Here is a 72,089-nt window from a genome sequence, read left to right on the forward strand (position 1 = left end):
TTAGTGGAGAACAGCATTAGACAGCAGGATCTGGGTGTGGGGTGTGCTAATTGCTGCCCGGATGTCATTGCTTCTAGATCTTCTCAGCTGACAGAGCAAAGAGATAACATGTGTGTACATTCCCCACGTATATGGACATATCTATAAGTATCTCTCTACATAACCATGTGTGTTAAGGTAATATGAAGCAATATTAAGCTAAGCATGAATGTATATTGATGTTTCCAACTTTAATCTGTTACCACATAGATCATCTTAGCCTCATCTCTTGCTTATCTTTAAATTTCAACTGCGGCAAAACACTTGACTTTTAGAAGTATGAAAGTCAAATTGTAGCTACTTTGGGAAGCCACATCATCTAGCAGAAGAATTCTTAAAGGGCAAGGTGTATATCATCAAATTTTAATTTACAGTCAGCAGTACTTTGTAACATCCATAGGCCTCCAGACCTCTGCTTCCAAGAAGATGAAGTAGCCCATTTCTCCCAGGTTCTTCCACTTAAAACTAAAACCCTGAACATAACAACAGACAAACATAGGAAGACACTGAAAGGTGGAAATGAGAAGGCAGACTTAACTAGGGACTTTGGGACTTGAGGAATAACATGGTGATGAGTCCCCTGTGTTTCCTGTTGCTTCCCATACATCCTGGAGAGGGTATTACAGGAACCCCCAATCAATAACCACCAACAGAACAACAGACAAAAAAGCTTCAAAAAAGAAAACACAAAACCCCCGTTCCCCCTAGCCAAGGTATGAGGAAAGGGGTTGTCAAAGACAGAAAACCATTTGGGCGATAATATACACACTACTCGAGCCAAGTGCCAGTGGAATATTGCACCCATCCCCTATGTCCTGTGGTTTCAGTTGGGCCAAGCTACGATTTGATCTTCCACACCACCCCACTCCTGCCCTCCAGAAGAGGCAGCGCTCTGATTCGCCACCAGGGCTGTTTCAGTGTGGTGCAGTGGTGAGCTGAGCCTCCACCCCTTTGCATTAGCAAAGAGACTTTCAAAGGTGGTGCCTGACAGGCTAGTTAACACTGGGCTGCCCTCACACAGTCGTGGGGTCCAATGGTGGGACCTAGCCTCCGTCTCTCCCTGACATCGATAAGAATAGGATGTTACAGGTTGGAGGGAGTAGGCACCCCACTAACCCCCAACACATGGTGTCAGTGAGACCCAATGGGGTGCTGAATCCCCATAACCGTCCTGAGGCAGTAAGACAGAATGAGATGGCACAAGCAGGGCTAGTTGGCAGTTCTCTTCCTCTTACCCTGGTGTCAGTGGGGCCAGCAGGTAGCTGACCCTCTACCCACACCCGGCATCAACAAGAAGGAATGAAGTGGGAGGAAGGACAGCAAACACAGCAAACACTTCACCTCTCCCCTCCCCTGGTGTCAAGAAATCTACTGGGGAGATGAACTTCCACTCCTACTAAAAGGCAACAGAATGATATTAATGTTCCCACTTTTGGGGGGAAGGTGTCAGAAGGGCCAGTAGGATAGCTGAACTTCTACTTGATCTGTCTGCAGTGAGAGAATGTAAGTGCCCACTTTTGCTGGGGTTTTGACAGTAGGGCCCAGTGGAAATCTGTACGTAACCCCCCAGTCCTCATACTCCACCTCCAATAGGATGACTTCCTTCTAAAAAGTAATAATAAAATTAAATGGGATACAGAGTCATATAATAACTCACAATGTTTAGAATCCAATTGAAAAGTACTCATGGCACCAAGAACCAGGAAATCACAGAATAAATGAGAAAAGACAATAGACCTACACCAGCACTGAGATAAAACATCTATTGAAATTATCAGACAGGGGTTTTAAATAAGCTGTCACATAAATGCTTCAATTAGCAATTATGTGTTCCTTGACGGAAATGGGAAAAATAGAAAATGTGAACAAAGAACTAGAAGTTATAAGAATAAAAACAAATGAGAACAGTAGAACTGAAAAATACAACAATCAAAAAACTTTGCTCAAGAGTAGAGTGGAGATTACAAAGCACAGAATCATGAACTTAGAAGAGATCAATACAATGTACCACATGTACAGAGAAAAATAGGCTGAGGGGTAGAGATGGGAGAAAGAACAGGATCTCAAGAACCTGTAAACAGTAACAAAAGCACTAACATTCATATCATCAAGGTTCCAGAATGAAAACAGAGAGCACGTAGGACTGACAAAGTATTCAGAGAAATAATGACTGAAACGTTCCCAATTTTTTAGAAGACATAAGCACACATCCAAGGATCTGAGCAAATCCAAAGAGGAAAAACACAAAGGTATCCTTGTCAAGACGCGTCATAATTAAACTTCTGAAAAGTAGAGACAAAACAAATCTCGAAAGTGGACAGGCAGAAACGATGCATCACTTATTGAGAAACCAATTCCAATGACAGCATATTTCTTGTCTAAAATTATGGAGTCAGAAGCATTGACATAACATTTTTCAAGTAGTAAAAGAAAAGAACTCTCAGCCACAAATTCACACTTTTTATATCCACTTTCTTGTTTGACTTATATTAATGGACTACCAACTCATCTTTCTATATCCGGGCCTGCCATCAGACTTCTCCAAAAATCTAGTCACAGTATTTCCAGAGTGATCTTTCTGAAAAAGAAACAAATTTTTCTTATAAAAGTACCTGATTGTGTTATGAAACTTTTCTCTCTTCTAAGTTACCAGGTAAAATCCTTCAATGGATTCCCATCTTTCTTGGAGGAAAATCTCACATCCAAACTCTCTTTGTCCTTTTGGGCTGCTGTAAGATTATACTGCAGGTTGGGTGGCTCATAAACACCAGGAATTTTTTTTCTCACGGCTCCGGAGGCTGTGAGTTCAAGAATAGGTTGCCAGTATGGTCAGATGAGGGCCCTCTTCTGAATCACAGACTTCTCATTGTATCCTCACATGGCAGAAGAGCTTAGGGAGCTCTGTGGGGTCTCTTTTATAAGAGCACTAATACCATAATCATTTCCCAAAGGCCCCACCTACTAATACTATCAGCTACGGAAATTAAGATTTCAACGTATGAATTTGGAGGGGAACACAAAGACTAGACCATAGCACTTACTATACATACATGGAGTATGCATGATCTGGCGTCTACCCCCCTCTCCATTGTCTTCTTTTTCTACACGCCAGTGAGCATTTCTCTTTTTTTTTTTTTCTTTTTTTTGGCGGTACGCGGGCCTCTCACTGTTGTGGCCTCTCCCGTTGCAGAGCACAGGCTCCGGACGCGCAGGCTCAGTGTCCATGGCTCACGGGGCCTAGCCGCTCCGCGGCATGTGGGATCTTCCCGGACCGGGACACGAACCCGTGTCCCCTGCATCGGCAGGTGGCCTCTCAACCACTGCGCCACGAGGGAAGCCCTAGTGAGCATTTCTTATACTGATTATGAATGGAACTCCTTTCTGGACTGATCCTTAACCATTCATTTTCTGGCAACTGTGAATTTATCTTCTCTTTTCCTCAAAACTTCACCCTTCCTTCATGTTACATATCCATTTCAATTGCCTTCTACAGGAAGCCCTACTGATATCGCCCATATACTACTGTCCACAGCATGAATTAAGGTCTTACTGTGTCTTCCTATAGCACTCTGTAATATCTTTTGCGGCAACTATGGATTTTCTTACTTGAGTGTCACAATACATTGAATTCTAGGTGGCACTATAATGATTTTAGTAACAGTAACACTGGTGCCTAGTTTATCCCATGACATACTTTAGGTGTTCAATAAATGTGTGTTGAATGAGTGAATGAATGAATGGTCAATTTGAAATCTTAATCATGTTACTTTTCAAAAATCTGTTAAAAGATACCACAGTTTTCCAGAAGATTAGGGAGTTAGGACCTTAAACTTGATTTAACAGAGGAAATTTTTACTCATACATCATGCTTAAATACCTCAAAGTAAAACCATAAACCCAGGAATTTAAGGTTATCCATTTGGACTTTCAAGCCAATAATTAATATCTCCTGCCCCGACTGTATTAGATGGTTTCGATGCTCCACTCATATCTCCCCAGCACTCATCATTCCAGTATATGCTGATAGAATCATGCTGCCGCCTGCAATTATCCACCTTAGGGCAGGCCAGAAGTGTACAGGAGTTAATGTATCTGGGTGTAGCTTTCAACCAAGGACAGGGGACTGGAAGATAAGTACTTCAAGTTTCTCACCGATTCTTGGGATAACTCTGAGACATGTTCTGTAGAGTTTCACAGAACTCGTCTGAAGTACTGGCAGCAGTTCCCTGCAGGAGTAATTTATTCGGTAATGCACCTCTGTTGGCTTCCTTCCATGCCTCCATTCTCAATTCCCACTCCACTTCTGAGTTTTCTGGAAGCACCTCCCAGATGAGCAGTTTGCACTCAAATTATTGCCTCAAGGTCTGCTTCTAGGGGAACTGAGTTGATAGCCTCCTAACAACCCAGTGCTCCTTACAGAGCCGTCACTGGTACAAGTACCAAGGCATGGCACATTACGTATCACTCCTCCTAAATCCTTATATTTTCCAATAGATAGGAAAGAGCATTACCTTGAAGAGAAAAAGAGTTCATATGAGGATGGCCAATGGATAAAGGGAAGGAGAGACAGTGCCATTTGTTTTCCATTAATGATAGTGTGAAATGTATGGGCAGATGGTCTAACAGGTGTGACTATAATTTGAGGAGCCTGCTCCCTTGGTTACAGAAGACTGCTATTGTTATTATTATGGAACCACAACCTCATGACTTTATTGTTTCACTTGATGTTACCTTCTCCTTTACCCTTAAATATTTGTACATCACTGAATTGCAGCCAATAGATTTATTTTCTCCCTATGGCTCCACCACAAAAAGAGACACACATGTGCACACACATACACACACACACACAGAGTTTTGTGTATGCCAGTGCTAGAAAAGACAAGCTCATGGTGCATGTATGCAATGGATATTGTACATTACAGGTCTCTGTGAAATAGTCTTCTGCAGGTTCCTATGTTTATTTTATGAATAATTAACTTTAGTAAAGTTAATTTCCTGAAGATCTTGTTGAAGACTGAAGAAAGGAAGTAAATTGTAAAGAAAACGACTTCGAAACTTGCCCTTTTCGCCCTCTCTTTGTGTCTTAATGAACAAAGGATAACTGGGCCTTTTTTGAAGCCTTTGCTTGAGTTGAAGACACAAAATGCAACCTGTACTCTTATCATAATATGCTCAGTTTATGAGTACCCAAACTTATAAACCGTGAATTTCCCTAAAGTTATTATACCATCTAGAAGATGTTTGCTTGGACGTTTACTTAAAACCAAACAATTGAGGTCTATGTGTCCAAATAATTTCCTTCTCTCTTGCTGTCTCCATTTCAGTTTCCTGAGTTTCTGGGAAGGCCTGGTTTCCCCAAAGGAAGGATTTCTGGTAGAAGTCTGAAGGTCTGACCCAAGAAGAAAAAATCCAGTACAGCCAATGAATTGAGGACAAGAAGTTTTCCGATCAGGTAGGAACATTTAATCTCATACATTACGATCGCCTTAAGTAAGGTGTGCTGATAGCTGGATATGATTTAACTGCTTGGAAAAAGATGCATATATATTATATGACCTACCCCACAAGGAAGCTGTTCTCAATTCTCTTAGAGGTTGTGGTGTTTATCAGAGAGCGCCTTGGGGGAAAATGAATACAATAACAGTATGATGCTTTTTTTTATTACTAGCTCATTGTTGCCAAGTACACTTGGTGACCTTGGTGCCTGTGGTTTAATCCAGGGGGTTAGACAGGTGGAACAGCACATTAACCCTCTTTAGTATTTTCTCCCAAGACAAATCATTTTTATAGGTTGTCTCCATGGTCTTCTAGTTGCTTATCAAAATTAAGCATCAAGCCTTCTAAGTGTGCAATAGCCCCAGTCAGTGTGAGGAAATCAGCTTGGTTCTTATTGGGTCACAGCTTCTTGGCCTTGGCACAAAGTGACTTCGCATAGGGAGTTAGAAGGAGGAGAACGGGACATGAGAAAGGGGAGTTCTGTGTTCTCATTTACCTATGCATGTTGAAACTCCACTAACAGCTTTATTTTCATTAGCAATTTGTGATAAAAACTTAGGGTAAAGGGAATAATGAAGCTGTCCCATTATATGGCAGGACAAAAGATAGTAGTGACATCAAAATCAGGGCCTGTCCATCTCGTTTGCAGCTATATACTGAGTGTTTAGCATAGCATTTGACCCCTCATCAGTATTCAATAAGAAGATGCGTGTTGAATGATTTAGGGATGAATTGATGAATGAAAAAAGTTAATATGGTAGAAAATGTGTTTTATCCTTGTATTTTCGTGTGTTGACTTCTGTATTTCAAGACCCAGCACTGTAACTGACACATAGAATATAAGCAATAAAATGTGTTGAAAGAATGAATGAGTCCCCACTATTCTAAGAATAATTTTAAGACCAACACAGACCCCATATCTGCCAGAGGTATCCAGAGGTGAAAGCCTGGATCTCAGCTAGTGGTAGAGCTGACAGGATTTATCTAGTTTTAATAATTTACAGCTCATCCCATTACATTTAGGCATAGTACCTACATGAGCCATACAATTAAATGTTGACTGAAAAACAATGCACAACCTAGAAGTTGAGAATTATGTTTTATGTGGAAGACATACTGAGGACTGAAATCAGGAGACAGCCTCTCAGATAGCTCTGAGGGACTGTTCTGAAGAGCTAAGGGAGGGCACAGGGTATTTAGAGGTTCTTGCAAAAAAAAAAAAAGACAGGTAGTTGGAACATCAAAAGATTACTGTTAATTAAAGAAACTAGACATCTTAAGTTAATAAATGTAGCACTTTTCTATATATGGTGAGATGCAAGAATCTGGTCTCCTGGAAATCATTCCCTTGATTTGCACTTTAATTATCTAGGGCCAGTATCCTGTTTTCTCTATCCTGAATCCCCTCAGGGTGCGGCTTTGGGTGTGGCTTCAGTGGCTGATGGCTTGATGGCTATAACATCCTGTGTTACTGATAAGGCTGGCTACATTTTCTCCACATAAATGACTTGAATATGGATAGTAAATCTGTGGATTTGCAAAACGTAATTCTTGGAGCATTTTTATAAGGACAAAGTTAAGGGCAATTTCAGAATCACTAGTGGCTAAAATTGATATTTATACTTTTCCACTGGTAGGTAGTAATCTGCTGTTGCTGTCTTCAGTATTCCCAAGGGATAACAAAAGCCATTTAATTCAAGAAAGAAAGGTAAAATTTAGCACAATGCAGCTTCCACAAAACCAAACACACACCCAACTCTCTCAGATATGAAGTAGTAATCTAAAATAGAATCCTGGAACTAATTGCAAAACAAGAGCAAATGTACTCATATTGGATAATTTTATTCTTTTATTAATGTTTGATACATATATGTATTTATTATTAAAATTCAAAGTTGCTGTATGGAGAAATAGTTTTGTACCAATAGTGTCTTTGTATGTGTTTATCAATAATGTATGAGATTGCCTCCTATGCTCCTTTTCTTTTATTGGGGGGGGGAGGGGGTGTGTCACGCTACGTCAAGGTCGGGAGTCAAACCCGCCACGACTGTCCATGAGGGGTTTTCCCGGGTCCCCACTTCAGGCCGGTGGGGGTGGCCAGGGGCAGCCGAAGACGTGCGTGCGTGCGTGCGTGCGTGCGTGCGTGCGAGCCTGCGAGTCCACGGGGCGGGCCGCGCGCGCCGGGAGTGTTTCAGCCCGGCCCCCGGCTCATTGTGGTCGCCTCACGCCGGCCCGAGTTCGCAGCAGCGCTGGAGGCCCCGGGCCTGTGACCACAAAGAGGGAGCCGGGGGTCGGACGGGAGCGCTGCGGCGGCAGCTGAGGCCCAGACCAGGCCCCCCTCAGCCTCCCGCCTGCCCGTCTGCCCCGCCCCCGCCGGCGGCGCCGCGCCCCTCCCCCAACCGCCAGACTAGCGCGGTGCGGGGGCCCGCGCGCGAAGACATGGGAGAGAAGCTGGAGCTGAGGCTGGAGTCGCTCTTGGGGACCGAGCCCGCCGTCTACCCGTGGCCGCTGCCGGTCTACGTAAGTGCCGTCCGTCCCCTCCTCCCGGACCCCCGCTCCTGTTCCCCCACGGCGCGCGCTGAGCCCACCGAGAAACGGAGCGACTCGAGTCGCCAGACCCTCTTTGGAGCCCCCCTTCCCGCCCCGCCGTGGTTCTCCGCGGCAGTTTCCAGCCCCCGCGCGCAGGGTGGGCAGAGGGGAGCCGGCGCCGGCCGGGGGTCACAGACTCGGCCGCGGGGATCCCGCGCTTCCGAGGGGCGCCCGAGCCGGTCTGCGGTTGGCTCTGCAGGGCTGGGGACCCCGGTCCCCCCGGTCCTGGAATGTCGGCGGGCTTGCCCTTCTGTGCTTTAGGATCTGACATGTAGGGTTTCTTTTTCCTGGTAGTTTATTCTTAGCGCTGTCAACGTGCTTAGTTTTTTTAATTTTTTTTTATTTTTCAGGGCACCCTTTCCTCCCTCTCTCCAGTTTTTTTGTGTTTCTGTTTTGTTTTGCTTTAGTCAGGCATTTTGTCCCTCTGATCTTGAGTGGGTGGGCTGGCAGGACACTTGGAGAGGAGGCGTTCTGTCCCCTGATCTTGAGTGGCCTTTGGAAAATGACAGGCCAGACGGAAATTTACACAGGCGTCCGGTGATTGCAGAAATGCAGGGTGTCCGGCTAGGTGGGCGCCCGGCCTGTCGTCCCCCGTGGCGGCGTGGTGCGCGTGTTCCTTGTCTCAGGGTTTACGCTTGGGCCCCGCAGCCCAGCTTCCAAAGGGAAAGCGCAGCGGGCGCCTTGGGCCGGCACCTTTGGGGCGCCCTTTCGTGCGCTCGGCTTGCGGGGGACCGGCCTCCAGGCGACCCGGCGGGGAAGCCCGCGCGACCCGGCCCTCGCGCGGGCTCCGTGTGTGTCAGTTTGTGGAAAGTGTGTCGCGCGCGGCCGGGGTCGGGGTCGGGACGCTGGGACCACCTGGGAGCCGATGTAGAGGGATATGATTTCCATTTTCAAGGCGCATTCATCCTGTGCAGGGAGACAGCCTAACATAAAATTTGCCTAACAAAAACTATATTAACAGGTGGAAAGACTATCTCCCAGTTGAACAGCGGATGCCTGGGACTCGTTTCATTGCTTTCAAAGTTCCTTTAAAAAAGGTGAGCAAAAGTTAATACCGTATTCTTCCAGAAATCTGAATTCACCATATAGAGAGCCCTGGCTCTCAACCCCGTCGTACTCCATTTTCCCTTTTTATAGCAAATACTTTTTAATACCTCTTTTACTATCCAGAAATGGGATTCATAGACAAATACAACCAACTTTTGTACTTAATTAAAAAACAAAAAAAAACAATGCAATGCCCTAACTATAAATAAAGAATAAAGTAATTTATAAGAAAGTAATATGTATCTCAGTATGTAAATGTTTGGGGATGACTATACTAGAAATAAAGAAATAGTCGGTTACTTGTACCATGAATGCAATAAACTGTGGACTTTGATTGATAACGATGTGTCAGTGTTGGTTCATGAATTCTAACAAATGAAGCACACTGGTATGGCATGTTGATAATGGGGAAGGCTGTGTGGGATGAAGGAGAGAGGGTGTAAGTGGGAACTGTGTACATTTTGCTCAGTTTTGCTGTGACTCTCAAACTGCTCTAAAACTAGTCTACTAATGAAGAAAAAAAGTGTGTGTTGCTGACACTTGAATAACCAAAGAGATCAATGGAACAGGGTACATGTATAAGCCAAATACATGAAAGAATATTTAGCAGTGAAAGCCATCCTTCCTATATGTAGATATTCAAGAAGTATTTATTTCTGTGTCTATTTTCAGGCACTCCGCTTGGAGCTGGCAATACAGTGGTAGGCAAAATTGATGTGGTCCCTGCCTTCTGGGAGTTTAGAGTCAGGTTAGGAGACCAACATGAAATAAACAAACATAGAAATAACTATATAGAAGTGAGCTTATTTTCTTCCGTCTAATCTCTCTGGAAGAAAGGATTGTAATATCGCTTGTAAGCTGCAGAGGAGGAAACTTGACTTTGAATCTCATATGTTAGCATCCCAGGGTTTGAATAAATGGATAACATAGTAAAGGATTTTAAACATATGTTCTTCCTTATTTTATTCTTTCTGACAGAGTTTTGAAAAGAATCTTGCTCCAGAAGAACGTTTCTCCCCCTTGGATCTCTTAACAAAATCCAAGGACAGAATGAAGAACTTGGGCTGATTATTGACTTAGCAAATACTCGCCGCTCTTACAAGCCAGAGGTAAATGGAAGGCGTAATTGAAAATGACCTTCTTTCTGATACTGTAATAATTCATAGTAGTTCAGTAGTTATCATCTTATGCTAAGGTGAGTCCTGGCCTTCTCTCGTGGGTTCAAAAAGGGAAGCTAGTGGTTTCCTTAAATACACATTTGTAATTGCTGTTTCAAAATGAGATGAAAGATATGAATTGAACTATAGTATTTGGCAGTAGGCTCTAGATATGCTTAAGAAATTCTATAAGCTTCCATGTTCTACATTTTGAAAATGAAGTAAACTTTTAGTAGTTACAGTAGTATCCTAAAAAGAAAGAAAGGTATGTCCATTATGTCTTTAGCACTTATGTTAAGCAGTTGCCTGAGCATGTTTAAGCATCAGTGTAAAAGACAATTGTTCTCTAAGTTTTATGCTTCCTTTTCCTGATGCCTTCTGATATAGTACAGAAACCCATCTATTCTCTTGGCCCATGTAGGACATTCCAGTGCAAAAGAATTATCCTCCTTCTGACCTGTTCCATGGCCTTGGGAGACAGTAACACCTAATGTCTTTTAATATTTGTAGAGCAGTTTGCCATTTAGAAAGTTCTTTCATATCCATTGACTTAGTTAATCTTCACAGCAATCCTTTGCTCTTGAAGTGGAAGTAGTACTGATATCTCCTACTGAGTGCTTACCCTGCACTAAGCTCAGAGGATAGACAACTACAATTACTAATTTTACAGACGATGAAACTGACTCTCGGAAAAGGAAGAATTGAAATTTCAGCTCTGTTATTGCTTTTTTTTTATTGTGGTAAAATATAGAGAAATCATATTTCTTTTAACCGTTTATAAATATGCAGTTCAGTGGCATTAAGTACAGTCACAGTGCTGTGTAACCATCACCGCTGTCTAGAACCAAAACTTTTTCATCATCCTCAACAAAAACTCTGTAACCATCAAACAGTAACAACCCCATTTTCCCTCCCACCAACCCTTGGTAACCTCTATTCTATTTTCTGTCTCTGTGAATTGGCCTATTCTAGGTACCTCGTGTAAGTGGAATCTGCAGTATTTGTCCTTCTGTGTCTGGCTTATTGCACTAAACGTCGTGTTTTCAAGGTTCATCCATGTTATAGCACGTAACGAAATGCCATTTCTTTTTTGGCTTAGAAAATCCCATTGTGTGTACATAGACCACAGTTTGTTATTCAACGGTTGATTGACACTTGGTTGTTTTCCACCTTGTAGGTATTGTGAATCATGCTGCTGTGATCATTGGTGTACAGATATTTGTTCAAATCCCTGCTTTCAGTTCTGTTAGATGTGCAGCGTAGGTAGTAGCAGAGTTGTTGGATCATAGCCTACTGCCAAATACTAAGCTCTACGCTTAACCTGTGAGAAAGTGCCAAACTGTTTTCTACAGTGTCGTCTTGTTTTTAAACAATTATCACAAATTTTAAGCATATACAAAAGTATAAAACTACTGTGAGTGTTCCTTGTATACCCAGGAACTCATCCAGCTTTCTTATTTACCAACTGATGGCTGTCATGTTTTATCTATACCCCCACCTGTTTCACCCCATTCCGTATTATCTTGAAGCAGCTCCGAGACAACATGTAAATTACACCTGTACGTTTTTGGTACGTGCATTTAAAATATAGGACTTTTATTCCTTAATATCATTTTTTAATATTAAATACCCGGGGAGTGCTCAAATTTGCAGTTGTCTCCTAAACGTCATAAAAAATTGTCTATAAGAATTTTGAATTAGATCCAAATAAGGTCCACACTTTGCCGTGGATTGTTAGGTCTCTGAAGTCTTGTTTAATCTATAGGTTCTCCCTCCATGTCTCTCTCACTTTTTTTTTCCTCCTTGAATTTTGTTTTTAAAGAAACCAGGTAATTTGTCCCATCTAGATGCCGATGATTACATTCCATGTGTTGGTAACATATTCTTCAGTCCTTTTATTTCCTGTAAATCGGTAGTCGATCTGAATGAAGCTTGCATGGTTTGTTTTGGCAAGACAGTTTCATGGGTGATGATGTGTTCTTCCATGGAGACGTATATAGTTGTGTCTTTCTGTGGTATTAGCAGTCACTGATGATTCATACCTACATCCATTAATTCAGTTGAGGCTTCAAAGAATGGTGAATTCTGTTGTTCTTTTTTTCACTTATTAGCTGGGTATATTTGTACGAGGAGAAGATTCCCCTCATCAGCTGTTTGGTTGCTCAGTTGTAGAGGCATGATTCTCTTCTTTTATTTAACAGTTTTCAAAATAATGAGTTGATTCACAAATATCCTCCAGTGTTGACCAGTTTTGTAAAATTTTATTTATTCCTCTCACCGTGGACTCCGTTACAGTTATTATTCTAACTGAGGCCCTATCTTTGGCCAGTTGGAGCTTCTCGGTGACTCCTGAGTCCTTTGGACATGACATCAGTTGTTTCTAGCCTTTTTCAGTGGTCAGAGGTAGGAAATATGTACGTTTGTTTTTAATATTTTAAAAATATGTCATAGGTTCCTACTGCTACTTTCCATTTAAATTCAGAACTAGAGAATTTTCACTTATCCTTTTCTGTCTTCTATTGATAGTCTACTTTCTCCCACCTCAAGAATACCAGTTCTCAACAATGCCTGAAATTGCCTCTGTTTCCTAATTCGAATCCAAGTTCTTCTGACTCTATTCTACTACTCTCCTTAAATCACAGCCGCTTTATGGCCCTTGAAATGTAAGATAGAACATAAATGTAGGCAGAACTGTTTATATCATTTTGAGTTACATGTGCATTCATTCACATAGATTTGCTTTTCCTTTTGCATGCCTGGTAACTGTCCGTTCTGCAGTTTGAATGAAAATCAAGTGATAATTACTGGTTAAAGCAGCTTTGGAAAAAATGGCTCTCATCAGAATGACTGACATACAAAGTTTAATGTACTCTCCTGGTTTATATTCTGCCTTCTCTAATTAATTTTTTATTCTTTCCCTACAAAGGAAATAATACATATTTTCATGGTTTTGCCTTATAGGACTTACCAGAAACTCTTCCTTATTTAAAAATGTGTACAATTGGGCATCAGGTGTCAGATGACGACACTAGTTTTAAATTCCAGTGTGCTGTTAATGGGTTTCTGAAAGAACATAAAGATAACGGTGAGTTGCTTTTGTGTTTGTTTTTGTTTTTCCTTTACCTGAACTTTGGTATGCATTTTGAGTGGGGTTGGGGATTTTTAACATTTTTAATAGTTCTGACATTCGTGTCAAGTTGTGTTTGGTAACATTAAGGTGGAAATGTCAGATGGTGCTACTAGAGTACGGTGTTTTTCCTGTTTATGGTCACAAACAATTTAGTTTAGTTTGGAAAGTGATCTTTGTGAGAAATATGAACTGAGCTAGCTTACTTATCTCTTTTTTAAAAATTTGAATGGAAAATACATAAAAACATAAAAATGTTCTTTTGTCCTGTTTATTGGTTGAGAGGTGGAAGAAAAGGTTTAGACTCTCAGGTTCTTAGCGTACATAAAAGAGAAAACAAAAAGCAAAGGTTCAGAGTGAGACAGATCCCTAGAAGCAAAACAAAACAGAGTGGACCAGGTAGAGTGGCTTCCTCATCATATATGTGTTTAAGATATTTTTGCTGCTTTTACCCTTCGGGTGCAAGTGAGGAAGAACACTACCACCTCTTACTCTTATCTTCAGACAGGAAGAACTTAAAAGGCTGGTGTTTTCTTGTTTCCGCTTTAAGATCTACTCTGTTGATAGTAGGTGTTAATAGCGTGTGAATTTTAAGGATCCACTTGCCTTTTTCTAGCATCTAACTATCAGAAGGAACATGGTGTTCGCCATGTTTTAAGACTGAGGAATCTTTTGTCTTTGGAACACCACTGACGCCCATGTGAAAGTGTTCATTTTGTCCTCTTTCTAAATTTAGCCTGAGGAGTGTGCACTTTATTAAATCAATGTAACAGACAGTAAATATTCCGTGTATATATAAAATGATGCACGTATATACATAAAACAGGGAGTAGGGGAGAGGGAATAGAGATGGAGGTGGGAAGATAGGGGATAGGAGGCGAGAGAGAGAGGGAGAGACTGGAATTTCAAGATAAATGTTCATTCTATAACCTGGTTGCTTAATGCAGGTACTAGCTCTTAAATATCTTCAGCCCTATTCACAGATCTTCCGTGTACTTTAGCTTTAAAACTTGAGAGGCTTGGCCTGTCCTGTGATAACCAGGGTGTCTAGAAAGGAGGCAAATTATCTGATGTGTTTAAACTGTAGTCACAGAAATGTTACCTCTTAAGACGTTAGGGCGCAGCTGCCGGCCTACTCACTTCCTCCAGGCTCCTTTGTGTGTGTTCTGTCTGTTCCGCGTGGGCTAGAAGATCCTTACAAGTGCATGAGAACACGTTTGTAAACCTTGATTGTTCACATGTTATACCAAGTGTAGTCCATTGCATATGCTGACTCCTCTGTGGGTCTTCTGCATGCAGTGGGCTAACTTCACCATGCTGTCTGCCATTGCAGTCTCAGGACCTTAGTTATGATCCATTGGTGACTTCCTCTGCTGTAAGGCCCTCCCACAGATGCCAGGCTCACTGATAATGAGGAGGAGACTATACTACGCACTCCCTAGAATGGGTAGAGACTCAGAAAATGAATTGTTTCAGTAAACACCGAGAGCCTTATAGGTTTGTTGTTAGGGCACGGGGATACAGAGGTGAGTAGAAGTCTTTGTTCAGTAGCAACTTCCAGTTGTCTAGGAAGAGAAACATGTAGTGAGTCTAAGTGGGTTAATTATGATAAAAGAATCAAGTGCAGCAGGAATATAGAGGAGAAATTGAGGAAGGCCTGACTGAGGAGACAGCGTTTGAGCTGGGCTTGGGGGAAGAGGATTTTGCCGGAATGAGGAAAGGACAGCCCAGGTATTGGGGACAGGTACAAAAGGCCCAGGGCTTGAACTTGTGCTCTGGAGGGGCAGCCTCTGGTGTGACTAGAGGGTAGTGTGAAAGGGCAAAGAAGTCATACATTCATTTTCAGCAAATATTTGTATAACACCTTCTAAGTTGAAGGCACTGTTCTAGGAAGTAGGAAGAGAACAAAGCTCTTGCCCTTACGTACTTTCCATTCTAGTGGGGGAGAGAGATGAATAAATAAGTCAATATGTGGAGTGTCAAGCGGTGGTAAATGCTTTGGAGAATAACAAAAGAAGATGAAGAGGTGAGGGAATGTGGTAGGTGATCAGGGAAGTCCCCTCTATTAAGATGTCGATTGAGCAGAGCCTTGCAGTGAGAAACAAGCCATTGGATATCTGGGAGAGTGGAGATGGGGTGGGAGGGTGTGTTCTGGGAGAGTGGAGATGGGGTGGGAGGGTGTGTTCTGAAGCAGAAGGAATAGTAGGTGCAAAGTCCCTGAGGCACGCCTGTGCTTGGCATGTTTGAGGAATAGTAAGGAAGCCAGTGTGGCTGGACAGGGGAAAGTGAGTGAGGGCAGGGCAGTAGAGAATGAGATCAGGGGAGGCTGGCAGGGCAAAGGAGGGAGGTGGATGATGTAGGTCCTTGTAAGTCATAGTTTGAACTTATAATTCAGTTGGAGAGACAGACTGATATTTGTTTATAAAGAGTTCTCAATGCTGTGCTAACAACCTGGGCTGTATTCTGTGCTAAGTGAAGATGTTCAAGCGACAGAGCAATCCAGCCAAGTTTATATTTTAGAAAGATAACAGCGTCACTATCCAAGACACATTGTAGACTAGGTATGTAGTACGTGTATAGTGTGCTGCTCTTCTATAAACTACAGGATACCTGTTACGTACAAATACTTACATACAAGATACAAGTGTGAATGTAAGCACTTGGGAAATATCTGAAAGAACCACACAAGAAACTGGGAGAGTCGGACAACTTTCCATGTCCCGTATGATTGGAATGCTGAAGGGTACACACACGAACTAATGGACGTGTGCTACCAGCCTCCGGCTAAGGAGGGAAATTGCAGGCATCAGAATCCTCTTTACCGATCAAGCGCGTTAATCCGCCTGCGTGATGACAGTCATCTCGACACGCCACGCGGTGGCGCATGCGCGGTAGAAGGAGGTCCGCGAGCTGCGTGGGCTTGTGCCTAGGCGCCTGTGGTTCGTGGCCTTGTGCTGGCACCGGGGATGCCGGGTTGGCGACTTTGGCACTCCTGGCGGGGGTGACATGAGCCAGTTCGTCGGCCACGAGGAAGGGCGGAAAGCACATCCCGGAAAGGTAATGCGCCTTGGCCCCTGGGCGTTGCCGGTGGAGCTCGGAGCCCCTGGGCCTGGGCTTCCGTCTCTTGTGCTGTCGCCTGTCACAGTGGCCCCCGGCGCTGTGCTAGGGGGTGCTGGTCGTCTCGCGGCTCAGTTCATAGTAGCTGAAAGGGACAGTGTGTGATGTTCTGATTTCTCCCCATCGTTTTAAAAGGGAGGCTCTGGCCATTGCTCCTTGGGTAAAATGCAGCGGGACTGCTTTTTAAGATGGGACTGTCAGTGTTGGGGACCCTCCTTAATTACCAGGATGGAATCCCCTTCAGTTCCTCAAGCTGTGTTGTTTAGGCACAGAAAATGTGAGTAATAGGCACTGGAACTAAGTTTGAGTGAAAAAACGCACCGGTACCGCCGAGTTTTCCATCGAGACAGTTGATCCGTGTTGTCTCTTGGAATTATAAAGGGCGTACTGTTGCTTCCTAACCAGTGTCCTTTGAGAGCTCTACCTCTGTACGTTCAAATGATGAATTTTGAGGCTTTGCTCATACGTGGAGTAAACCCTTAAATTCCCTAAGACCTTCCTTTCCTCCGTCTCATACCCCATTAAGCCCGCTTCAGTTTATCTCCTGAATTTCTTCTGAATCTGTCAACTCGTCCTCAACATCCTAATACTGAACTTGCCTGTCTGTTGCAGTGAGGTCCTAACTAGTGTCCATATATCTTGTTTCCTTCCAATCCATTCTTCACACAAGAAACCTTAGAAGCAAGTTGGGACATTGCTCATAAACATGGCTCAAAAACATTGTTTTGAGAATAGAAAACAAACTGTTGGCCTTTAACACTCTGCGTGGTCTAGAATCCTGTCTGCTTCTCTGCTACGTGGACTCCAGCTTGGTGCCTCTCCAACTTTAATATGGGTATGCCTCTCCTGTGGATCTTGTTAAATGCAGGCTGTAATTCAGTAGTTCTGGGTGGGGCCTGGATTCTGTGTTTCTAACGAGCTCCTAGGTGACGGTGACCCTGAGAGCAAGGGTCCAGCTCCTGCCTTTCTCCCTTCTTTCTGGAAGAGCAGGACGTCTGCCCCCCCGGGAGGAGAAAACATCTGCAACGTGACTACTAGCAACCAGCTTCCCTCACAGGCAAGGGACCTTTACCACTGCTCCCTACCATTTTGTCTGAGGCGCAGCAAGCCAAAACACTGACATGCTGAGGTTTGCAGCAAAGAGGAGGTTTATTCACAAGGCAGCCAAGCGAGGAAGTGACGTGACAATAGCTCTCAAATCCGCCTCCCCAAAGGCAAGGGGCTTGGGGTATCTATGGGATAAAGAATAAAGAAGCAGGGCAGTATGAGGCATGGGGAGCATGAGGAAAGGTGATTGGGAAAAGGTGTGCTCCTCATTGTCCTGAGCTGGCGTAACTAGGCTGCGGGGCTCAGCACATTCTCAGGCTGTAGTTTTCGGCCCTCTGATGGCAGGAGGTCAAAAGGCACTGGGCCAGGTGGAAGATCGGTGGTCCTCTCCAGTCTTAACCAGCTCAGCCTAACTAGACACAGCTGATTCCAAGTTCCTGGACAATACCCGGGGCAAACATCTTATTGCTTATGCTACGTGCTATTTGGAGGACGTGCAAGTGTTCAAGCTACCTTGAGGAGTGAAGACAGGATTTGACTAATCCTTACACATGGTTTCACCTCCAGATGAGCAGAAGAGGCCTGTAGGCTGAATCTGGCTCCTGGCACCTGGAATTGGAGGCAGATGGTTTAAAAACAGGCTCTCCCGCCCTCTGTGTTATCTTAGGTAGATAGACTATTGAACCTTCCTGTGCCTGTTTCTCCACCAGCAGCATGGGGACACTCAGAGTCCCTCTCTTGGGGGCTGTTATGGGGGTTCAGTGAGCTATAGATGCATGCACAGGCACACGGGAGACACCCAGTGTGTGTTAGCTTCATGCTTACTTTTTATTAGGAGACCAGTATTGTTAGAAGATTTCTGGTTTGGACAACAGATTAGATAGGTGGTCGTTACTATAGTTTATGCAACAGCAATTCACATTACCATTTGCAAAAAAGCAGTTGGTTGTCCAACGGGGATTATAAACATCCATTTACCATGAGCTACTGAACAGATACTTTACAGAGTAACTACTTCAAGTACTATTTAAGATCAATTCTCTATGTTGTCTTAAGCAGTTGTTAACCCCCAATTTCGTGAATAGTACCAAGTAAGTCACTTGAACATCAGCTAGAGCAATCTATTATCACTTAGCAAGCCTAAAGCTATAGTTCAACAATTTTATTTACTGTTCTATGACAAAAATGACTCTCAACAGCTATGCCCTGGATAAGTAATCAGCTAAAGCTAGTTTGACTGACCAAATCTGATTTACTGAGTGAATAAGCCAGTTGATTTAGAAAGGTCTAATGCATATTTCTCATCCATTCAGCATTAAACTGTTTCCCATGCCTAAAATATCTTTTTTCCCATTCGTACATATCCAGATTCCTACTTCTGTGCCGTAGGGCTTGGCTGAACTACAACTGCCTTTAGTGACACTTTTCTCACCTGCACAATTGGAGATAATTTTAGTCTCCTCAAGACTCCCACGGGGTTACCTCTGTTGTGACACTTGACGATTTGGTGGCATATTTTACTTTATTTTATTTTAAATAGCCTTCCATTACTCCGTGCACATCAAACGGTAAATGCTTTCTCCTAGTAAACGTGTATAACGATTTTCTGAACTCTTCTGCTCTGGGCAAGATTCATAAATACACCAGGCAAACATAGTGAAAGAGGAGACAGTACTTGTGTTATATTCAGTTGGGTCTTGATACCTAAGTGTGACTCTTAACCAAGGATTATGCAGTAATTAAGGACACAGGTTAAAGTTGTTTAGAGTGTGTCCTAAAGTCTCCCTGGCAGAATTTAAATCTCTCCTCTGGAAATTGTAGACCTGAGACAAATTACTTCCCTAAACTTCATTTCCTACATCTGAGAAAGATAATAGTATCTACCTTGTAGTAGACTGAATAGTACCATTGCCCCCAAATGTCCACCTTCTAATCCCCAGAACCTATGAATGTCACCTTAAATGGCAGAAGGGACTTTGCCAATGGGATGAAAGTAAGGGTTTTGAGATGGGGAGATTCTTCTGGACTACCTGGATGGACCCAGATGTAACCACTGGTGTTCTCGTAAGAGAGAGGCAGAGGGAGTGTTTACTCCAGAGAGAATGTGATGATGAAGTTGGGGTTGGATTGATGTGGCCGGAAGTCAAGGAATGCTGTCAAGGAAACAGATTCTCCCTTAGAGCCTCTAGAAGGTGGATGGACGGCCTTGTCAACTCCTGGTTCCAGCCCAGGGAAACTGGTTTTGGACCTCTGTCTTCCAGAACCATAAGAGAATGAGTGTGTTTTGTTTTACGCAAGCTCATTGGTAGTCATTTGTTACAGCAGCCATAGGGAACTAATGCGTACCTCATAGGAACTATTTCTCCAGTTAAAATGTGTGACTGGAAACACACTTGGTGGCATGTCTGACACACGGTAGGTATGCTACTGTGGGTAGTTCTTGGAAAGTAAAGCCTTGGTTTTTGAGGAATCATCAAAACCAGTACAATGGTTGCCATGTTTCTCCTTGTTCATCCTGGTGACAAACCTGTAGAGAGAGCTCCATCCTTTCCCACAGGACGCCCACCCCTAGTACTTACAGGGAAGAGGTTATGTCTCACTTCAGGCACCTTCCTCTTTCCCTTTCTACTTTTTGTTTCATTAATCTTCATCCAGCTGGCCTTTCTAAGTTAAAAAAACAAAACAAAACAAAACCATTTCTCAATGGATTCAGATACTACCCCAAGTTAATATTCCAGCCATGTTCTTGTTCTTCTGGGTCTCACCACCAGAAATTTCTGAGCTGAAATCCTCTCTAGTTTCTAGGATCAGTCACTTTCTAATTTCTCCCTTCTCAAGTTCAGAGTCTTGTCAGTTTAGTCCCTTCCCAAACCACAACATCTATTAAGGTGACACAGCAAAGTGATGAAAGTCTAGACGGTCTGGTTTTCATCCTGGGTTTCTGCCCGCTACTTACTGTGTGGCATTAGGCAAGCTATTCAACCCCCCTGGGCCTCAGTTTCCCCCCAAAAAGGTGAATATTATGAACATTACCTACCTATAGGGTTGCCATTATGAGGATTAAGTGAGTTAATATTTGCTAAGCACTTAGAATATTACTTGTTATAGTCTAAGCACTACAGTTGTGCTTGTTAATAATAATAAATGCAATTCCAAGCGTATAACTTACTCAACTTTCTGTCATAACTTTGAAGTGTTGGTCTATCTGTTGGCCAGCGTTGCAGGGAAATGAGTCGAGGCATGGGCTGAGGCATTGCTACCAGTGCGTGGTGTGTTCCCAGAACTAGGAACAGCCGTGTGAAATAGGTAGTGGTTCTACTTGGAGACGGGGCAGACTGGAAAATGACAGCCCTGGAGGTGTGTCCATAGGTTTGGTGTCAGAGCTGCTGCCTGCTGAAGCACTGATGCCGGCCTAAGCCGTAAATGGGGGGGGGCGCTGGGGAAAACAGGGGCAGAATGGAAAGGGAAAATAGGGGAAGAACGGAAAAAGATAGCCTAGGGAGGAGGTGTGGTGTCCATAGCTTCGGGGTCAGAGGTGCTGCCTGCTGCAGCACCGATGACACCCGAAGCCGTAGATGGGGGGCTGGGGAAAAGAGGGGCAGAATGGAAAGGGAAAACAGGGGCAGAACGGAAAACGAAAGCCCGGGAAGGTGGTGTGGTGTCCATAGCTTCGGGGTCAGAGGTGCTGCCGGGAGCAGCACCAATGACACCCGAAGCCGTAGATGGGGTGCTGGGGAAAAGAGGGGCAGAATGGAAAGGGACAACAGGGGCAGAACGGAAAACGAAAGCCCGGGAAGGTGGTGTGGTGTCCATAGCTTCGGGGTCAGAGGTGCTGCCGGGAGCAGCACCAATGACACCCGAAGCCGTAAATGGGGTGCTGGGGAAAAGAGGGGCAGAATGGAAAGGGACAACAGGGGCAGAACGGAAAACGAAAGCCCGGGAAGGTGGTGTGGTGTCCATAGCTTCGGGGTCAGAGGTGCTGCCGGGAGCAGCACCAATGACACCCGAAGCTGTAAATGGGGGGCTGGGGAAAAGAGGGGCAGAATGGAAAGGGACAACAGGGGCAGAACGGAAAACGAAAGCCCGGGAAGGTGGTGTGGTGTCCATAGCTTCGGGGTCAGAGGTGCTGCCGGGAGCAGCACCAATGACACCCAAAGCCGTAGATGGGGTGCTGGGGAAAAGAGGGGCAGAATGGAAAGGGACAACAGGGGCAGAACGGAAAACGAAAGCCCGGGAAGGTGGTGTGGTGTCCATAGCTTCGGGGTCAGAGGTGCTGCCTGCTGCAGCACCGATGACACCCGAAGCCGTAGATGGGGTGCTGGGGAAAAGAGGGGCAGAATGGAAAGGGACAACAGGGGCAGAACGGAAAACGATAGCCCGGGAAGGAGGTGTGGTGTCCATAGCTTCGGGGTCAGAGGTGCTGCCTGCTGCAGCACCGACGACACCCGAAGCCGTAGATGGGGTGCTGGGGAAAAGAGGGGCAGAATGGAAAGGGAAAACAGGGGCAGAACGGAAAACGATAGCCTGGGAAGGAGGTGTGGTGTCCATCGCTTTGGGGTGAGATGGGCTGCCTGGCTGATCTGAGAAAAGCGAGTGAAAGTGGGAGAGCTTCTCCCTAGCTGCTAACTCTTCTCAAGGTCTAGCACGCACTGAACACTGGCCTGCCGGCTCAGCCTGGGTGTTGCCATTGCATTGTACGTGTCACAGAGCAAGGGCGGGCGGGTCAGGGGGTGGGCTGGGGGCCCCACACAAGCCCAGCCCCTGGAGAAACCCGGCCCGAGGGCAAAGAGCCCGAGCCCTTCTGGACTTTCTAGCGGCTGGGACTTGTCGCTGTGGGTGGCAGGTGTTTGGCACCGGATGGGCCACCATGCGGAGACTGTTGGGGACTGTGGAAGCCTTGTCCTCCAGAGCTCACGCTGCCTGGGCACCGGCTCTGCAGACCCCTCAGCCCTGGGTATGTATCGGCCAGCCCTTCCCCGCAACGGGGCCCAGAGGCCAGAGCCTGCCCAGAGCTGAGTGCAGGAGGCACCCAGAGCTTGCCAGGCTGTGGCCCGCCTCCTCCGTGGACCTCCCCAGCTTGTCCGCGAGCCCTGGAGACAGGAGCAGGAGCGCCTTCTCCAGGGCTGCTGAGCTGCCAGCATCACCGTGAGCCAGGCGGTGAAGGTTTCTGAGCAGGGGATGCAGAGCCCTGACCCGACTGGATGCTGCACCCCACGATGTCCCTTCCTGGCAGGTAGGTTCTTTCTTCACTTGTTTTTCGAAATTTGGTAAAAGAACATTTCAACCTTCGACTGTTCTTCAGGGTATACAGATGGTAGTGGCTTAGCCGGGATTCGAAGCAAGCCTGTGTGATTCCAGAGCTCGTGCTCTGGACTCTGGCGCCTCCTTATCATATATGCTTCATGTGTTACTTTTTCTTTTGTTTCTTGAAGTCCTTATGATACTTAGCCCTAAGTGCCATACCTGTAATGAACACATCCACTGCCCTGTAGGAGGTGTTCTTTTGTTCAACACGTGAATTGGTCATCCACCACACTGGGTTCTAATCTCAGAAGATAGGTCAGGGACCACCAGTTGTCAGCATAGCACCATCGCACATTTCTAATTGAGGCTTGGAGCCTAGATTTTTCCCTTTGGTCTAGTTTGAAGGATCCAGGTAGGTAAAGCTTATATTCTAGATAAATCATGGGCTATCCTGAAAGGAATTCATCAATGAATTATTCTGTATGGATTAGAAGCCAGTTTCTCTGGCCTTCCTGGAGTATATCCAGTAAGGCATCTCATTCATGTCTAGAAAGCAAATATATCATTTATTGCAACTTCAGCGTGGAGCGATGTATTGGTTTAAAATAAAGTACGAGCAACACAATTTGGTCATTGTGAGTATGCCGGCTGGGTCCACTCTTTACTACACATATGTAACTCTAGAGCTTCTTATGCCCCATAGAGGAGACATACTCTTGTGTGTCTAGGACAAGGGAAACATGTGTTGTTATTCAGGAGCTGGAAGCTACAGCATGACAGGAAAGAATTGAAAAATCCTGGTCTTGGTCTACGCGTCACTTTACCTTGTTCGAATCTTGTTTCTTTGGCTTGCTTCATTGGAGTGTTTTCTCTCTCCTGGGACTGACATTGTGTGTTCTGTATCAGGCATGTGACATGTAGAAGTTTCAGAACCCAGAATCATATAGATCAGTAAAAATCTATATATTTTTGTTTAAAATCTATTTAAAATCACACTGGGCATAATTCATATATTCCAAAAGTAGTTTGACCCTCTGCTCATGAGATTCTTTTTATGGTATGTCGAAGCAAATTTGGACTTGCATCCCCAATAAACTTTGAGGTTGGAGGACACAAAAGCTTTTGCTCAGACCTAAATTCTGTCTGAAAAAAAAGGGTAACTATTATAAGCCCTTTCTAACCTCTCCAGGAGCAGAAATGATTTACAGCTATGGCATTGAACCATAATTTCTTGATCTCGTTTGAGAAGAGTTCAGTAAGAAACAGTGTCTTGAGTTTTGTTCGTTGGTTCCCTGTTTTCTTGTCTTGCGTGCCAACAATCCACTGTAATACGTGAGTGAGTATGGCAGCAGGCCGAGTGTTCCCTGGAGCTCATTAAATGAACGTGTTTTCCTGAAATGACTTTTGTCTCCTTGTTTTCAGCCCCTCTTCTTTCCTCTGTCCTTTACTATAACCAGGGCTCAGCAAAAGCTGACTGGCTTTGTGCAGACCCTACTTAGGGTAGTCTTTTCTTCATTATTTTATTCATGGCCCCTCCATTTCATTGTTTGCCTTCTCGAAATGTGTTGAAATCTTTCTGTGGTTGATGACTTCCACAATGTCTTGGCTCTTATTGGTTGATTAATTTGGGTATTTCTACAGTTTTATTTAAACCTGGTTTCAGGAGGACCAGAAAGTAAATATATTTCCTAGTCTGCCATCTTGAGCTGAAAATCCCTGTGGATTTTAGCATCCAATGTTCCCATGGGTAAAAAACCCAACCTTGGCATTAATAGATGTACACTCAAGATTTCAGCTTTTCTTGAGCAATCACTAAGGATTTAATATGCGGTCACTTCTAATGGGAAAATAGTAACTATCTCATGGCGTTGATTTGAGGATTAACTTAGATAATGGACAAGAAAATGCTTGGTAAGGTTTTAAAATCTATAAAAAATGTTTTTTGTTATTATTTGATTTGTTGCTATTTCAACTTTAGCTGACAGTTGTTTGTGACCTTGCTTATGTGAGAAAATGCCTTCTGGTTTATTGTTTTGAAAGCCAGATTATATTTTTCAATAGCTCAATGGAAATGGCATCATTTGTGAAGTTGAAGGGTGAAGGCATAAATGTTTCTTGACATTTGAATCAACTATTGGTCTTCTGGGGCTTGTCCTTATTCTCCTGCAGTCTCTAATCAACATGGCATCCAGAGAGATCCTGTTAAAACGTAAGTCAGATCATGTCACTCCAGGCTCTTCAGTGGCTTCTTCACAGGAAAAGCAAAGTCCTCAAAGTGCCTCCACAGCCCTAGAAATCTGGGCCTCTGTTTCCTCTCTGACTGTTTCCTTCTCCTCTCCACTTTGCTCCCTCTGTTTTCCACACACTGACATCCTTTCTGCTCCTTGGATACTCCAAGCCCACTCTTGCCTCATTGCCTTTCCATCTGACTGTTCCCTCTGCTTGTACTATTCACTTCCCAGATATGCACCTTGCTCCCTCTCACAACCTTAGGTTCCCTCTTAAATTTTATCTTCCCCAGAAAGCCCTCAGTGATCACTTAGTTTCAGATCGCAGCCTCCTCCTACCAGCTAACAATCTCCATCCCCCTTCCCCGCTTGCTGTTTTTCTCCAGCACTTACCTGATATACTAGTTATTCTACCCATTTATTCAATTTTTATTTACGTATTTACACTTACGATTTTATATTTGCTTCTTTACTTTTGTCTCTCCCCTCAGCTCGAGAGAGGCTATATTCATCTGTGTTAATCACTGCTGTGTTTCCTGAACATGCCTAGAAAACATACTGAAGAAGGGTACCTGAAATTTGGTAAGGGAGCCATCAGTTTTCTTGGCTGAATGAAGAAATATGCTCATAAATTAATGAACAAATCTCTGGGGTTTCTGAATTAAGGACTAATGGGAAGAGGAAGGCAAATGGTTGGGACAGGGTACTGCAAGAAGGAGTATTTGGAGTACTCTGATAGCTCTCCTAATAGATAACATTTTGTTCATTTAAATAGTTTTAACGAGAGAGCTGGGAACTAGGGACACACAGCATCGAGGTTTTATAATGCATTCTGTAGAGTTCTTTTCGAGTGTGTTCAAATATCATTGAAAATATATGCATGCATATAAACCTCTGTTACTTTATTTAGTGCTTTACAAGAGCCCCTCAAGGAAGGGGTAGTAGCAACTATCAGTATCCTTCCTTTATGATGAGCTTAATTTATTCAAAATTACATGCTAATTTATTTGTAACTGTGAAACTAGACTTAGTTATTTAGTAGACCCTCCCTAGAAACCTATGACGTTAATAAAACCAACAAAAATGTGTTCAGGTTCCAGTGATACACACACTACAGACTCAATTATGTGTCATCCATTTTAATGAAGGGAAGAAGTGATTTAACAAACACAGAGCAAACAAACAGAATATGAAGGTTTGTCCTCCATTAATATTAGTAATGGATAAAGTGGGCTCCAACGCCTTCAACGTAGCTTGAGACCCATCATCTCTGTGTCATGGGAAGGGGGATGCTCGGCCAGGATGTCTTTCTGTGTCACTGAGAAAAATTTCCGTAATGTATAACGATACTTACTGAAACGGATATGGGGCATTTGGGTAATTAGGAATCCGTTGGCATATTTTTCCGGAAGCCTTGACTACGAAACGAAGATAGTAGATTTGGACACTTGCAGCTATGCAGAAGTTGTTTGGGTATTCATCTTTATGCCGAATGAAGTAAGCTTATTTCATCTCTGCAGCTTCCCATATACCATTTTCCCACCTCTGTTTTGTGTTTGGAAAGACTTTTAGAAATTAAAACTCAAGTTAAAAAGTGAGTGACGGGCTTCCCTGGTGGCTCAGTGGTTGAGAGTCCGCCTGCCGATGCAGGGGACACGGGTTCGTGCTCCGGTCCGCGAAGATCCCACATGCCGCGGAGCGGCTAGGCCCGTGAGCCGTGGCCGCTGAGCCTGCGCTCCGCAACGGGAGAGGCCACAGCAGTGAGAGGCCCGTGTACCGCAAAAAAAAAAAAAAAAAAAAAAGAAGAAAAAGAAAGAAAAGAAAAGAGAGTGAGTGACAACTTAAATGATATATGGAATATTTTGCTGACTTAGAAGAGCATGCAGAATTAAATATGACCCAGTTGAAATGTTAATTTTATTTTAATGTGTATATTGGGGTGGAGTCTTAAAGGTGCCAGAAAACAAGCATTCACCCATCCTGTTTGGAAGTGCAGCACACAGGCACCTTCAGTTACCAGTTCTGTTCATTCCACAGAATCATCTTGGGAAAACATACTGTTTTTTAGGTACCTGGTGTATATCTTAACCAGTTTGAAGAATTTCCCAAATACCTGTTAATATGTAGTTCTCCGATTCCAATCTTGCCACGTCCTGTACCAGTGACACAGCACATAGGAGTTTTATTTCTCTTTCTTTCTCTGGGTTCTTGAGAACCCAACGAAAGAACAATGGAATGGCATCAAAGAGATCAGGGTTCTTGACTCAGATTTACCATAAAATAATAGTGTCCTCTTGGGAAAATTATAGTTGTTCTAGGCCCCTTTCCTTTTCTTTACTTTGACAGAGCTGCACTAGATGACCCCAAGGAACACTGCGCTCTTTGCAGTAGTAGCTTAGACGTTATTGGTTTTCTGAAACAAATGAAGACAGTGACACAGGAAACTGTGCAACATCTCTGTAACTATGTTTTCTTAGAGTTGCCTCCATTTTTCAGATGATAAGATGGCTGAGCACAGAAGTAGGTGTTTTGACCAGAGGTTCCAGAGTAGAGGGAACTGAACCACAAGTTTCCTTCATTCCTGAAGCTCACTTAGCCAAAACATAGGCTTCTGAATATTAAGCTGTAAAGCATATTATCAGTGTGCTTTAAAAGAAGCGGTTCTTCTGGGATTTCTAATTAATAGCAGGCGGTTTTGAAATTCTTAGAAGATCATCGAATTTTGTGAGATTTACAGCTCTATTTTCCTGTCAGGCAAGTTGTATCAGTGCCAGACAATCATCTGAGCTTCTGGATGCTTCTCTGAACCTCTTGAATTTTTCTTCTTGCTATCTGAAATTCATGCCAGATAAGCCTTTTTGTAGAGAGCGTGTACAGACTTGTCTATTTTCATATACGAAAGCGATGCAGTGAGCCAGGTCGGGGGTTAAGCCCTCATTCTCAGAGTGGTATTGAGCTCCTGGTGAAATGTAATCCTCATTTCCTCAGAATAGAAAAGCAGTTATCTCACGTTTTTAATGCCATTAACTCTTTATACATTTATGTATAATACATATATTTATTGTACCTACGAGGTGTGCTCTCTTTGGGAAGTACAAAGCTATTTGAGACGTAAGTTGTTCATTTTTTTGTTTTCCCACAAATACTGTGACCCTTTGAGCAGGAAGGTCTATGTTTTACTAACATCTAGAACAAGCAGCTAACGCGGTGTCTAAGATGTAGTCAATAAATATGAAATAGGTAAATGAACACATTTTTAAGGAAGGGCCAGGGCATGAACAAATAGAAAATTTTCATTTTCAGTCACAAAGCCACAACAGACATAAAAATGATACAGACAACAAGTGCTACGGTCATTCAAAGAAGGCATAGAATTGATACAACAAGGATCTCCCCTATGGCACAGGGAACTGTACTCAATATTTTGTAATAACTTATAAGGGAAAAGAATCTGAAAACGGAATCACTGCGCCGTACACCTGAAACGGACACGACATTGTAAATCAACTATATTTCAATTAAAAAACAAACAAACAGACAACAGCAACAACAAAAACCCAAAGAGGTCATAGAAGTTCTTATGAGATTCCCGAAGAGAAGAGAAGCCAAATGAGGACGGGAGAGGCGGCTTTTGAATCCGTTCAGAGGAGAAGTCACAGAGGAACTAGTCATTGATCTGAATTTGAGATTAAGATTAAGATGAATTAATCTGAATTAATTAAGATTGCAACACAGGGATATTACAGATGAAGGTAATCACATAAACTTACTATACTGAAACTTGCAGAGGTTATGAGTGTTGCTCAAGATCCCAAAGCAAGTGCATTGTGGAATCAGAATTTTAAGTGAGGCCTAATGAACTAAAAACAAACCAGCACAGAAACAAGCCCTTCCTGTGACACCACGTTGCCTTTGAAGTCGTTTTTTTTGGTGGGTTGGCAGAAACTGGTTCCAGTGTTTCTTGCAGGAATGACTGGCCACAGGACTGGGCGTCGTAGCTTCCTGCCAGGCGACCGAAGGTCGCAGGCAGGTGGGTCACTGGGACACACGCGGAGGGGCTCCTGGCCGGCCCCCTGGCCGCTCAGCGCCCCTGCCCCAGAGCGGGGGTGGGGGCCTCAAAGCAGCCTTGTCTGAGTCCCCTGCCACTAGAGAGAGTATTGGCCCAACACTTGTAGAAAACGGGGACCTTGCTGGCAGTTCAGTGGAGGGACACAAATAAATCTTTGCCGACTTTCTGCTGAAGCTCACGAGGGTTCACTCCTAAGCCTCTTACAGGGTCAGCTGCCGAGGCTGCGAGAGATGAGTCAGGGCTCTCCCTCCACCACGGGGAGATCGCTGGTTAAAGCGCTCACGAGGGAGTGAACCGCGTGTCCGCACCGACACGCATGGGCAGACCTCGTCGATGCCTTCTGTCCGGGGTACGAAGCCCTCTCCTGCCTCTTCCAGGCTCTCTAGAAAGCATGTGCAGAGGCTCCCACTCCACCCTCGGACTCCGTGGGCCACAGCTGGAGGGACCAGCCAAGGAGCCGTGGCAGGAGGAGGCCAGAGGGCAGCGGGCCTCGGCCGGAGCCCGTCAGTCGGTCCCCATTCACACACCACCAGACGATCCTCTTGACCTGGGCAGTAGCCGCCAACCGACCGCTAAGGTGAGCCCGGCGCGCGCTTGGCTACCTGGCATGGCTGGGAACCCCAGGATCTCCTGGCAGAGGCGGGCATTCTCCTGGGCCGGGTCCGCGGGCGTCTGCGTGTGCAGGGCCTGAACCACCTTGGCCAGGACGATCTGGCACAGGTTGAAGAGGCCTGGGGCGTGGGAGGAAGGAGACGGGGGGCTGGCACCGTGTCCAGGCCGCGCTTGCCAGCCGGGCAGACCGGAAGCCCCCTTCCCTTCCCTCGGTCCGGCCGCATCTGGGTTGGCCTCCCGGGACTTGATGAGCTTGTCCAGCAGCTCCTGAGGGACGGTGCTGCCCGTGCCCCACCAAGACTGGCAGCAGCGCCAAGGGCCTCACAGGGCACGGCGCCCCCGGCCCCAGAGCCTTCCCTCTGGTTCTCATCACCGGCTGTCAGCAGACTTGCATGCAACGTGCTTTTCTTTTCTCTTGTCTTCTTTACGTCCCTCAGCCACGCAATGCGGTGAAGCCCTGACGCTCGCTGCCACGTCGGTACACCCTGAGAACACGATGCTCAGCGAGAGAAGTCATACAGAGAAGGACACACAGGGCGTGACCCCACTGAGGAGAAACATCCAGAGCAGGTAGATCCACAGAGTCAGCGAGTGGGTTCCTGGTTGTCAGGGGCTGGCGAGGGGACGGAGTGATAGCGAAGGGCGTGAGGGACATTTTCGGGATGATGGAAATGGTCCAAAGCAGTAGTGACGTCTGTACGGCTCAGTAAACTGTACCCACACGCCCCGGTGCAGCCTGTGAGAGCATCGCTCTCAGGATGAAGGGCTGACCACAGGAAGACCGAACGAGCAGTGGGTCCTGGGCCCAGACTCTCAGCTGGCGCCCCCCACGTGGGGAAGTCACTGGGACTTGCTGAGCCTCCACGGAGACTGGCAGCAGCCCCCGAGCTCACAGGGCACTGCGCCCCCGGCCCCAGAGCCTTCCCTCTGGTTCTCATCACCGGCTGTCAGCAGACTTGCAGGCAACGTTCCTTTCTTTTCTTTTGTCTTTTTTAAAGGCAACTCTTGAGTACATGTATTTAACATGCAGGGAACCAGCCCTGACTCCTTGATCTGGGTCTTCCAGCCTCTAGAGCCTCGAGGACATCCATTTCCGTTATTTACGCGCCCAGTGCCTGGGGTTTGATGATGGAAGCTGACATCGAGGGCGTCACCACGTGTGGGGTGATGTCAGTGAAAGAATCCCGTGGCGAGGGCCTGCCTGAGGACCACGCATGCCCGGGCCCTCCCCGCCCCCTGCCTGCAGCCCTGCGCCTGGGAGCGGAGCTGGTGCATCGCATGCCCGACGTCGTGGAAGTTGGTCTCCCGCTCATCATGCCGCAGCAGGGAGGGCAGGTTGGGCGTAGGCTTGGTGTAGTTGGCCACCATGGCCGCGATGGCGATCTGGCAGCTCCCATCGTGCTGTAGGCAGGCCGAAGCAGGCCGCGTGCCCGGACTTCCCCACCCTGTGGAGGGACGTGGATGGGGCCCCGCTTCCACAGAGGAGCCCCGGCCCACGGCCGACAGGTTCCCCCACGCACGCACCGAGGATAGAGGTCAGGTAGAACTTGCCGATGGATGACCTTGCCCGAGGCCGCGTCCCAGACCGTTTAGAGCCTCACGTCTTCGTGACACATTCTGGTGCCCTCCTCCAGGTCGAAGGTCAGCCCCAGCAGCTCCTGGGAGATGCCCAGCAGCCCGCGTGTGACCGCCTGCATGGGGAAAGACTCATTGAGCAGGTACTGGCCCACGTGGTAGCGCGTCTCCTCCCCCTGGTTCACGTAGTAGCGCAGGTCCCAGGCGTTGATGGGGCCGTCAAAGTGCAGGCCCCGCCTCTGGCACTCGGCCTTCTTTAGCTCCAGGATCACGGCCGCTCCTGCTCCCCGAGGGGCTTCAGCTTCTGGGCCAGCTCACCTGCGGGCGGAGGGGAGAGGCTCGGCTACGTCCCTGGGGCGGCCCCCCAGCCACCCCCGACCCTGTGCCCCTCGAGGCAGAATGAAGGGTCTGGGAAGGTGACCCCCAAGGGCTGACACAGTGGGGTCTCAGGCAGCACCACGTCCGGTCAAGGTCCGCCTGACCTCGTCCCCACTGGGACTCAGGGGAAGGCGGTGTTACCTAGGACAGTGGCCACCACCTGGCTGGTCTTGTCCGTGTTCATCTCCAGCACGGAGTCGGCATGGTGCAGAACCCCAGCAGGCGGGACTTCAGGGCCTGCAGCCTCACCAGCTCCCTGAGGCTCACGCAGTTCTCCCGGAAGCCAGAGACGGAAGGCGCTGGGGACCGAGGGCCACGCCCTCCCCACGGGCCCCGGGCCAGGTCCCTGCAGGCGGGCAGGGCTCCCAGGCCACTGGCGGGCACAGCCAATCCCCCTCCCTCCTCCTCCTGGCCCAGATTTCTAGACACTTTGGTGCTGTCCTAACACGTGGTCTTTATTAACACAGGTCCTTTTGGAAGCAGAAACGGCATGAACGTGATGGGCTCTAAGGCCAAGGGCAGGAAGAAATGCGGCCAGGCTCTCCAGGAGCCACCAAGGGGCCTGCCCAGGCTCAACAAGACAAACACGGCTGCCGTGCAGACAGTAGCTCAACCCCACGGCGCCCGAACACCCAGCCCCTGGACGGTGAGACACCTGTTGCTGCAGGTGGCCCGTGGCTCACTGATGAGGCCCGGCCCCAGGCGTACGCCACCTTCTCGGGGGCCACCTCTCCGGTCTGCAGCGGGGTTCTCCTGGGAGCCCCCCGTCACCACAGCACCAGCGTGGCCTGTCTGTAGCCCAAGAAGGTGGGGACACAAGACTGTCCCCCGTGCCCCCCGCATCCCCCGCGAGGCCGAGCGAGCACCAGTGGTGTCTGCGGGGAAGATGAAGGGCTCACGCACAGCCCGCATCTACAGAAGCACAGACTGCAGCCACATGCGCTATGGAACAAACACAAGTGTCCATGCAGGACCCGATGTCTGAATGTCAAGGCCATGCCCGGGCCACAGTGAGAAGGTGCATCCCCCATGCAAGCCACAGAGAGGGGATGGGGGGGGGTCCATCTGCGATTCTGAGCTCATCGGGCATCACCCCAGAGGGAGAGGGAGAGGGAGAGAGGTAGACAGACGTACAGAGGGAGAGAAAGAGAGAGGGAGGGAGAGACGTCTCTCCCTTCCCTGGGGGTTCTCTAGTGCAGCCAAGGCTGAAAACCACTGCATTTTGGGAGATGGGTCCTCGTGGAAGAGTTAAATAGTCGCTCATGGCATTATCGACACATACTAAAAAGGCCCCAAATCTTGGGGAGTCAGGGAGGGGAGTGTCGGCTGCCTCGTAAACGAGGAGAGATTGGGCATCAGAGGAGGTGCCTGTGCAGCCTGCGCCCAGGGCCCCGCAGACTTCATCTCCCAGCGGTGGTCCTGGGCTGGAAGTCAGCGGGGAGGTCAGGCTGTCCAAGCATCAACGTTGACTTCAGGGCTGATCTAAAAGGCGCCTGCGGTTTGTTGAAGCAGAAAAAAGAGAAAGCAGTAGGGAGAGGATGGGAGTGGGAGGGGGAGGGAGCCCCCCTCCTCAGCACTTCTACCGCTCTCCCTCTCTCTCTCTCTCTCTCCCTTTCTCCCTCTCTCCCTCTACCTCGCTGCCTCTCACTCTCCCTCTGCCTCCATCTCTCCCTCTGCCTCTCTCCCTCCCTCTCTCCCTGTCCCTCTTTCCCTGTCCCTCTCTCTCTCTCCCTCTTTCCCTCCCCATCTCCCTCTCCCCCTTTCCCTCTCCGTCTCCCCTTCTCCCTCTCTCCCTTCCTCTCTCCCTGTCCTTGTTTCCCTGTTCCGCACGCTCTGGCTCTACCTCTTTCCCTCTCCCTCTCCCTCCACCTCCTTCCCTCTCTGGAGAGGGAAGGAGGTGGAGGGAGAGGGAGAGAGAGATGGAGAGGGAGGGGGGAGAGGGAGAGAGAGATGGAGAGGGAGGGGGGAGAGGGAGAGAGAGGGTGGAGAGGGAGAGAGTGATGGAGGGAGCGAAAGATGTCTCTCCCTCCCTCCCTCTCTCCCTCCCTCTCTCCCTCTCCCTCCCTCCTTCTCCTCCCTCTCCCTCTGGCTCCAACTCTCCTCCCTCCATCTCTCCCTCTCCCTCACTCCCTCCCAGAGAGGCAGAGATAAGGCAGAGGGAGAGAGGAAGAGGGAGAGATGGAGGGAGAGGGAGAGGGAGGGAGAGGGAGAGAGGGAGAGGGAGAGGGAGAGAGAGAGGGAGAGGGAAATAGGTCTCTTCCTCCCTCCCTCTCCCTCTCTCCTCCTTCTCTCCCTCTCTCCCTCTCCCTCTCTCTCTCCCTGTCCCTGTTTCCCTGTTCCGGTCTCCCTCTGTCCCTCTCTCTCTTCTTCTCTCCCTCTCCCTCCATCTCTCCCTCTCCCTCCATCTCTCCCTCTCCCTCTCTCCCTCTCCCTCCATCTCTCCCTTTCTGGGAAAGAGTGAGGGAGATGGAGACATGGAGGGAGAGGGAGGAGAAGGAGAGAGGGAGGGAGAGAGGTGTAGAGGGAGAGAGGGAGAGACGTCTTCGCTCCCTCCCTCTATCCCTCTCTCCCTTTCCCCCCTCTCTCTCCCTCTCCCCCTCCCTCTCCTGCTCTCCCTCTCCCTCTTTCCCTCTCCCTCTCCCTCCACCTCCTTCCCTCTCTGGAGAGGGAAGGAGGTGTTGGGAGAGGGAGAGCGGAACAGGGAAACAGGGACAGGGAGAGAGGGAGGGAGAGGGAGGGAGGAAGAGACCTCTTTCCATCTCCCTCTCCCCCCCCCTCCTCTCCATATCTCTCTCCCTCTCTTCCTCCCTCTCCCTCTCCCTCCATCTCCCCCTCTCCCTCCATCTCCCCCTCTCCCTCTCTCCCTCTCCCTTGTCTCTGCCTCTCTATCTCTCCCTCTCTGGGAGGGAGTGAGGGAGATGGAGAGATGGAGGGAGCGGGAGAGTTGGAGGGAGGGAGAGGGTGAGAGGGAGGGAGGGAGAGAGGGATAGAGGGAGGGAGCGAGAGAGGGATAGAGGGAGGGAGGGAGAGGGATAGAGAGAGGGAGGGAGAGAGGGATAGAGGGAGGGAGCGAGAGGGATAGAGGGAGGGAGCGAGAGGGATGGAGGGAGGGAGAGAGGGATGGAGGGAGGGAGAGAGAGAGGGAGGGAGGGAGGGAGGGAGGGAGAGAGGGAGGGAGGGAGAGACGGTCTTTCGCTCCCTCCCTCTCTCCCTCTCTCCCTCTCACCTCTCTCTCTCCCTCTCCCCCCTCCCTCTCCTGCTCTCTCTCCCTGTCCCTCCACCTCCTTCCCTCTCCGGAGAGGGAAGGAGGTGGAGGGACAGGGAGAGGGAAAGAGGTAGAGGGAGAGCGTGCGGAACAGGGAAACAGGGACAGGGAGAGAGGAAGGAAGAGAAGGAGAGGGAAGAGGGACGGGGGAGGAGGGAAGAGGGAGGGGGGAGGAGGGAAGAGGGAGGGGGGAGGAGGGAAGAGGGAGGGGGGAGGAGGGAAGAGGGAGGGGGGAGGAGGGAGAGAGACGGGGGAGAGCGTGGAGGGGGAGGGGAGGGGGAGAGGGATGGGGGAGAGCAAGGGGGAGACGGAGGTGGAGAGGGAGTTGGGAGAGGGACGGGGAGGGGGGAGAGGGAGGGGGGAGGGAGAGAGGGAAACAGAGAGACGCAGAGGAAAGAGGGAGAGAGGGAGGAGGAGAGGGACGAGAGGAAGCAGGGAGAAAAGAGAGAAAGAACACACCATCTACATTTCTGTCAAATGACACCGGGGATCCTTACACAACCAGGAGAAAATAAGACAGCGAGGCTCTTTCTCAGCTGGAACTGGAACTGCAGATGGGGCCAAACACCACCAGGGTGGCCACACATGTCCAGCTGCCGCCCCAGCCCCCTGAGTCTGGTCACCAGGTCTCTGAGTGTTTGCTCCAGGGACCTGGGGTTCACCCTGTCACCCTGGAGGTCGGGCCTAGACAGCATGGCCCCGGGCTGGACACATAGGGGGAAAAGCATCCCCACAGGCCAGCTTGTGCGAGCCGATTCAGCTGCCAGATTCTAGAGGCCCGGGATCACCGTGTGGCCCATGAAAGCCAGGAGCCAGGAGGGTCTTGCATCGGGATTCCTGTCCGTTGGACTGGAACGTTTATGTAAGGAGCCTTGGAAACGGTAAGAAGACTGAATTCGAACGAGCTTTAGGATATTATGGACCACTCCGAAGTGTGTGGGTTGCTAAAAACCCTCCCGGCTTCACTCTTGTTGAAAATGAAGATCCCCGAGATGCAGCGGATGCTGTCTGAGAAGTAGACGGGAGAACACTCTGTGGCTGCCGAGTAAGAGTGGACCTGTCGAATGGGGAAGGGAGAAGTCGAAATCGTGGCCGCCTCCTTCTTGGGGTCGTCGCCCTCGAGATGATTATCGGAGGAGGAGTCCTCCCCCTCACCACAGATCTCCAAGACGGAGAAGCTTCTCCCGCAGCCGGAGCAGGTCCCTTTAGTAGATATAGGAGAAGAGAGAGATCACTGTCCCAGGAGAGAAATCGCAAGCCGTCCCGATCTTTCTCTAGGTCTCCTAGCCGATCCAGGTCAAATGAAAGGAAATAGCAGACCACTTTGCAAGAGGAGTGGTGCACAGGAAATACCTTCATTTGACAGGAGTATGTACAGAAAATTCAAGTTTCGTTTGAGACTTCCGAAGCTTGATGCACTTTTTAAATGTTTTAGCTGTTCCCGTTTGTGTGTCTCTTGGGACAGTGACACATAAAGGTGTGAATCTCTGTGGTTTGAAATGGGTCATATGAGGCATGTAATATGAAGAATTGTTTCTTTACAGTGTTCTCTTAAGCAGAATTGAATTTGCTTTGAATTTTTGGTCTTGCCTAGACTGATAATAAAACTCTAACTCCTGCCCACCTAAAGTGTGATGTTTATTATTATGGAAACAACACTGGCAAACATTAAAAAGACTTTCTGTAGCTGGGATGTGGTATGCAGCTGTAGTCAAGCAAGCAGTCTTTAAAAGGTACTGTGAACACAAGCCAGCAGGTAGAAATGAAAGCCGCACCCTTACCCTAGATTAGAGGTTTAAGAATTCCACTAGTCTTCACACTGGACAAGAGGTTGTCCAGTGAGTTTAGCATCTAAGAAGTTTCAAGGAAGTTAGTTAACCTTTGAGTTAGGTCATAAGTCCCCTCTGTGATTGCTGTACATGAATACATAGCTCTTTGTAAAGTTTTTTGGAAGTTGAGATTATCAAGACACCAGTGTCCTGCCAGATTAAGAGTATACTGTAGAGCTGAACTGTGAGTTACTGTGCAATTTTTTTTTCATGCTTTCATTTGTAATATGTTTTGTGAGACTCCTTGGGATTAAAGTTTTGGTTCCAAACGGAACAAAGAAAACAAAAAAAGGATCCACCTGCCAATGCAGGGGACCCGGGTTCGAGCCCTGGTCCGGGAAGATCCCATGTGCCGCAGATCAACTAAGCCCGTGGGCCACAACTATTGAGCCTGCGCTCTAGATCCTGGGAGCCACAAGTACTGAGCCCCCATGCCACAACTACAGAAGCCCGCACATCTAGAGCCCGTGCTCCCAAACAAAAGAAGCCACTGTAATGAGAAGCACGTGCCCGCAACAAAGAGGAGCCCCTGCTCGCCGCAACTAGAGAAAGCCCGTGTGCAGCAATGAAGACCCAACGCAGAAAAAAAAAAAAAAAAAAAGACGCTACTGGCCAGGTGATCAAGGGTAAAATTGTTTGTCACAAGTCCCGTTGATGGTGTGTATCCTTGATGTGTGTATCCTTGATGGTGTGTATCCTTGATGATGTGACCCGAGGAGAATGACATTTTTATCTCTGGATCTTCCGCCCCAAACCCCATAACTCCAGCCCAACCATAAGAAAAACATCAGAAAACCAACAAATTGAGGGACAAAATACCTGACCAGTCGTCCTCAATACTTTCAAGGTATCAAAACCCAGGGACGTCTGAGAAATGTCACAGCCCAGAGGAGACTGGGACAGAAAAAGGATGTTAGGGGAAAGCTAGGGAAATTCTAATAAAGTGTGGACTTTAGTTAATAATAACGTATCCATCTCGGTTCCTTAGTTGGATAAGCATGTCGTACTAACGTACTAAAGTACTAACGTGTTGGAAATAGGGGTACTGGGTCAGGGGTCCACAGCACTCTGCACACTCTGTACAGATCTTTGCAACTTTTTTGTATCTCTAAGCTATTCTAAAATTAAGCAACTACTAAACAGAGATAAGAATGTTATTTCCCTGATTTGAACATGGCTGAGTTTGTTTTCATGGTCACATTTGTGCTATCTGGATGTGTCTTGGAATCAGTAGCAAAGGAGAGTTGCCAGCCCCTGGGAAGATGCGGCTGGTTTGCAGGTGGCTTGCTCTGGAGCTGAAGACCAGGGTGGGAAGTCTGCAGCCTCGGGCTGCACTTAGAACCATGGGAGGGGATGGGCCAGCTCAGTTAGGGATGGAACCTATAAATAAAACTTTTTCTTTTCCATTATGGCTTATCACAGGATATTGAATATAGTTCCCTGTGCCACACAGTAGAACCTTGTAGCTTATCCATCCTATATTTAATAGTTTGCGTCTGCTAACCCCAAAGTCCCAATCCAACCTCCCTCACTCTTTCTCCCCCTTGGCAACCACAAGTCTGTTCTCTATGTCTGTGAGTCTGTTTTTGTTTCGTAGACAAGTTCATTTGTGTCGTATTTTAGATTTCACATATACGAGAGATCATATATGTGTCTTTCTCGTCTGACTGACTTCACTTAGTATGATAATCTCTAGGTCCATCCACGACGTTGCTGCAAATAGCATTATTTCATTTTTTTATGGCTGAATATATTCCATTGTATATATGTACCACATCTTCTTTATCCATTCACCCATCAGTGGAAATTTAGGTAGCTTCCACATCTTGCCTATTATAAATAGTGATGCAATGAACATTGGGGTACATGTATCTTTTCTTTTTCTTTCTTTCTTTGTTTCTTTCTCTTTCTTTCTTTCTTTCTCTTTATTTTTTTGTCACACAGCCTGTGGGATCTTAGTTCCCTGGCCAGAGATGGAACCCATGCTCCCTGCACTGGAAGCACAGAGTCTTAACCACTAGACCACCAGGGAAATCCCAGGGGTGTATGTATATTTTTGAATTAGAGTTTTCTCCAGACCTATGCCCAGGAGTGGAATTGCGGGACCCTATGGCAGCTGTATCTGTTCTCTGCACGTCTCACATCAACCACCTGCACTCCAATCCTTGCTCTCAACGTCATCTTCGGGGAACACAACCTGCGACAGGGACCTTGACAAGAAGAAATGGCTCAGGGAAAAGCTAGCTGCACAGGGAGGAGATAGAGGCCATCGACCCTGGGGTGCGGCGGGGAGAGTGGGCACAGAGATTTGTCATTTCATCCCTGATACTCAGCCCTCCTGGCTGCCCCACTCTAGGTCACCTCGGGATACAGAGGTGACCCGGTTAGTGTCCCAGCCTGTGCAGGTATCTCGGGGCCCCAGCGGGTCTGAATAATATTAGTGCAGCGTCTCCCCCATGGCACTGGGGTTATTTGGGGCGGGTCATTCTCTGCTGGGGGCCCCTCTTGGGCACTGTGTGGGGTTCAGCAGCATCCCTGTCCCCACCCATTTGATTCCAGGGTCCCCTACCCCCCAGTTGTGACAACCACAGATCTTCCCCATCATCACCGAAGAACTGGGTGAGGCGGAAGCAGGATGGCCCTGGGTGAGGACAGCTGTGTTGAAGCAAGCAGCCTGGCTTAGGGCAAGGTCTGCCCCAATCCCGTCAGGGCCTGCATTTAGAACTGCCCCTTCCCTCTCCCACCTCCCATGCCCTGCAGTGGTCTCCGAGACATCATCCCCATGTAAGAAATCACACCTTCTCAGTTTACTGTCCCCAGCACCTAGAAGAGTGTCTGCTATGTAGTAGATGCTTCATAAATACTTGCTGAATAAAGGAGTTGAATAAAGGGATGAGTGGATGAATGAATGAAGGTTACCATGGAAGGAGGGTCGAGATTCCCTTTCTGGCTCTCGGGGGTTGGGATATCAAGTGAAAGATTCATCCTAAATAGGCTGACCAGCCTTCTGGGGTTCCCCAGAAATGAGGGTTTCCCCATAGTTCCAGCGCTCAAACCTGAGCGTTCCTGGGCAAAGTGGGGGCGGGTGTTGGTCACCCTGTGTAAACACAGTAACAATTCCAACTGCAATAGCAATGGCCAAGGACCTCTACGGTCTTATTGACCAGGCACAGTTCTTTACCTGGTGGGGAAGGGTGGGCCGGGATTGGAATTCCGGTGATCCAGGGTGGGCGGGTGAGGGCACACCCCGGGCTTGTGTAGGGGAGTCCAGGAAGGTTCTGGAGGAAGTGACAGTGACACAGGAGGGAGGGAGGAGTCTAAGGAAGAACATCCCACACGACAACGTGTGCCAATGGCCCTGGGCCCAACGTCACACCTGACCAGGGCTTGCTTGTTTTCTTTTTTTCTAATTTACTTTTTCCCACATGGATATGCAATTGTCCTAATGCCATTTATTGAAAACTCCTTAATTTCCTCACTTTCTGTCATATCAAGTTCTCACTTTTCTGTTTCTGGACCCTTATTCTCTACCATAGAGCTATACGTCCCATTCTTGCACCACTAGTGCTGTTTCATCACTATAACTTTATTTTTTATTCATTTATTTCTTTGGCCGTGCCGGCGGCATGTGGGACCTTATTTCCCTGACCAGGCTTTGAACCCGCACCCCTTGCAGTGGAAGCTCGGAGCCTTAATCGCTGGACCTCCAAGGAAGTCCCCAGGGCTTGTTTTGACATCTATCGAATGGTGGCGGGTGGGCACGGGGAGCAGCTGTCTGTGAGCCATCCTGTGTAGAAATGCAGGGTGGAGGGCAGGACAGCTGGAGCAGGAGGGGAAGAGGCGGAGGAGGGAGGGAGGGAGGGAGGGATGTAGGGCGGGCGAGAGACAGACAGAGAGTTTCCGGAGACAATAGCTCTGGCCGTGTCCTAGGTCATGAAAGCTGAAAATAGCTCCTAGTGCCGGGAGCCTTGGAGCCGGAGCCTGGGAGTCAGGGTGACTGTCTCTCCTCCCTGGTGTGTTTGTGGGGGGTGGGGGGGCTCTGGACTTCTCAGGCTGGGAATGGGGTGCACGGAGCAAGGACGGAGCAGGGACCTTTCTCTCTGGGACCTCGCGGGCCATCCTTAGCTCACAAAGCTGAGCCACTCCTGGCCCTATGAGTGGGGGGCTTATCCTCCCTGTCCCCTGGATCACACCCCCTCACACACAACTTCCCCGTGTGTGCTCCCAGCAACCAAGAGAATCTGTTTTTAAGAGATTTGGGGGAGGGGGGTAAACATACAAACAAGAGCAGAATGGATACTTTTTCCGAATGGGAATGGCTCTGTGTAACCCCATCCCCAGGGTAACCAGAGTCCTGACCTCTAACACCCTTGACGAGTCAGCCTTGGTCTGGGCTTGCAGACCCACAGAAGCTTGCTCATCCCCTCCTTCAGACCCCGTCTCTCCCTCGGCGTCTTTGTGAGAGGCACGCGGGGAAGTGGGACTGCTAGGCTGTACTGCTGCTAGAACTCCACCTGGGCTCCACCAGGCTCCAGCCCCCCGCCCTGTGCACCTCTCTGACCCTGAGGCACCTCAACTGGTAGGAGCGGCATCACCTTCCCTCCCGGGACTTGTGACACTTAAGGGAGACACAGAAAGGACAAGCGTTTGGCTCCCTGGCTGGCAAAGAGCAGGTGCTCAATTGTCATAAGTGTCCGTATCAGTGAGGGTTCTCCAGACAAACAGAATCCATAGGGTGTGTGTGTATATACACACACACGTACATATGTACACGCATACAAAAATATACAGCTGTGTATATATGCAGTACGCATACATATACACATATAGTATATACAATACACAAATACATATATATACACATATATGAAATGCATAGTTTGTATATATACAGTATGTATACACACATATACACATAATATATACAATAGACACATACATATACACTATACATACACACATATGAAATGCATAGTTTGTATATATATACAGTATGTACACATACATATAACATGCAATATACACAACTAGGTATGTCTATATCATACATATATACACACAGAAAGATATTTAGGTGTGTATATATACAGTATACATATATACACATATAATATATGCAATACATACACGTACATATATAGACACACATATACACCTACATATAAAAGCATGTAGAATAAAAATATGTATGTACTGCATGTATAAATTCGTCGTATATATACATACCCATATCATATATAGGATACATACACATACATATATACAATGTATACACACACATACACACCTATATGTAAATATGTGCATGTACATACACATATAAATACATACGCGTGTGTATCATTTCCTCTAAAATCAGGAACAAGACAAGGATGTCCACTCTTGCCACTTTTATGCAACATAGTTTTGGAAGTCCTAGCCACAGCAATCAGAAAAGAAAAAGCAAATAAATGGACCCAAATTATAAAAGAAGAAGTAAAGCTATCACTGTTTGCAGATGACATGATACTATACATAGAAAATCGTAAAGATGCTACCAGAAAACTACTAGAGCTTATCAATGAATCAGTAAATTTGCAGGATACCCAGAAGTCTGTTGCATTTCTACATACTAACAATGAAAGATTGAAAAGAGAAATTAAAGAAACAATCCCATTTACCATCACCTCAAAAAGAATAAAATACCTAGGAATAAACCTACCTAAGAAGACAAAAGACCTGTAGTCCAAAAACTATAAGACACTGATGAAAGAAATCAAAGGTGACACAAACGGATGGAAAGATATTCCATGTTCTTGGATTGGAAGAATATTATCAAAATGACTATATTACCCAAGGCAATCTGCAGATTCAATGTAATCCCTATCAAATTACCAATGGCACTTTTCACAGAGCTAGAACAAAAAAGTCTTAAAATCTGTATGGAGACACAAAAGGTCCTGAATAACCCAAGCAATCTTGAGAAAGAGAAACAGAGATGGAGCAATCAGGCTCCCTGATTTCTAACTATACTACAAAGCCACAGTCATCAAAACAGTATGGTAGTGGCACAAAAACAGAAATATAGATCAATGGAACAGGATAGAAAGTCCAGAGATAAACCTACACACCTATGCTCACCTAATCTATGACAAAGAAGGCAACACTATACAATGGAGAAAAGACAGTCTCTTCAATAAATGGTGCTGGGAAAACTGGACAGCTTCATATAAATTTAAAAAAAAAAAAACTCAACATGGATAAAAGACCTAAATGGACCAGATACTGTATAACTCTTAGGGGAAAACATAGGCAGAATGCTTTGCGACATAAATTTCAGTAATATTTTTCCTTATCTCCTAGAGTAATGGAAATAAAAACAAAAATAAAAAAATGGGGCCTAATTAGACTCAAAAGCTTTTGCACATCAATGGAAACCATAAACAAAATGAACAGACAACCCATAGAATGGGAGAAAATATTTGCAAACAATGTGACCAACAAGGGATTAATCTCCAGAATTTACAAGCAGGTCGTGTGGCTCAATATCAAAAAGCAAACAACCCAATCAAAAAATGGGCAGAAGACCTAAATTGACATTTCTGCAAAGAAGACATGCAGATGGCCAAGAGTCACATGAAATTTGCTCAACATTGCTAAGTATTAGAAAAAGGCAAAGCAAACTACAATGAGATATCACCTCACACCAGTCAGAAAGGCCATCATCAAAAGACCTGCAAACAATAAATGCTGGAGAGGGTGTGAAGAAAAGGGAACCTTCTACACTGTTGGTGGGAATGTAAATTGGTACAGCCACTATGGAGAACAGTATGGAGGTTCCTTAAGAAACTAAAAATGGAGCTACCATATGATCCAGCAATCCCACTCCTGGGCATATGTCTGGAGCAAAACATGGTTCGAAATTATACATGCTCCCAATGTTCATGGCAGCACTGTCCACAATATCCAAGACATGGAAGCAACCTAAATGTCCACCAAAAGAGGAATGGATAAAGATGAAGTTGTACATATATACAATGGTATATTACCCAGCCATAAAAAAAGAATGAAATAATGCCATTTGCAGCAATATAGATGGACCTGTAGATTATCATACTAAATGAAGTAAGTCAGACAAAGTCAAATATAATATGATATCGCTTATATGTGGAATCTTAAAATAATGATACAAATGAACTTATTTACAAAACAGAAACAGACTGACAGACTTAGAGCATGAACTTTTGGTTACTGGGGAGGGAGGGGAGGGGGGAGGGAAAGATAGGGAGTTTGAGATTGACACGTACACACTGCTGTATTTAAAATACATAACTAACAAGGACCTACTGTATAGCACAGGGAACTCTGCTCAATATTCCGTAATAACCTAAATGGGAAAGGAAGTTGAATAAGAACTTATACATGTATATGTATAACTGAGTCACTTTGCTGTACAGCTGAAACTAACACAACATTGTTAATCAATGATACTCCAATATAAATAAAAATTAAAAAAATAAAGATAATGAGATTCCTTTAAAAAAATAAAACATACACATCTCGACATTAAAATACCGAAAAAAATCCCATGTTCCAGAAGGATATCAACAATATATTATTCATATAAAGTTTATAAATTAATAGAAGCCTACTATGTATTTTAATTAACATTATTTATATGAGTTCATTAAGTTACTCTTTATTAATATTTATATACATTTATATATATTTATAGTAATAACAATATATAAATGGTCTGGTGAATTCCCAAGAAGATGAAAAACATGGAAATTTATAGAAATGAGGGGAATTGTAGAGGAGTAGTTATCTAAAATCTATGAGAGTGAAAGGAACTGTAATTGCTAACTCTAATTTTTCTTCCCTTTTTTTTTACAGGCATATAAATGCCAATAATTTTTAAAATCTCATAGTTGGTATGTGCCTGAAAGTTACCAGCCATACCTTTTATTTATTTGAATATTATTTTATAAGATGGGAATTAACATTAAAATGGAAACAAAAAAATGTGTAGACATAGATTTTTATAGAGCGAGTTCCATGGAGGCCAATGCAAGGAGGGGAGACATTTTGAGAAAGAATTACTTTGAACTTGACTTGCAAGTTGATAACTGTTGGGGAAGGGAGTTTAATGCAACATAAACTAAGAAATATTATTTTATTTCCTTCTAGCCTTTGAAATGTTTCAACTGAATTTAGTAGTCTAAAACTTGGCACTGAAGAGCTAGTAAATAAAGATATTCATTAAATTCAGCAAATAAGTGGAACCCCTTTTCCACTTGATGACAAGGTAGGTAATCTTCATGCTTCCTGAATTCTCCCTTAGGATTGATATTACTGGAGGTGTGTGTATGTTGGTGTTATGGCCCCACTGGGTCATTACTTTTCTAGTTTCATTACTTCATTTGTTAGATCTGCTCTCAAAGGGTCAGTTTACTGGTTGAGTTTTGTCTCAATGCAATGCCAGATTTAGTATGTCAGAGCTGTTACAATCCCTGAGATTGGTTTTAACCCCAGCTCTGACTTTGTCTGTCTCTGTGCCATTTTTTTCTATCTGCAAAATGGGGACAACTACTGTAGAAGGTTAATACATGCAAAGGTGTTAATACAGGTAATATCCTTATAAGAGTGAGTGGCATGCTCAATAAAAGTAAAAAGAAAACAATAATATTCGTGGGGGTTCTCTCAGTCATTCTGTATTTCTGTCTGCAACTTCTTTTTCTAATGACTGGAGCAAAGCCAGGTTTCAATACAATATCCTCTTTAACTTTATCATATTACTATTATAAATAGAGAGCTTATCCTTTTTGGTTCAGATCCTTCAGTGTTTCTTAGAAATATTTATGACAATGATAAAACTCACAACATTTCACTGGGCAAGCTGCCTCTGATATATTGGGTTTTCTAGACTTAAACCTACTGCAAGTTTGAATCCTCTTTGGTATGAGCTGTGCTTTTCTTTCTCAAAGGGCAAGAATACATCACTGTATTATTTCTAAGAATGTCTTTTATATTAAATCTGACACCAGCCTTTCCTTTACTCATACTGAATGATGTCACTTCAGAAAGCATTTGAAGACTTGCATAAGAAACATTTCAGGGAGGAAGATACATAGCAAAATTGTGGAGGTAAGAATGGATTTAGGTATTTTCTGCTTTTTACAATACTGGAATAGCTTGTAACAGATGAATTCAACTGCTGGAAAAAAATAGGTAAGTTCGTTAAATTAAAAGAATATTATTTGTGGGCATCAGAGAGATACAAAGCTAGAGTAGATTTGATGGACTAAGTCCTAAAAGAAGGAAATGCATCATTGTGAGTCTGATACTCTGCACCACTTTTTCACTTAGGTAACTGCCAATTCATAAGCCAAATTATCAAAACACAGTAATATTGATCTATCTCACCACCATAGCCAATTAAATCTTGGCCAAAGAAGCTAGAGAAAAATGAACACATAAGGCATGAGTACACTTATATAAATTTAAAGGATTTTTTGTTGGTAGGAGTAATTATTTTAAAGAGAATGAGGTTTAGTTCACAGGAGGGTTCATATGAGAAGAATCTGGTATGCTAGTTATGACCAATTTCTCCATCTACTGATAGCTAGATGGGTGTCCTTCCTTGTGAAAATATACAATTTGTGAACTCTGTATGTCTGACTTTAGTAAATATGCCACTAATAGTTAAAATTTTCCTTTTGTCAATGTTAGGAGACAAAATCTTGTGTCCTAACTAGTGCTTGGTTCAATGCAATGACAATATGCACATTCAGTCACAGTAATTAATAGAAAAAGAGACTTACTTTTTCTTAAAAGAAAAGGAAATAAACTTTATCTTTTGATGGGAAAATTAGGAAATTAGCTTCATTAATTCTTCCTCTCCTTCACCTGTCTGCCTGCCTGCCTTCCTTATTTTTTCTTTTACTCTTTCAACAAATATTTCCATCTATACTCTGCCAGATGCTGTACATAATATCTGGGCATTCTGTCATCATTGAACTATTTTTGGTGAGGTGAGAATCTCAATTTACAAAATAAGATCATGGAAAAGAAATCTATCAGATAGAAAGTTCAGACAAAACATTTGTAGGAGAAGTGAGAGACTCTAGTGCTATATAAGTCAAGGGAAGAAAGGATTGAAAGAGGGAGCAATTATTTGAAGGAAGGGATGTAGATATTTTAATTGGAGAGATGGGGAAAAATGGAGAGGAGGGTGGAACTACTAAATGGGAGGTTAGGCAGTCAGCAGTCAGAACCCTAAATGGAAACAATGCTTTCAGCAAGTTAGATTTGAGCTAAAGATGTATATGTGGTTCTGCGGTTTAGAGTTTGTGATTGCTTGTCTTTAGATCAAAGAGAATGGAACATGTACAGGCATACCTCGGAGGTATTGTGTTTTGGTTTCAGACCACTGCAATAAAGAAAATATCACAATAAAGTGAGTCCCAAATTTAAAAAAATTTCCCAGTTCATATAAAAGTTATTTTTACACTATAATCTGTTAAATTGCAGTAGCATTATGTCTAAAAAGACAATGTACATACCTTAATTGAAAAATACTTTATTGCTAAGAAATGCTAAACATAATCTGAGCCTTCAACAAGTTGTAATCTTTTTGCTAGTGGGGGGTCTTGCCTTGATGTTGATGGCTACCAACTGACCAGGGTGGTGGTTGTTGAAGGTTGGGATGGCTGTGGCATTCCTTAAAATAAGACAACAATGAAGTTTCCCATATCAACTGACTCTTCCTTTCATGAACAATTTCTCGATAGCATGCAATGCTGTTTGACAACATTTTACCGACAGTAGACTTCTTTCAAAATTGGAGTCAATCCTCTCAAACCCTGCCACTGCTTTATCAACTAAATTTATCTAATATTCTAAATCCTTTGTTGTCATTTGAACAATCTTCAGAGCATCTTCACCAGGAGGAGATTCCACCTCAAGAAAACACTATCATTGCTCATCCATAAGAAGCAACTCTTTATCTGTTAAAGATTTATCCTGAGATTACAGCAATTCAGTCACATCTTCAGGCTCCACTTCTAATTCCACTTCTCCTGCTACTTTCAAAGTCACCCATTACGGTTGGGATCAACTTCTTTCAAACCCATGTTGATATTTTGACCTTTTCTCATAAATCACAACTGTTCTTAATGGCATCTAGAATGTGGTGAATTTTTTCCAGAAGGTTTTCAATTTATTTTGCCCAGGTCCCTAAAAGGAATCACTATCTATGTCAGCTATAGCTTTATGAAGTGTATTTCTTAAATAAGACTTGAAAGTCAAAACTTCTCTTTAATCCATTGGCTACAGAATAGATGTTGTGTTAGCAGGCATGAAAACAACATGAATCTCATTGTATATCTCCATCAGAGCTCTTCGGTGACCAGATGCATTGTCAATGAACAGTAGTATTTTGAAACGAATCTTTTTCTGAGCAATAGGCTTCAAAGGTGGGCTTAAAATATTCAGCAAACCATGCTATAAACAGATGTGCTGTCATCCAAGCTTTGGTATTCTATTTATAGAGCACAGGCAGAGTAGATTGAGCATAATTCTTAAGGACCCTAGGATTTTCAGAATGGTAAATTATTGGCTTCAAGTCACCAGCTGCCTTAGACCCTAGCTAGATAGTCAGCCTGTTCTTTGAAACCAGGCATTGACTTCTCCTCTTTAGCTATGAAAGTCCTAGATGGCATCTTCTTCCAATATAAGGTTGTTTTGTCTACATTGAAAATCTGTTGTTTAGGGTAGCCACCTTCCTTAAGGACCTCAGCTAGATCTTCTTGATAACTTGCTGCAGCTTCTAAATCAGTACTTGCTGCTTCATCTTGCATGCACTTAACATTAATGGAGACAACTTATTTCCTTAAGCCTCATGAACCAGTCTCTGCTAGCTTCAAACTTTCCTTCAGCAGCTTCCTCACCTCTCTCAACCTTCATGGAATTGAAGAGATTTAGGGCCTTCCTCTGAAGAGATTTAGGGCCTTCCTCTGGATTAGTCTTTAGCTTAAGGGAATGTTGTGACTGGTTTGATTTTTTGATGCAGACCACTAAAACTTTTTCCATATAAACAATAAGGCTGCTTTGCTTTCTTGTGTTCACTGGAGTGGCATTTGTAGTTTCTTCCAAGAACTTTCCCTTTGCATTCACAAGTTGATTAACTGGCAGCGCAAGAGGCCTAGTTTTCAGTCTATCTGCTTTTAACGTGCCTTCCTCACCCAGCTGCATCATTTCTAGAGTTTGATTTAAAGTAAGAGACATGTAACTCTTCCTTTCACTTGAAAACCTAGAGGCCATTGAAGGGTTATTTACTGACCTAATTTCAGTATTGTTGTGTCTCAAGGAATAGGGAGGCCCAAGGAGAGGGAGAGATGGAGAATGGCCCATCGGTGGAGCAGTCAGAACACACACAGTTATTGATTAAATTTGCTGTCATATAGGTGTGGTTTGTGGCACCTCAAAACAATTACAATAGTAATGTCAAAGATCACTATTCGCAGATCACCATAACAAATAATAAAACATTTTGAAATATGCAAGAATTACCAAAATGTGATGCAGAGGCTCAAAGTGAGCAAATACTGTTGAAAAATGGTGCCAATAGACTTGCTTGATGGAGGCTTGCCACAAACCTTCAATTTGTAAAACATGCAATATCTGCAAAGGGCAATAAAGCGAAGCACAAGAAAACAAGGTATGCCTGTATACATGCTAATGGAAATGGTAGAGAAGGAAAAGGTAGCAATACCAAAGAAAAGAAAGAAAAAATAATGGCATAACTTTGTTGAGATGTCAGGTACAATGGGATCCACAGCCAGGGAGTGGAAGTGGAGGGGAAGACAGGAAAGTGTTTGGTAAGAAGACAGACGTCCCCTCCTGTTCAGGAAGTGATAAAGAAAAAACAAGAGCATGTGCTGTGGGGATTGAGGGTAGGAAACTGAGGTAGTTTTGTCTTTTGGGCTTTTAAGTTTTTGTGATATATCTGAAACATTAGTAAGAGAAAAGTATCTACATGTTCATAGAAATGTACATCTTTAAAGAACAAAATTTACTTTAGGTATATTAAATCACAATAATCCTGCCTTTAAAATGAGAAAAAATGAGTTACATTGACCTACCTCCCCTTTTTTTTTTGCTTCATCATGTAATGATACAATGATAATAAAAGTTATTTAGTCTCGGGAAAAGAAGAATGCAAAAATTATAAAATTATTTGTACAAATTAAGAAAAAATTATAATTTAGATGGTGAACAACTTGTTACTGTTTTTGATGATAATCAATGTATTTATATCACACTTCATGATTTCTAGTTCCTTAGAAATTGGGTAGACTGGCACATTTTTCTCTATTAAAATGATAAATGATCTTAAGTGATAGTAATGGATATGTTTATTGAATAATAAAAGCAATAAATAAGCTAAGAGTAGTAGCTTCAGTACATACTTATTAAATGTATATGTATTAAATGTATATTGTATTTTTATTACTAGCGATGTGGCTGTTTAAGAGAAGTAATTGTCATGTATGATTCTTTTTACAGTTAGTTATAAATTATTTCCTTATCATGCTTTAAAGATGTCTAAAATATTATGGTTTCAGAATTAGGAAAGATCAAATGATTTTTTTTACAATTAATTCATATATTTCTAAATTATCTTTATGAATCATAGCTAACCAAAAACTTCAAAATTCTGGGCCCAATAAATATTACTGACAGAATAATCATCTTAATTTAGTAATAAAGGTACTATTTTTTTAAATTTGTTTATTTTTTTGCTGTACGCGGGCCTCTCACCGCTGTGGCCCCTCCCGTTGTGGAGCACAGGCTCCGGACGCGCTGGCTCAGCGGCCATGGCTCACGGGCCCAGCTGCTCCGCGGCATGTGGGATCTTCCTGGACCTGGGCACGAACCCGCGTCCCCTGCATCGGCAGTTGGACTCTCAACCACTACGCCACCAGGGAAGCCCTAAAGGTACATTTTTAGTGCTATATAGCACACTAACTAATACATACCTTTTTAAGAATATCAATCACAAATTTGCAGTATTTTTCCTGTTTGTGAAGAAGCTGCTTGTAACACTTTTTTCCCAGAGAAAGCCTTAGGCTGTGCTAAAGGATGAGGGCATGTTTCATATAGTGATAAATAACAACAAAAAATGAAACATCAAAAGTAGTGTGAACTACAACATACATGGAAATTTATTGAGATACTATTTCTAAGATTTTAAAAATCTTTAGAAGTTATTCATTTTAAAAATTATTTTTAAGCAGTATCCCATATATAACAATCTCTTTTGTTAAGCCCTTTGTAATGTAGGAGTTTGAGAGGCTAATGTTCCTTTTCTAGAAGGATTATATCTATAGTGTCAGGAAGCAGCATAATCTACTTTTGATACCATTCAAGTACCACAGGGATATAAGCTTACATTGTAAAATTTTTACTGGAACATTTGACCACTTGATTGTTGTAAAAAGTTCAAACAAAAATGAATGTTTTTTGACATTCTATTACATTAAATATTACTTTCCTCTATGTCTGATATATTTTGCTGTATTTCCTACCAAGTATATATGAAGAACTCTGAATTTATTTTCTACCATAATTATTTATCCTATATGGTGTGTTTATTTGTTTCTGTGGTATGTTAGAGAAATAAGTCTCGACTACCTTCTGGCTTTCTAATTCTTTTTCTGGATTGTGCATTCTGTTATTCACACTACATGTAGATTTTTTGTTTTCATTTTTGTCTTTATTAGGACTTCCCTGGCAGTCCAGTGATTAAGACTTTGCCCTCCAATGCAGGGGGTGTGGGTTCAATCCCCTGTCAGGGAGCTAAGATACCACATGCCTCGTGGCCAAAAACAAAAAACAAACAAACCAAAAAACCATAAAACAGAAGCAATGCTGTAACAAATTCAATAAAAGACTTTAAAAATGGTCCACATCAAAAAACATTTGGCTTTATCATCTGAAACCTCTACTTGCCTCTTTCCAAAATAAATGCTTATTCATCTATTTTTGCTTTTCTGTTTATAATACAATATAGATAATAATACTGTATGTACTTTTCAAATATTCTTTTCTCTAAAAGATATTTTGAGTATTGCTCATGTCTTTAAGTATGATACTTTGTTTCTTTGATAGTTATGCTACCTCAGATATGTGTTTTTCTTATTGTAATCCAGACGTTTGCTTGATCAGCACAGATATCTAGAGGGATATCACTCTAGTTAGTTTCCTTAGTTAAAGGAGGGATGTTTTCCTGAGTATGGAGACAATTCTGATAAGAAATAAAATGTCTTTGCTCCATGATTCTACATGAGAGTTGAGAGGACTCACATTTGAACAGGTTCTTCCATTGAATTCTCTCTCCCTTTTGTTTAAAGAGGGGGAACTACTTTTTAATCCTACTCTCACATTCATTATATCAGAGTGGTTTCATTGTTCTTTAGTCAATTGTTTGGGAATGAAAATCCAAGGCTCATTCCATTGCCCAGCTCTCAACTCTCCCACATATATTTTGCTAATAATGAGGAATTATACTAAGAGTATTTTTTTTGATGGACTTATTCTTATTGGTGTTGAGTGGTAGATTTTATAGGTCTTTGGATTTGAGCACCTTCTGGTCCAATTTGCTGTAGAACTTAACAGAAATGAAATACTGCTAAAAGCAAGAACAAATGGGTTCTGATTTTTAATTCTAGAACTATTGCGGATTTAATATTTTTATATTTGTTCTGCCATTTGAAATGGATTCTGATAGGGAGAGATAAATTCCTGTATATAATAAAATTCCTTGGGTAAAGCTCACTGGTTTCTTTAATAAAGCCTTTTTCTTTGCTCCTTCCAAAATCTGTCAATAAAAATGTAATTACTATTTTTGTCAAGAGAAAAGGAAAATACTTGTTTTGTTTTTCAGGTGTCAGAAACAAAGCCCTTACCTCACTAAAGAATAAGACAAAGATGTTCACTATGACTAGTACAGTTTTACTCAGCATTCGAGGTATTAACGAATGCAGTTAGGTAAGAAAATTCAGTTCTAATCTAAATAATTAGAAAGGAAATAAAACTACATTCATCATCAGAGTATATGACTGAATATTAGGATAAAACCAATATCAACACAATAACTACCAGAAATGTGACAATAAAAGTAAAACAGTAAATACGGGATGTAATGAGAGAGAAGATTCAATTTGAGTTAACAACAAAAAACAGTTACAGAAAAGTGCCTCAGTACAAACCTAAACAGTAATGTGCAAAACTGGAACGCAAAGAGTATATATTATTAAACAGAAAGAAATGTCTATGCTCTTGAATAGGAAGTTGTAACTTCATAAACAGTCAATTTTCCATAACCTAATTTATAGATTTAATTAAATTCATATAAAATAAAATTCCCAACAATTGCTTTTCATGGAGCCAGCTAACTTGATTATGATGTTCATTTGGAAAACATGAGTAAGCAAAATAAATAGACAAAGAAAAAGTAGAAAAGCAATATTAGGGGTTGTTCTTCCAGCTATTTAAACGTATAGCTTCTATAATTAATTGTGTGTGGTATTAATGCACAAATATAAGAGCAACATATCAAAATTTAAAATACCAGGAATATACACAGAAGATAGTAAAATTTGCTAGCTGATAAACTTGGCATCACATTACAATGAAAGAAGGTTAGCTTTTTAAATAAATTATTTAATAGATATTCAGATGAGTATAGAATTGAACCTGTATGGTATTGTATAAAGGATAAATTCCAGATGGATGAGTGATCTAAATAGTAAACAGTGAAATAATACAGATGTTAAAAATGGTTAAATTCCTTTGTAATCTTGGAATGCGTAATACCATTGTAAAATTCCAAAGCAATAGTAATAGTGATTGATAAATACAACTCATTTAAAAAGCAAACAAACAAACCAAATCAGACTTTACATGCATTAAAAATAAAAATCAAAACGGAAATCACAAATAGGAAACAAAGGAAAAGTATTTGTAATTTATGTCACACACTTAGAATCTGTAATATCAATAAAGAAAATGAGATTATGTAAATTAAGTATATATTTAGAACTGAATATAGAATTTAAAAATATTAAACTCATATAAATATTAAATTTACTTACCTATCTGACTGGAAAAATCCAAGTTTGAGAATATACTGTAATGACAAGACTATGGGAAAATAGGCATTTTTCCACAATAAAATGAAAAATGTTATATTCCTTTGATGATATCAACAATATATACATTTACCCTTTCACCTAGCAATTTCAATTCTAAGAATCTACTCATTCTGCTTTTTATAATGAGATATATATTTGTGCAACATTTTCTTCATCTTTTCTTGAAAACTTCCTTTTATAAAATTAAGAATTCACTAAATACAATCTTGTAAGTGATTTAGTGCATAGGGAATTTCTGTACTCAACAACATGACCTCATTCTTCTTATGTTAGGGCATTTAATGCTTACTTTTGGAGTGTCTTTGGCAATTGAACACTGTATAACTTCTATCTTTGGACTAGTTATTCTATGGTACTTATACTCAGTATATGAATATTATATGGGTACTTCTACTCAATATACGAATACTACAGTGTAACAATGGAGACACAAGTCTAATGCAAGAAAAGCATTATCACAGTGTCCACCTAAATATTGGACCTCCAACTCAACCTAGGCTGCAAGAGATAAAATCAGCCTGTTAACCATTTTTGTCTGTACACACTGACCTCAAATATATAAATTTTATTTTCTCTTCTCAAACCTAAAATAAATTAAAAAATTTAAGCTGTAAAAGATAATACTGATCTCTTCTCCAAGAATGACTTATACACAAATATGTTCATTTTGGCGTTATTTATGACATTAAAAATTTTAAAACAACCCCAAATTAATGGAAGGGCTTGAATGAATAAGTTTTGGTATACCTGCCCAATTGAATACAAAGAATCCATAAAAATGAATGGGGAAAATTTTTATACATTGGTATGGAGTCATACCTTCATGCAAATATTCTTAAGAAGACAAGGAAAAGGTGCAAGAGAGTTTGTATGTGTATGTACACATATTAGCTGCATTTTATGAAAGAAATGAAGGAAAATATGCAAATATATATTTGAAAAAGGAAACACTGAAATAACCACAATTATAATACAAATTGTTTCTTTTAAAGAGTGAAAGGCATAGATTGGAGAGAATAGGAAGAGAAATATGGCGTTTGTTTTTCTAAATATTTATCATTTTATAGTTTTGCCTTTGGAATGGTATAATTTTACATATTTAAAAACCAAATTATGGTATCACACTTTCTGATTTCAAACTATACTATAAAGCTATAGTGATTATAACAGTATGATGCTGACATAAAAATAGACATAGACAAATAAACAGAACAGAGAGCCCAGAATTAAACCCCCATATATACAGTCAACTCATATATGACAAGAGAACCAAGAACACCCATTGTGGAATGGATAGTCTCTTCCTCAAATGGTGCTGGGAAAACTGGATAAACACAGGCAGAAAAATAAAATTTGACCCCTGTATTACACCACTCACAAAAATTAACTTGAAATTTCAAAAACTTAAACATAACACCTGATACCACAAAACTCCTAGAAGAAAATAATTGATCTTGGCAATGAGTTTTTGGATAAGACACCAAAAACACAAACAAAAGCAAAATTCAACAAATGGGACTATATAAAACCAAAAACTTCTGCACAGCAAAAGAAACAATTAATAAAATGAAAAGGCAACATACAGAATGGAAGAAAATGTTTGTAAACTGTATATCCAATAAGGAATTAATATCCAAAATATAAAAAGAACTCATACACCTCTATAACAACAAAAAAATTTTTAATGCCCTGAAGAACTAAATAGACATTTTCCAAAGAAGACATCCAAATGACCAACAGGTACATGAAAGTATGCTCAGCATCACTAATCATCAGGGAAATGCAAATCAAAACCCAATAAGATATCACCTCACACCTGTTAGAATGGTTATCATCAAAATGACAAGAGATAACAAATGTTGGCAAGGATATAGAGAAAAGGAAACCCTTCTGCACTGTTGGTGGGAATATAAAGTGGTTCAACCACTATGGAAAACAATATGGAGGTTTATCCAAAAATTAAATAGATCTACCATATGATCCAGCAATTCCACTCCTGGGTAAATACCCAAATAAAAACATGACATTGAAGAGATATATGCATTCCCATGTTATTGCAGCAGTATTCACAAGAGCCAAGATACAGAAACTATCTATGTGTCCATCGATGGAAGAATGAATAAAGAAGATGTGGTGTGTAGGTGTGTGTGGGTGTGTGTATATATATATATATATATATATATAAAATATTATTCAGCCATGAGAAAAAAGAATATTCTGCCATGTGTGACATGGATAGACTTTGAGAATGTTATGCTAAGTGAAACAAGTCAGACAAAGATAAATACCATATGATATCACTTATATGTGGAATCTAAAAAAGCCAAACTTGTAAAAACAGAGAGTGAAATGGTGGTTACCAGGGGATGGGGCTAAGAATGGAGGTGGGAGGGATAGGATAGATGTTGTTGAAAGGTACAAACTTGCAACCAGTAGTAGATAAGCCCTAGAGATCTAGTGCACAGTATAGTCAATATAGACAACAATACTGTATTATAATCATCAAACTTATCTTAATTATTCCAACTAAAGAAATACTTATGTGATGTGAAAGAGCTACTAATTATCACTACAATGTCAGTCATATTACAATACATATTTAACATGTAGTACATCTTAAACAATGTATGTCAAATGTATTTCAATTAAAAAAATAAAAACCAAATTAATTACAAAAGCAATTTCCTCTAATTGAAAACTAACTAAAATAAATTAATCCAACCATATATCATATTGGGGACCTAAACATACATGCACAAAAGATAATTATTTCAAATGACTTTAGAATACAACATTTTGACTTTGTGTCTTTAGTGTAATATATACTAAAACCAAATAGAGCTTCTAAGAAATCCCAAATATTATTCAGGTGGCTAATACTGAATAGTAAACCAATAAGTATTATTGTACAGCTGTGTTTAAGTGCATGGAGCCCTGCTGCCTTTCTATAACAGATTTGGGAAATGGGAATAGATATTCTGTTACTAAGACAAGTTGAAGCACTGATTTTGAATAGGATATTAAAGACAATGTTCTGTAAAGCATTTGATAACTTTTAATTCTCTTCCAAGTTACATAGGTAATATGAGCAGACGGGGTCACTATTTTACTGTTTGCTTAACCTCTGCCTTCTTCCCACAATTTATCAGGATATATTCATGTCCCTCACCCTGTGGTAAGATTTTATTTTGCATCAGTCTTTCACTGAACTTCTTAGGCATATGAGTATCTCTTCCACAATATGGGAAAAATTAAACCTGTCTGATTTGAACTAGCCAGGTTTGGCTCTAGATAGTGGAGCTGGAAGCAGGAATTTAGGATTCCAGATGATAAAAATTCATGGTTTTTATGTCACATGATTTTTTTTAACATCTTTATTGGGGTATAATTGCTTTACAATGGTGTGTTAGTTTCTGCTTTATAACAAAGTGAATCAGTTATACATATACATATGTTCCCATATGTCTTGCCTCTTGCGTCTCCCTCCCTCCCACTCTCCGTATCCCACCCCTCCAGGCTGTCACAAAGCACCGAGCTAATATCCCTGTGCCATGCGGCTGCTTCCCACTAGCTATCTACCTTACTACGTTTGTTAGTGTGTATATGTCCATGACTCTCTCTCGCCCTGTCAAAGCTCACCCTTCCCCCTCCCCATATCCTCAAGTCCGTTCTCCAGTAGGTCTGTGTCTTTATTCCTGTCTTACCCCTAGGTTCTTCATGACCTTTTTTTTTTCTTAAATTCCATATATATGTGTTAGCATATGGTATTTGTCTTTTTCTTTCTGACTTACTTCACTCTGTATGACAGACTTTAGGTCTATCCATCTCATTACAAATAGCTCAATTTCGTTTCTTTTTAAGGCTGAGTAATATTCCATTGTATATATGTGCCACATCTTCTTTATCCATTCATCCGATGATGGGCACTTAGGTTGTTTCCATCTCCAGGCTATTGTAAATAGAGCTGCAATGAACATTTTGGTACATGACTCTTTTTGAATTTTGGTTTTCTCAGGGTATATGCCCAGTAGTGGGATTGCTGGGTCATATGGTAATTCTATTTGTAGATTTTTAAGGAACCTCCATACTGTTCTCCATAGTGGCTGAACCAATTCACATTCCCACCAGCAGTGCAAGAGTATTCCCTTTTCTCCACACCCTCTCCAGCATTTATTGTTTCTAGATTTTTTGATGATGGCCACTCTGACTGGTGTGAGATGATATCTCATTGTAGTTTTGATTTGCATTTCTCTAATGATTGATGATGTTGAGCATTCTTTCATGTGTTTGTTGGCATTCTGTATATCTTCTTTGGAGAAATGTCTATTTAGGTCTTCTGCCCATTTTTGGATTGGGTTGTTTGTTTTTTTGTTATTGAGCTGCATGAGCTGCTTGTAAATTTTGGAGATTAATCCTTTGTCAGTTGCTTCATTTGCAAATATTTTCTCCCATTCTGAGGGTTGTCTTTTGGTCTTGTTTATCGTTTCCTTTGCTGTGCAAAAGCTTTTAAGTTTCATTAGGTCCCATTTGTTTATTTTTGTTTTTATTTCCATTACTCTAGGAGGTGGGTCAGAAAGGATCTTGCTGTGATTTATGTCATAGAGTGTTCTGCCTATGTTTTCCTCTAAAAGTTTGATAGTTTCTGGCCTTACATTTAGGTCTTTAATCCATTTTGAGCTTATTTTTGTGTATGGTGTTAGGGAGTGTTCTAATCTCATACTTTTACATGTACCTGTCCAGTTTTCCCAGTACCATTTATTGAAGAGGCTGTCCTTTCTCCACTGTACTTTCCTGGCACCTTTATCAAAGATAAGGTGTCCATATATGTCACATGATTTTTGATTAAATGCCTTTTCCAACTCTTAAATCATTTTTCATTTGATATTATTTTCAGATCCTGAGGCATCCAGGTTACCCTTATTTGGGCAAATTGACCTGTCAAATTTTAACACAAATAACAAATAGGTGGATTACTCGAAATATCTTACAGACACAAATTAGAAGATAAAATGTATTTAATGTTTTTCCCTGTATCATTTATGGAAATAATTAGAAATGGAATAATCAATCAATAGAAATTAATGCCACTCAAAGCAGGGTACAAGAGACAGAAATGTATTTCCTTGGACACAGGAAAGCCAAAGTGAGATATAACTGGAAGGCATGCTTGGGCATTAATTCTGCCTCCTTTCTTAAGGAGGTAGCCTTGACATTGTAGAGCTTGGTGAGGTCACAGGAAAATCTATTATTTGCGAATATTCAGTTAAATAAAAGAGTTCAGATTGTTATTTTAACACCATACTGAATGGTGGCCTGACTGTATTATAAAAAATAGTGTTTCAGGAAGCTTAGTCTTTTTGGATCAGATAGGACTTTACCTTCTTTCAACAGTCGTTCATAACTTCTTTCCTTTGCAAATAAAGCTCAGAGAAATCAGACCAAGATGCTCTACAACTATTATTTTTCTTGTGAAATCACTTGTTTTTCCAGAAATTTCTGAAATCATTCCTAAATTGAGATTATGTATTAATTGTGTGTTCGGTCTCCTTCTGCCTATATTAGAGCCAATTATAAAGATGTTTTTATGTTAAACATTCTTTATTTCAAGATTAAGGAGCCAGAAAATGAAATTTCTTTAGCCAGGGATAGTTTCACATTGGTCAAATAGTCATAAAACGTTCAGTTCATGTTCTCCACACATCTTTCTATATTTAAAAGTTCATTATTGATCACATATATTGTTAAATTCACTTAGTATAAATAATAAATATTTAAAAGATAAAGATTAAATTCATGGATAACAGTAAAGCATATTTTCTTCTATAAGATTCCCTTTCTTAACCCTGTAGAATTTAAAGTTTTCCATTTCTTTAAAGTGCTTAACAAACCAGAACCAACTCACAGCAACATATACTGATGAACAAAGGTAAAAGATCTCTGACATGCCCAAGAATATCCATGGAGAACTTTAAAATCATAAAAGCTTAGATTAGTTCAAACGGAAGCAAAGTGGACATATTCCAGGCTCACATTTTTTCTAGGAAAATAATTGTATCCATTTGAGTCTGGCAGAGATAGGTTTTTGGATGAAATTTGATGGCAGACATAGTATGAAGCTCAATTTAAAAAAATCATAGTAGAAACATCAAGTAAAAAAATACAGTTAAATTACTATGGAAGTGAAAAATACTGTAGTTTAATAGCACTGACAGGCGAAGAAAAGCATACCTATTTTCACATTCAATGGCCAGATTACACCTTTAGATACGTTAATGACATCCAATAATGGATATGGGCTCACATTTTGTGCAAAAAGTTAAAACTGACCTAATAATATCACTGAAATTAACTTGAAGGCTAGATAGTAATAAATGTCCACTCAATGAAGTGGAAATTGTGTTATATTGTAATAAATCAATAAATACTACTATATGGGATATAGTATTTTAAAAGCCTGGGAATTGTGTATTTTTCCATGGCGTGCAAAGGGACTTTCATTTTCTAACATAAAGAGAAAAGTAGGGGCTTCCCTGGTGGCGCAGTGGTTGAGAGTCTGCCTGCCGATGCAGGGGACACGGGTTTGTGCCCTGGTCCGGGAGGATCCCACACGCCGTGGAGCGGCTGGGCCCGTGGGCCATGGCCGCTGAGCCTGTACGTCCGGAGCCTGTGCTCTGCAACGGGAGAGGCCACAACAGTGAGAGGCCCGCATACCGCAAAAAAAAAAAAAAAAAAAAAGAGAGAGAGAAAAGTATATCCAAATCTTCCAAGTCTCAGATTTAGGAGCTGGTCAAATTTAATCTCAGAAATATATATGTGTGTGTGTGTATACACACACACACACACAGTATTTAGCAGCCTCAAAAATGTATATTGTAGAAAATATTAGAATAAATATATTAAGACAAATGGGTTATCATTTTCTAAGTTTATTAAAGGTTGTCAAAGTTGGGATTCTTGATCTATGGAGTCCATTTATGTTTTTTGGGAAGTCCAATTGTTTTTGTTAGGAATGGGTATGTAGCTTTTTAATTTTTTCAATAAGAATTAGAGTCACTAAAACGAGTAATGGTAATATGAAAACCCAAAACAAGAACCAGTGGAATGGGACTTCTCTGGTGGCACAGTGGTTAAGAATCCGCCTGCCAATGCAGGTGACATGGGGTTGAGCTCTGGTCCGGGAAGATCTCCCATGCCACGGAGCAACTAAGCCCATGTGCCACAACTACTGAGCCCCCATGCCACAATTACTGAAGCCCGCATGCCTAGAGCCCATGGTCTGCAACAAGAGAAGCCATCGCAATGAGAAGCCTGCGGACCACAACAAAGAGTAGCCTCCGCTCGCTGCAACTAGAGAAAGCCCACGCGCAACAACAAAGACCCAACGCAGCCAAAAATAAAGATAAAAAAAAAAAAGAACCAGTGGCGCATCATTGGGAAGATAAGAAAAACAAGAATGTTCAAGAAAATATACAAAAATAATTAGAAACATAGTCCTAAATTTGAGAAGTGCAGATTACTTCAAAAATATTTTGTACCTATTCTTGTGAGAGTAATTGTACCATTTACGTTTAATTAGTACCATTTTAATTAGTATCATTTAAAGCTTAAATTCAGATACAGTTTTCAAGAGGGTAGTTATATGTTCATGCCCCTAAAGTCATATGACAAAGGGGGCTTCATGTGACCACTGAGGCACAGCCAGTCTGCTTAGAGACAGCTTGGGAGCCTCATATAAAGGTGATAGGTTTCTGCAGGTTTTTACTCTTTTTCTAAATACTTCTAAATGAATAGCATAATGCCAATTATTATCACATTAACTCATCAAATGCTAGTGGGTTTATCTTTCCTTTTTTAATGTGTCAATGTTGTTGATACCACTTTCCAGAGGAGATTGAGGAAAGATCAGTGATCGCAGCATAACTTTATGTAGGATGACTATGAGGGTCATGATTTAATACCATTTATCCTAAAGTAGAAAGTTTAAATATTTCCATTGTGCCCTTTTTAGGAGTTTTCATAATCTTATGATGAACCATCATTTTAGTTTACAGATTTGTCAGAATTGGTTAAAGCTCTCTATTAACAGTGACCTTTCCCTCCTCCAACCCCTAAATAAACAAAAAACATATTTAAAAGCATTTCAAGGTAAGGCTTATTTTTCTTACAGATTAAATCACTTGACTAGGGTTTTACTGCTGAATATGTTCTATATTCTTCCTAATACCAAAACAAAAGTAAAACTGCAAATGATGAACATGGATTTTTTTAACCAATCAGAGCCTATGTCAAAACTCACTAAAATAATGAATCTTACTGCTGGAAGGAAGCTAAAACGACCTGCTTCACTAAACGTAATGTGGCAGAAGCATTTACATGTTGAAAGCAGTCTTCTTTCTACGGAATCTCAAAACTCACAAAAGAAAATCAAGCCCTAGGGTAATAGAATCAGAACAGGACACTAAACACACACAAACACATGCATGCATGCATGCATGCATGCACGCACACACACACACACACACACACACACACACACACACACACACACCATAAGAATAAAAAAGAATTCTCAGGCACAATGTGAGGCAGAAAAAAAATTAAGCTAAAACAACACAACTGTTCTCATTAGTGAATTTATATAGAACCTCACTAACAAATATTATATTTGAATCTTGTTAGAATGACACTTGGAAATGAAAAACTGGAACCATATTGCCATATCGGATACTGTGTTTAATTCTGGTGAATATAATAAAAGGTTTTTTTGTTTGTCTCTTAAAAAATTTATATATTTGCTAAGTAAAATGCACAATGGTTAAAAGCCTGACCATCAAAAAGCAAGTAGCTTGATCTGGAACCCAAGATTGCTTTGAAAGTAATTCTGACATATGTGTTCTGACATAATTTTATCTGATTAAACCTAATACTATTAATTTTAATATAAAAATAAAGGTAATAATTATTATAGGCCCACCATGTACTTCTTATGATCTCTGACTTTAAGTCAAGCTTCAAAGTAAATATTAATAATGAGGGCTTACACATAAGCAAACAGGTTTGAATAGTTTAAGTAATTTGCCCAAAATAATAAAACTATGACACAGCAAAGCTAGGTTGTAAACTAAGGAATGTCTTTGTTCCAAATTTTGCAATCTCTTCTATTAAATCATAATAACAGGTTAAATTATTAATGTTTGGTTTTCTGAGGTATAAGTATAAATTAGATAATCATTAGGTATAAAAGACTATTAATAAATGGCACTGTTTCAAAACTTTTTTACTTATCAGTGTCGGGAAAAGAAAATCACGCTCTATTCAGTCAATATGGTTTGTACTCTAGGGGATTAGGGGCCATTTCTGTCTGGTTCAAAATTGTATCTGCAATGTAAAACACAGTGCTTAGTACCTAAGAGGTGCTGAGTATTTTTTTGAATAAATGAATGAATATTGGTGGGTTTTATTTAACACTAAAGTTAATTTTGCTATATTAGAAATTAATTCCTCTATGACCTGCCTTATATTATTGTGATATTTTAGGAACTTAGTAAACAAAGCAGAAAACAAATTGTTCAATAAGGAAACAAACTCTTTTATGTGGAGGGCGGCAGGGTTTTCGTTTGCTTTGAAAGTATTAAAACTCTATCTATATCTATATATAGAGAGAGAATTTTTTAAATGTATATATATATATATTTACTGATTAATACAATCAAATTGTAAAATGTAAATTCAGGACATACAAAAGGAATAAACTAGTGATATCATTAGTCATGTTGGACATCTACATTTTCATAATATTTAACTGGAGGAAACTCAAGAGCATGATCAAATGTGCACCATGCCAGTAATATTGAACTACCATGATTCTTGGGCAAAACAGCCCATCTTACTATTTCCTAAGAAGAGAAATGTGCTATGTGATTGAAAAACTACTTTTCACATGAGCATTGACTCGTAAAATGTATAAAGTATTAGTCAACATTCCAAAATGTTAAGGTTAATGCTTACTATTTGTATTAGTTTGCAAGGGCTGCCATAACAACATACCACCGACTAGGTGGCTTAAAGAAGACTAATTTATTTTTTCACTATCCTGGAGGCTAGAAGCCATGATCAATATATGGTCAGGTCTATTTTCTTCTGAGATCTCTTTCCTTGGCTTGCAAATAGCCACCTTCTCTCTGTGTCTTCACCTGGTCTTCCCTTTGTGCACATGTGCCCCTGGTGTCTCTCTGTATGTTATAATCTCCTCTTTTTATAAAGACACAAGTCAGAATAGATTAGGGCCCACCAAACCAGCCTCATTTTTAACTTAACTACCTACCTCCATATATAGTCATTTCCTGAGGTACTGGAGGTTAGGACTTGAACATATGAATTTGGAGGAACACAGTTCAGCTTATAACACTAGTACAAATATTACAATTAATTAAGTATAACTTGTTTAGGTAAGCAAGATTGGTTCATCTAGGAGATGACAACTGAATCCAGGTAAAAAGAAAAAGTCAAAAGTAGGCAAGACATAAAGGAGTGAAGACACTAAAACCCAAAATTTTTTTAAAAAGCAGAAAATAAAATTTTTAATTCTAATCAATGTGTTATTTTCTAAGCAATTCTAAAATTTTGCTTTCCTGCATTGCCTGGATCATGAAACAACATTTTCAACCACCATTATTATTCTCTTTTAGAGAAAATTATTTAAGAAAATTGTCTCTGACAGCATTCAAAAATGTTGTTTATATATATATTTTTTACTTCAATCATATTTTAATCTTAGATTTATTTTTAGAGCCCACAATTATACATTTTAGGCAAAATGTAATATAAGATATGATGATCCTAAGACTACTGAATACTGGATTGTTACCAGATAAGACAACACTCCTTCTCCTGAGATTCTCAACAGAGAAAAACATCAAACATGAACAAAAACAAAAAGCAAAAGCATTTGATTATTAATTGGCCTTACACTCCTACTTCTCAATTCAGTAGGCTCTGTTAATAGGGTGCAACTTAAAAGGGATACCTGAATTGTCTCCGTGTGGCCCTAAGTATAGAGCCAACTGAAGACTAAGAGTGATAAGATAACAGAGTGGGTAAAAACAATGGGGAGGGAGGGCTTCCCTGGTGGCGCAGTGGTTAAGAATCCGCCTGCCAATGCAGGGGACACGGGTTCAAGCTCTGGTCCAGGAAGATCCCACATGCCACGGAGCAACTAAGCCCGTGCACCACAACTGCTGAGCGCCTGCGCCCTAGAGCCCGCGAGCCACAACTACTGAGCCCACGTGCCACAACTACTGAAGCCTGTGCACCTACAGCCTGTGCTCCACAACAAGAGAAGCCACCGCAATGAGAAGCCCGTGCACCGCAACGAACAGTAGCCCCCTCTTGCCGCAAGTAGAGAAAGCCTGCGTGCAGCAATGAAGACCCAACGCAGCCAAAAATAAATAAATAAATATTTTTTTAAAAATGGGGAGGGAGGTTCATATCTCCTACTATAAAGCATGGAATCCTCCACTGCTGACATCCAGCATCATGAAAGTACAGAGCCAACTACTTTTACCCTCCACGATGGTGACTGTTAGAAAACAAGGGCCACAAATTTTATGGTATTTGACATCTCAATAAACACGTTGAAAATCACTTTGGGAATAGAATAATTCTCAGTGGCATATTTGAAAGATGGCTAGAAAATAAATATGAAAGGAGTTTTGATACAATTATAGTCAATATTAAGAAAACTAACACAGTACTGGACAAATAATTTCCCTGTCCACAAATATTATTATTCCATCCTCAACCTATTCTCACCATGCCTTTTCTTTCCTTTCTGTTCAGGAAATGCTTTGCACACATACATTTGATGTTGGATATTACTGTTAAGTTTGTCCCTTAAATTTTCAGACCTTTGTAAAAGTATTGACTTACTATTCTTGTTAGTTTTCCTTCAGGATGCTACATGTAACTTAAAAATCAATGGAATTATGGGTGTGTGTCTGTGTGTGTACAGAATGTCTTATTTTAGAGTCATTTTCTAGTTACTATATGTGTCAACCTACTCACAGTTATTAGGGACACTTAGTCCACTATGATACATGTTTTTATTTCTTTACAAAATAGTTTTTTTCACATTTAATCAAAATTGCCAACTATCTGCATTTGCCTAATGATCTCCTGACAGGTGATGTGTTACCAGGAGGACAATGTAGAAGGTTAAGAAGGATGGAAAGCTATGAAACATTCTGTGCTTTTTAGGATATCCTTCTTTTGGCCCTGAAACCTGAAATTATGGCTAATATAATAACCACAGTAAGAAAAACTTTTAAACACTTTACTTGCCATTCAACGTAATATCATATATTAAGTTAAATATTATGCCCCCAATATTTTTCATTATTCAAAGAAAGAAGCTTGTAAAAATAAAAAGTGAAATATATAAATTAAAACAATAAACATATGCTTATCTCATCAGCAAAGCACATTGCCAAAAATAACACATTTTGATAGTTCAGTATTTAACTATATAAACTCTTATGAAAAATGTTTCAACATATAAGGAGCATAACAGAAATACTCTTTGCTAAAACTTTTTCCTTTACTATCAGTGCCATTTTTATGTGACTCAGGAAGATTATATTCCATATATTTACAATTAAATTCTATTCAATAAGAGAAAAATAATACTTAATGCATTTCATACAGACTATTGTTGCTAGAGTTTCTCAAGACCTAGACCTATGGGGTCATAATCCATGGATTCTAAAGTAAAATTACATTTTTATATGCTATATCGCCATCTAGCTCACTGCCTAGGTATTTACTCATTTATACATATTTGGAGGGAGGCGTACATGAGATTTTATATATCTCTGTGTGTTAAATGCATGACGTTATATATGCACAAAAACATATCGTGAGTATGCACCATGTATTTAAAAAATCAAGACATATACATATATTCAAATAGTACTTCATTTACTGCTGATGCTGTTAAATTTCTTTTTAAACAATTATCACTTATATCAGCAAAATACATTTCAATAGTCACAGAGAGAGAGAGCCCCTAATATATGAGTCCATTCCAACATTCATAATTCACTGGATTACACCATTTTACAAATGGCATGACTGTGAAATTGGACTGGGTCTGCTTCACAAAATCTTGAATAAAAAACCACGTAACTATGATGAACTAAAATTATTTCCTAAATAAAAGACTATAATCAAAGTATGTCAGTTACATATGGTTTTACTGATTTATTGAATACTAGTTATAATAGTATTATACACTTAGCTGGCATTTTCCCAGTAGAACAAGTTTTTTAGAAATTTGACTTGTGCTCATACTGAACACACACACACACAATTAATAGGGATGCACATACATTACAGCAAAGAGCAACGGTCATCTCCATGAAGATTTGTGTTACACACTAAATTATTCTGTTATTGTTGCAATAAACTAACAGGCCACCAGAAAATTCAGTGGCCTATCTAGCAAGCATTTATTCTTCTACTCATGGTCTGTTTAACAACTGGGTGACACTGCATCATATTTCAGTGAGCTCCACTTGGCTCTGGGATTTGAGTAGGGTTCAGATATATTCCACATGTGTTCGCATTCTCCGTGGGCAAGCACTACCCAGGGATATTACTTTCATGGTCGACCCAGGAGTAAAAGAGTTCAAGCCAAACCACACAAGAACCAAAACCACTTCCAGATCATTGAACAAACCAAGTCAAAGGCAAATCCCTAATCTGTGCAGAAGAAAAGCATACTATACCCCAAGGGATATGGAATAGTGGGTGAAAGCAAATAATATTATGAACTAATACATATACACAAAAATGTGCTTTAAGGACTGATATAAATATAATTTTTCTGGTAAATTGAGTTATTTGTGTTAATAAACTTAGAACAATTTTAGATTTACAGAATTATCGTGAAGATAAAGAGTTCCCATATACCCCATGCCCAGTCCCCCATATTATTAAAATCTTATATTAGTATGATACATTTGTCACAATTAATATTGATATATTTTATTAACTGAAGTTCATGCTTTATTATGATTTCCTCATTTTTTTCTTAATGCCCCATTTCAGTTTCAGGATTTCATCCAGGATACCATCTTGCATCTAATAGTGTTGTTTCTTTAGAGTCCTCTTGTCTATGACAGTTTCTCAGACATTCCTTGGTTTTGATGATCTTAACAGTTTTGATTACTGTTCACCATTTTGTAGAATGTCTCTCAATTGGGATTTGTCTGACTTTTGTCTCATGATTAGACTGGGGTTGTGTATTTTTTGGAGGAAGATCTCAGAAGTAAAATGCCATCCTTAGCACATTGCTTCATGAGTATATACTGTCAATATGACACCATTTTTGATGCTAACCTTGTTCATGTAACTTGAGGTAGTGTTTATTAGGTTTCTCCACTGTCAAGTAACTTTCTTCCCTTTCCATACTGTACTCCTGAAAACAGTCACTATGCACAGCTCACACTTAAGCTGTGGGGAGTTAATCTGTACCTTCTGAAGGGTAGCATATCTACATAAATGGTTTTAAATTCTTCTGTGCAGGAAATTTGTCTATTATTCCTCATTTATTCAACCATTTCTTTATATCAACATGAATGCATGGATATTTTATACCTTATAATCTAAAAGTATTCTATTTTGTTTCTCAAATTGTGCCAGGTCTTTTGGCTGGCCCCTGTATCATTTTTGTATTTCTTCATCATTGTGTGTGTGTGTGTGTGTGTGTGTGTGTCACTTCCTTACTCTCTGGCACTACAAAATACTCTACAATCATCATACACATTTTCTGTCCCAGTCCTAGAAACAGCCATTTCTCCAAAGAGTACTGGTTGCATTTTGGAGAATGGTATTACGGAACAAGATCTGGCCATCAACTGTAGTTTTTGCTACTGGGTTTTGTTGACTTGAACTATTTTTGAGTATACAAATGTAAGTATCCATAGGAAGTTATACATTTAAAGATAAAAATTACTCATTAATGCAATATCTTCTCTTCCAACAGATTACATGCTTCTAAGAGTCAAAGAAAACTAACTTAGGGTACTATACACTTAGGAGAAGCACAGGGATAGAAATTTTGGGATATATTTCTAGAAAATGTGCATCTTTGCATATATGTGTGTGTGTATAGACACACATATGGATATATTTTATATATGTACATATATGTATATAAACATATACACAGTAAAATAAAGATATACATATGTGTATATTACTATATAGGAGGGTGCAAAAGATAAAAGTTAAAATTGTTTCCAGATTCAACCCTGATCATTCCTTTATATAACAAAAATTTTTGGTCATTTTAACATGTAAATAACTTATAGAAAAGGGGATAAATATAGATTAATATATATATATATCTGATTTCAATCTTTGTTAATAACTTCTCAGCAACCAATATAGACAATTTTGATAAAGATTATATGTGACCTTGAAAACCACATAAATTCAAGTTTCCAATTTCATCAGCTTTGCCCTGTATTTCAGCTAACTACTTTCTGGTTTCTCCTTCTGTCTTCCTTGGCCATGCTCTGATTCTCAGCCAAATCTATATACCTTAGATTGAAGATGATCAGTCAGATTTGTTTGTTCTGAGTATTTGTATGTGGTTATGACAAATACAGGATCATATATAAAGACATTATGTCTGAAGCCAGGCTTAGCCTCTGTTGGTGAGTCAACTTGGGTATAACAAGAGGAGTGGTCAAATGAAAACTACAATGAGGTATCACCTCACACCGGTCAGAATGGCCATCATCAAAAGTTCTACAAACAAAAAATAAATGCTGGAGAGGGTGTGGAGAAAAGGGAATCCTCCTATACTGTTGGTGGGAATGTAAATTGGTACAACCACTATGGAGAACAGTATGGAAGTTCCTTAAAAGACTAAAAATAGAACTAACATGTGAGCCAGCAATCCCACTCCTGGGCATATATCTGGAGAAAACCATAATTCGAAAAGATACATGCACCCCAGTGTTCACTGCAGCACTATTTACAATAGTCAAGACATGGAAGCAACTTAAATGTCCACTGACAGAGGAATGGATAAAGATGTGGTATATATATACAATGGAATATTAGCCATAGAATAGAACAAAATTATGCCATTTGCAGCAACATGGATGGACCTAGAGATTATCATATTAAGTGAAGTCAGTCAGATAAAGACAAATATCATATGATATCACTTATATGTGGAATCTTAAAAAATGATACAAATTAACTTATTTACAAAACAGAAACAGACTCACAGGCTTTGAAAACTTATGCTTACCAAAGGAGAAACGTGGTGGGGTAGGGATAAATTAGGAGTTTGGGATTAACATATACACACTACTATATATAAAATAGATAACCAACAAGGACCTCCTGTATAGCACAGGGAACTCTACTCAATATTCTGTAATAACCTATATGGGAAAAGAATCTGAAAAAGAATGGATATATGTATTTGTATAACTGAATACGTATACACCTGAGACTAATGCAACATTGTAAATCAACTATACTCCAGTATAAAAAATTAATTTTAAAAAAGAGGGGTAGTGAGGAATAGTTGGGTCTAGTGTTTAGCAAGGGTCAGTGGGAAATGTTCAGTTCTTCAGCATCTATTATATTACACGGTAGTTATGTTTGGGGTAAGTGGAGAAAAATATGAGCTTATTTTAGGGACTTAGATGTTTATTCCTCAATAACATGGTCATTGCTTTATCAAATAACAAAAGCATAACCCCAGGTTGTGGGCAGCATTGAATTCAAGAAACAGGAGTGTGAGCCATCACTAGGAATGACTTAGGCCAGTGAAAGTAGCACGAGTGAAATTTAATTTACCTACCAAGTCTCAGACTATTTGGAAAAACAGTGTGTTAGAACACTATGTTTCACATATAATAAATAATATGTACCTAGGGATTGTAAATTAAGGAAAACATGATCTTTCCACAGATAATTCATGTCTAATCCCGCTTACATAGCATTTAAATATGCATTATGTTCCCTACGTGTTACATTTGGTGTTATGCTATAAATTGTTAGCGAGAATTTTTCCTAAGTGCCTGGACAAATTAGAAAAAAAAACTACTTATTTTTGACTTGTCATTCAGATATTATTTAGTAAACCCTATATCTTAGTAAATAAATAGTTATTTACAAAGCAATCTGTGAGGGATACAAAAAAAAATAAGACATGGTCCCTGTTCTGTGAATTTCAATACCCAAGATACATTTTGGGGGGACTCTTAAAGCACAAACGTCTAAAATCATAACATGTCAAGAAGTGTGAAATCTTGCTGATATACAAAAATATGAGAAAACCTAGATATGATGTTGCTAACCTAAAAATCCTTAAAATCTAAAATCAAAACTTGGAAAGAAAGGAAAGATCAACACAAATAGCAACTGTTTGCCAATAATTCTTTACTACATTGCCTTTAACTTTACATTCTTTTTATAATATTAAGTATCTTCTCTTTCCTATATGTTGATTGGTTTCTGCTAGAGACAGAGGATTTTTTATGGTATAATATAAGAACTTGTCAACTTTATGGGACAAGGAATTGAAACTTAATATCTTACATAGCACATGATGTGTCCAAGACAGCCTACACTGTTTTAATTAACAGACTTGCAATCAAGGAGTGGGGAGTGACATCAATGAAACTGTTAGCCTTGCTCCTTGATAGCAATGCAGATCTGTGTGGATACTCATTACTCTACTCTCAGGAAAGCCTAAGTGTTCCCACCTAGTGTCACTATACTTAGGCTCTCCATTTATTTAGTGTTTTGTAGCCAAGCTGTCCACAACATGAAACCTATAGTTGTCATACATTTGAAAGTACTTGTCACAAGATTAGTATTCAGAATTCAGTGGATCTGTACTTTCTTAATAGCACCAGGCAAACTGGAAAAAAAGACTGCAATTCTTTCTGGAGGTGACATCTAATATACACACCAAAATCTCCACACTGATGTGTTCTGTCTTCATAATTCTGTGGGTAATAAGGTACTACAGACTGCAGC

Source organism: Delphinapterus leucas, unplaced genomic scaffold, assembly GCF_059928025.1.
Source record: "Delphinapterus leucas isolate spDelLeu-1000000601 "Yukka" unplaced genomic scaffold, BTC_Dleu_Yukka2 spDelLeu_asBTCV2_sq40, whole genome shotgun sequence".
Classification (NCBI taxonomy): Eukaryota; Metazoa; Chordata; class Mammalia; order Artiodactyla; family Monodontidae; genus Delphinapterus; species Delphinapterus leucas.